Source organism: Mustela nigripes, chromosome 15 (assembly GCF_022355385.1).
Source record: "Mustela nigripes isolate SB6536 chromosome 15, MUSNIG.SB6536, whole genome shotgun sequence".
In the NCBI taxonomy this organism is placed as follows: Eukaryota; Metazoa; Chordata; class Mammalia; order Carnivora; family Mustelidae; genus Mustela; species Mustela nigripes.
Window position 1 is genome coordinate 8,997,299 of NC_081571.1, and position 72,089 is coordinate 9,069,387.

Here is a 72,089-nt window from a genome sequence, read left to right on the forward strand (position 1 = left end):
ATGAAACTCTTCTATATCCTGATTTTTGTCATGGCTACACAAATGTATGTGTCAAAATGCACAGGACTGTTCAGGCACATTTTAGTAGTTTTAAACTCCACTATTGTGAAAAGCAAACAGAAAGGGGATGAAAGGACCAGCAGTCCCTAGTGCTGGCAAGGACGGAACAACTGGAACTGTCATACGGTGTTGGTTGGAACAGACATAGAACAGGCACTTTGGAAAGCAATTTGACAGTTCCTTATAAAATTAAACATGCATTTCCCATGGGACCCTGTGACTGCTCTCTCGTGTATTTGCCCCAGAAAAATGAAAACATGTCCACACAATGTTCAAAGCACTTTTATTTATTATAGCACCAAAATGGATGTCTAGCAACAGACGAATAGGTAAACACATTGAAGTACATCCGTACAGTGGGATAGCTCACCCAGCAGTAATAATAGATACTCAGTAGAATCTTAATTGTAGTGATGGTCACATGGGTATCTGTATACATTTTTTTCAGAACTCCTGGAACTGTACACTATAAATTGGCAATTTGTATGGCATGTAAATGATGCCTTAAAGTCAGTTTAAAATCCAATAATTCATCAAGCTTTTAGCACAAGCCTAGCATGGAGCCATTCGTTAAAGTTAATTGTTATTAGCGTTCTCTCCATATGGAGATTTGATTTTTCCAAAGACTTATAATATGACCTAGTTCTAGCAGGTGAGTTGAACTTTCTAGGTCCTTTCATGACCAGATGTTTCTAGCCTTTCATGAATCAGCTTAGAGCAATTATATGAGCACAAGTGGACAGCTAGACATAGTAATTCCAGGGCTAAACTCTTTAAAGGTACCTCTGACTTCAATAACCTTCATTAAGTTTTTTTTCTTTTTGAATTCTATGAAGCTTAGGGCTCCTGCTTTTCAAAGATGGCACTGAACAATTAATTGTCCTCACAATATTCACCTCACCTAGAGACAGCTATGGATTTTCCCATAGACTGAATGTGTTTTGAGGGAATGATAGAATTGAATTCACATCTGAACACGGGGTCTGTGTTAGATAGGCTGTGAGGGGGACACCTGGGTGGCTCAGTGGGTTCAGCTTCTGCCTTCAGCTCGGGTCATTATCTCAGGGTCCTGGGATCAAGGCCCGCATTGGGCTCTCTGCTTAGCAGGGAGCCTTCTTCCCTCTCTCTCTGCCTGCCTTTCTGCCTACTTGTGATCTGTATCTGTCAAATAAATAAATAAAATCTTTAAAAAAAAAAAAAAAAGATAGGCTGTGAGGGCTTGTGGCTAAACAGAACTGAACAGACCACAGTCCCTATCCTCAGATACTCATGGAACTTAATTTAGTTGAGGAGTCAGGATATACACACAGGAAATACAGCAATGGGAGCCATTATTGGATCAAGCACTAAACGGAAGGTTAAGAACCATAATTGTTTCTCTTGAAAAGAGAAAGAAATATGGTGCAAAACATTTCAGGGGCAAGGAGGGGAGGGTATTGGTACAAAGCATCATAAAGAACATGGGTTTAGGACCAAAAGACCTAGGGCTTGGTTCTGCCAGTTGCTTCATGTAAGGCCTTGGTCAAGTTGTTCTTTTCCAAGTTCCTGTAAACAGTAAGAATTATAGTCATAACTGTGATGCTTTCAGTGAGTCATAGAGATGCTAAAAGGCTCTGTGTGGGGCAAGCTCAATTACTATTCAAAGTTGCATAATTATAAGTGTATTGTCTCAGCTGGACCCTAGAGTAACACAGACTGCCTACCACGTGCCAGGCACTACGTGAAGCATTTTACACATAATATTCCTCACAAAAATTTGGGGAGGTAAGTATCATTTCCCCCATTTTACAAATGGAAAAAAAAAAAAAAAGGTGTGGCAAGATTATGCCCTGCCCTAACTCAATCAGTTATGTAGTAAAGTCAAGATTACCTCAGCTTCCAAGCCCCAGAGAAAGGGAGAAATCTAGGATTGTCATACGTGGTGAAGTAGTCATTCTGTTCAGAGTACAAAACGTGTCCTGGGCAGCAGTAGCCAGAGAAGAAATTGGTAAGCTTGTGGCCTGCCAGTGAGGGCTGCCTTCTTGACAAAGAAGATCCATTTCTTGGATGTGTTTTCTCATGAAAGTTATGAAATACAAAAATAATTTGTATCCTTGCAGTTAACTGATAATGTCTGTTGAAAGCATACTCAACAGTGCTAGCGGATGTGAAAAAGAGGCTGGCTTACTGGGCCCTAAAATCGGCTTGATTAATATGCAGTAATTGCTTTTCCAGTTGAGTTTCTTCATCGGTGGAAAATATGCTCCAAATAGGCCAAAATAGACAACCCACAATTTCCTCTGATTTAATCAAAGGCTCCTCTTGTGTACTTGCAAAATCCTCTTGGTCCCCTTCTTCCTGCAGTATGACCCCATTTCACTGTGAGCTTGTAGTGTAGACTGAAATCAGAAGGGATGGTGCCATTTTTGTCGTTCTTTCTCAGGGCTGCCTTGCTCTTTGGGGTCTTTTGTGGTTCCATACACATTTCAGGATTATCTTCTCTTTCTGTGAGAAATGTCACTGGAATTTTGATAGAAATTACATTAAATCTGTAGATTGCTGGGGTAGTGTGGACATTTTAACAATATCAATTCTTCCATGTAACTGACATGGGTTATCTTTCCGTTTATTTGCATCATCCTCAATTTCTTTCATCAGTCTTGTAGTTTTCAGTGTATAGGTCTTTTACTTCCTGGGTCAAATTTATTCCTGGGTATTTTATTCCCTTTGATGCAATTGTAAATGAGATTGCTTTTTAAATTTCTTAACCCGGTAATTTCTTTTTTTTATTGGATGCTGGATACTGAATTTTGCTTTGTTGGTTTGCTAGATCTTGTTAGATTTGTTTAACGTTGAATTGTGCTTTGGCATACAGTTAAATTAATTGGAACCTTTTGATGTTTGCTTTTAGGTTTTATATGTCAGGTCCAGAACTGGCTAGGGCTAAGTAAGTAGTGATAACTAAAGAAATGTCCTTCTGAGAATTCTGCCAAGTGCCCTAGCTACCACTCTGATTGGTAGGAACATAGACTATCCTCAGCCCCATGTGAGCTCCAGGAAGTGGTTTTCTGTGACCTCAGGTAATGTCCTCCCATGCATGCACATATCAGTACTCAGCAAAAGATTTGAAGGGACTCCTCTACAGATGTCCCAAGCAACCTCTCTCTCTGCAGTCCCGCATTTCAAAGCATTAGCTTCAAAGCCTTAACTTCTAGCCTCCTTAGCTTTTATATAGTACAGCTTCTATCTGCTCAACACACCAAGACCAATGGACTTCATTTGGATTCCCTTGTACTGGAACCCGTGTTCAGGCAATAAGTTCATGCAAGAGGAAAATTTACTTTGTTTCTCAGGGATCATAGTACATACTGTGCTGCCTATTATCTGATGCATGAAAATCAGTTTGTAAATATATTAGTCCTGGGGGCGCCTGGGTGGCTCAGTGGGTTAAGCTTCTGCCTTGGGCTCAGGTCGCTCAGGTCATGATCTCAGGGTCCTGTGATCCAGTCATGCATCGGGCTCTCTGCTCAGCAGGGAGCCTGCTTCCCCCTCTCCCTCTGCCTGCCTCTCTGCCTACTTGTGATCTCTGTCTGTCAAATAAATAAATAAAATCTTTTTAAAAATAAATAAAATATTAGTCCAATTTTCAAATTGTTTAAGGAGGAAGAGTAAATCTGGTCTTATTTTTCCTCATGGCTGAAAGCAGAAGTCACAGCTAGAGACTTTGTTAGGTGGGTAAAACATAAAGCAGATTCGTAAGATTTATTAGCATTGTGATATAAGTGAGTTTGATACAGTCAATACATGTTCCTAAAACTTGTGTACCTGCCCAAACATCTGGTTTGGCAATCTGGTATATAATGTGACCCTCTGGTTTCCCAATGAGAAGATTGAAAAAAGAAGTTTAGTGGCACCGAGGTGACTTGGTCCGCTCAGGTCATGGTCTCAGGATCATCAGCTCTGTACTGGGCATGGAGTCTGCTTAAGATTCTCCCTCTTGGGGCGCCTGGGTGACTCAGTGGGTTAAAACCTCTGCCTTCGGCTCAGGTCATGGTCCCAGGGTCCTGGGATCGAGCCCCACATCAGGCTCTCTGTTCAGCAGGAAGCCTGCTTCCTCCTCTCTCTCTCTCTGCCTGCCTCTCTGCCTACTTGTGATCTCTGTCTGTCAAATGAATAAATAAAATCTTTAAAAAAAAAAAAAAAGGATTCTCCCTTTCCCTTTGCCCCCACACTCCCTGCTCATGAGCTCTCTCTCTCTAAATAAAATAAAATAAAGTTTTATTATAATTCAGTTTAGTTACAAATACATAAAATTACACATTAGATAAACTGATACATTATTTTAGAATATTGTCTTCCCTCACTTGTATGAATTTTATTCATTCTGTTACATGCATCTTTGGCTTTACTAACCTTATCATTGCCATAATCTCTTTTTAAGATTAAAATATCATTTTCACGACATTGAAATTGTATGAGATACAGCATTTTTTTCCTTTTAATGTATAATGCTCTCACTGAAAATTTTACCTAGGCCACAAGTATTCATTCACATTACAGGAAATAGCTTGTCTTGTGCTTGTTTTTGTTTATTTGTTGGTTTGTTTTTATTTAGCAATCACCACATGCAAAACACTTACCTGTGGCTTTTTGTAAGTGACTTTTGTAAGGCTTCTTGACCATATAACCAGCAATTATAATTGGGTGTATCATACCACCAAAGATAATCACGAAATGTTAAACCTGGTCAATTTCTTTGTCTTTGTTTTTAAAAATCCATTTTATCACACGACCTCTGTAATCATCCAAAATTTTAAGATCATTTTAAGATCATTTTAGACTTGAGTTGCAAGATAAAATACAGGGTGTCCACTTAAATTTGAATTTCAGATAAACAGTAGATAAATTGTAGTATAAAATGCCACAAATATTGTATGGAACATACTTATATTACAAAAAAAAAAGGTTTTTATCTGAAATTCAGATTTAACTGGGCATACAGGATGCCCCCCTAAAATAAAACTACAGGCTTTTATTTGCTAAATCTGGCAATTCTATTTTATTTCTTTTTTTAAATTGAAGTATAGTTTGTTTTTTTCTAGAAAGTTTTTTTTTAAGATTTTATTTATTCATTTGAGAGATGGGGAGAGAGAGAGAGAGAGCACAAACAGAAGAGGCAAAGGGAGAGGGAGAATCAGACTCCCCACTGGGCTGGGAGCCCAGCATGAGGCTTGATCCCAGGACCCTGGATTCACGACCTGAGCCAAAGGCAGACGCTTAACCATCTGAGCCACCTAGGTGCCCCTAAAATTGAAGTATTGTTAACACACAATGTTGCATTGGTTTCAGTTATAGGAGAGTAGTGATCTGACAACAGTGTACGTTATGCCATACTCACAAGTGTAGCTACCATGCGTCACATACAACATTATTACAATACCATAGACTCTACTCCCGGTGCTGTGCACTCATCCCGGTGACTCACTCACTCCATAACTAGAAGCCTGTACCTCCCGCTCCCCTTCACCCATTTACCCATTCCCTCCACCCCCGGCAACCACCAATTTGTTCTCTGTATTTATGGGTCTCTTTCTGTATTTTGTTTGTTCATTTGTTTTGCTTTTGTTTTTTGCGGATTCCACATTTGAGTGAAACCCTGTGGTATTTGTCTTTCTCTGTCTGACTTATTTCACTTTGCATATTATCCTTTAGCTCCGTCCGTGTTGTTGCAGATGGTAAGACCTCATTCTTATTATGGCTTAGGAATATTCCATTGTATATATATACCATGGCGGCTTTATCCATTCATCTATTGATGATACAACCCTATTTTAGATCTGTGTCTTCCTCAGATAATCTTCAGAAGATGTTGCTTATCAGATTCCTTCTCTTTTGAGTGATAATATTGAAAGACAGTCTCCTTTATATTTGGGCATGAACAGTAATCTTCATCATTTTCCTCCTTAATAGTAATACCATAAGCACACTTGGCTATACTTACAAGTATCTTCCCTTGGTGATGGGTAAAAATTAATTCAGAGAACCAAATATTGGAAGACTGTATTCATCAATTTTCTGAAAATGCTACCAGAACCCACATTCCTAATTAAAGTATTATGCTATTCATTAACACAGGTTTGGGCTAGATGAGTGTTTTCATTTTTCTCTTCATATTCTCAGGCTTATTTTCTCGGAGTCTCTGGGCATCCCAGCCTATTTCAGAGGTAAATTTATCTTTACTGCCACCATCCTGACACCCCAGCTTGTAGGTAACCCCTAACCCACACATGCTTGTGAGGCAATTTAAATGCCAAACGGGAGTATCTATGAAGTAATCCAGGATTAAAGAATCTCTTTGATCAAATTGACTGTTTAAAAAATAAATAGAAGTCTCGAGGAGTGAATTTCTTCATAAAACTTAATATTTGTTCTTAGCATCAGGACAATAACGCCTTCATTTTCCCCTGCTGTATTATTTAGAAAGAGTAATTCGGTTTACCTCAGTACTGTGGAATCCTGGTGGGGTGTCAGATCTTTAATGACTTAACTTGTTCTGTCACTTTATTAAATTAGGGGGGAAAATAACATTTGCCACTTTGGATCCCGTTTTAGAATCTATGAAAAAGTGTTAAGTTCCTTCGTGGCTCCTGAATATCCTCAGTTAATATCAAATTGTACCCCGCTTAAAGCATTTCCTATGATTCAGAAAAGCATTTTTGTTCATCCCCAAGGATGCAAATTGGAAATAAAGTGATAAAAACTTGGAAGTAACACAATAAAACATCCCTAGGAGGCACGAGAATCCTGCATTAAGCCAGCAGTAAGTTTAGAATCCTACCCAGATGTGCTGCAAATATCCCTTCCGCACAGTGAAAATATTCACTGCCCTCTTTAAGGCAGCGATTTTTCCCTTTCTTGCTTTCTTCTTTCTTTCTGACACAGAAAAGCAGCTGCTGCTCTTGTTGGCAGATGAATCCTCTGTTGCAAGGGAAATTAGAGCGCTCCCTGCCTTGGAGGCTGATGCAGCGGGGAGGTCAGGAGTGCTTGCTCCAGCAACTTCTTTATACCCTGGCTTAAAAGGAATTTCTCCCAGCACATTCCTATCCCGAAAGAACACCCTTGCTTCTCTTTCCAGAACAATGCTTTCTCTACCAGCCAGACCACTGATGGGAACCAGAGCTTGACCAGCCCCATAACCCAGTTCCTTACCCATATTACTTTATCATTTTTACACCAAAGATTTCATGTGTGCCAGGCCCAGCATCCTGAAAGAGGGGTATTTTTTTCTGTGACATTAATCTAACCAATGGCATTTCTTTCAGGCTTTTCTTCTCCCATTAAGGGCGAGCGCGCTTGGAGCCGAGGTGTTCCTGGCACCCTCCCTCATCCAGGAACTACCAAGCCAACTTGAAAAGATGCCCAACCGTCTTTCCTTTACAACCTGATCTCTTTCACTAAACTTTATACTGAATGATGATGTGGGCTTTAGTCAGACTAAAAATGGGCCATGAGCTGCTTGCCTGAGGAAACGGTGTGTTTTGGAGAAGCGTGGCACTGAATTCTGACCTAAGCTGAAGCTGGGCTCTTGGGGCAGCGTTGGGAAAACTCAGTCTGGTTCTTCATTGCTCTGGGAGAACGGGAGGAACAGAGCCAAACAGGCAAACTTGGGGCTGCTGGGTGAACGCCAGTCTGAGGCTGGCCTCTTTCCAGAGTTCCAGCACCCATCCACTCGGGTGCTGTGAGTCTCCCAGTGGGACTGGGACGGGGCTCACATGAGCTCACGACACCCCTGTTCCAATGACATTACCCAGTCACACTCTGCGAGCCTCATAGGAGCAGGAGCCGGCCATCTCTACTTCCTCGGTGGAACCACGGCTGGTGGGGAGGTCACTTGGTGTTTAAATGTCGGTTAAACTAATTCATCTTGGAAGATCATGTCTAAGGCTACAGTTTCTGGTTGACTTTTCTTCAACCCCCACCTGTGAGCAGAACAGAACAGGGAATGGCAGGCAGTGGGCAGAAAGTTCTAGTAGCATGCTACTAAAAATTCAGAGGGGTCAAAGGTCTTAAGTTTAATGGTTGTTTTAAATAGGTCTGAACTGCTTTTTCTTTTCCTGGGGGAAGTTGCTTAGCCATTTCAATTTTTGATATCTACTAAAAGCATTGAACATTTCTAAGCACAGTTAAGTACTTTCCCTAACATCGTCCAGGAAGAAATAACTGGGAACGTACTGTTCCCCGACTCCTGCCCCCCTCAGAGCTCTGCACCTCACAGGTGCTCTGGGCTGAAGATCCCTTTGATCTCCTGACCCGAGAGCATGTTGAGTTTCTCATGTTACCAAAAAATGTATCCTGCTCCCTTTGAGTGAACAACCTTTTTCCTCTCTTCCTTCCTTCTTTCCTTCCTTCCTTCCTTTCAGTTCCATGATATTAGAGTATTTAGTCTCAAGGGAAAATAGACATGAAACCAAATCTGTACTTTACGTAAAGGAGACTAAAGCCCTTAAAGTGACACACAAGACCAGTGTCCCCGTCCTCCCCACTTTTCCCGCTTATGTCTCTGTCAGTTACCAGATACCAGTCTACCATCGCCCTAGTCTTGCTCCTATCAGAGGGGTAAGGAGATCGAGCGGAGGGAACCTACTCCTCCATCCTAACCACCAACTTAAACTTGTCTCTGTTCTAACTCCTGCCTCTCCGAGTGAGCCTAACCCTTTGTAAACATTTAATAAATTCCCTAAAGACAAGGGGTGAGTTCTGTTGTTGTTGTTTTAAGATCGTATTTATATATTTGAGAGAGAGAGCAAGCAAGAGAGAGAGAGCGAGCATAAATGGCAGAGAGGAGCAGAGGGAGAAGGAGAACCAGACTTCCTGCTGAGCGGGGAGCCCGATGCGGGACTGGATCCTAGGACTCTGGGATCATGACCTGAGCCGAAGGCAGACGCGTAACTGACTGAGCCACCCAGGCACCCTAAGAGGTGAGTTCTAAAATTTACTAAGCACTGAATCACTAAATGTACACATCAGCCACCATCTCACCTTGTGGCTTAATCCTCACAATGATCTTAGGGCACAGACATTATTTTTCCTATTTTCCAGATAGGGAGGCTAAGTACTTAATTGGTTCACTTCTTGCCCAAGACACACAGCTCTCAGGCAGTGCCAGGATTCTAGTTAGGCCTGTGTGCCTCTACAGCTTTCATCTGTACCTGCACAGTGAATTCGAGAACTCAGGCTGCTCCATTAAGTCAACGGAGGTGACTTAAGTTAAGTTAAGGTAAGTTAAGTTAAGGGAAGGTGAGCAGCAAGTGGGGGGATGAAGCTGATGCAGAGGCAGGCAGAACAGAGACCAGCAGAAGTCACGGCTGGATGTCGACCTACCAGCCTCGCAGCCCGACCCTTTCTGGACTTTCAGGGTACATAAATAATAAATATCCTTGCTCTCTAAGTCATTATGAGTTTTTTGTTTGTTTGTTTTTTGTTTTGGGTTTTTTTTTTTTTTTCCTATTTGCAATGGTCAGTACTCATTAATACCCTGCGCAAGCTAGGTCTGGGATTCTTCACCCACTGCTACCTTTTCTGCTTACTAATTATTTACATATATCTTTTCTGTAGGAACGTATTCTTTAATGAAGTTTTAATTGATATTTATCATGTACCAGTTGGCTCAAACTACATCAATATATTGGCTTTGTGATTATTGAAAATGTGTTCGCATACCTCTGTCTCTATCAGTTTTCTTTTTTCAGCATTTAACTTCCGTGTTTATTTCATGCCCCTAAGACTTTATGCGTCTGGCTCTTCAATGAGAAAGAGCTAACATTTCTTCTTCGGTGGTGCGTTACAAGCCTGCTCTCTGATCGCAAAGCCCTTTATCACCCCCTGCCAAGCTAATTGATTTCTTTGAAAGCTGCACAATCCCAGCCTTGTGGGAAGAGAGTCGCCCACATTCGGAGAGCAATGGCTGGTTTAGAAATGCTCTCTGTCTTTGTCCAAGACCAAGTCTCTTCCGCATCCTTGATTATGTCTAAATGATGCTCTTATCCTTAAACAGAGCCCACTTTCTCAGACTACCCGGAAGCACCGATTTGTTTACCAGCCCCAGGGATGGGAGGAAGTGGGGGTTGAAGGGGCAATCGCGCAGTCAGGTGAGCCGCCTCTGAATGATGGCTGGGGAGAAAGTGGTTTGAAAGGCTGGGAGAGTTTGGTGTCGTGCCAACCTATATAGACTGAGGAGTCTACACAGGCTGCCTGGGAAATCGGATGGGCAGGCAAGCAGGGATTCAGAATGCTTCCAAATGGGGACACTTGAGGTAGCTGTAATTGTCCCAGCCGGGTGGAGCACAAGTGTGAGGGGACAGTGCCCGTGGTGTGTGTGACCTGGGTGCACATGGGCCTTCACAGCAACCGCAGCACTCAGGAGTGGATGGCACAGGGCTCCCATGCCACAGAGGATGACTTCCCTCATGCTGTGGCTTAGACGACACACCGAAGGGACAAGTACCACCACTGAACAAGATGACAGGACCAGGTGTGTCAGGGAGGACCGAGCCTAACCGAGTCTTGACTGAGAGAGCTGACCCAGCCCATTGAGTCTGGATAGGCCTGTATTGCTTGTTGGGCTTAGGAAAGCACTGTCCCCTGAGGGTATGCTGGGGTTCCCATGGGGCTGTTGTAGGCACAGCTGTGATATTAGAGTTATTAGAGTTTAGTAGGACTTCTCGTAAAACTTTGTTGGCTCGGGGCACCTGGGTGGCTCAGTGGGTTAAGCCTCTGCCTTTGGCTCAGGTCGTGATCTCAAGCTCTTGGGATCGAGCCCCACATTGGGCTCTCTGCTCAGCGTGGAGTCTGGTTCCCCCTCTCTCTGCCTGCCTCTCTGCCTACTTGTGATCTCTCTCTGTGTGTCAAATAAATAGATAAAATCGTAAAAAAACAAAAAACAAACAAACTTCATTGACTCATTCACAGAGGCCTACTATGTGCCAGCCAGACCCTGTGCTGGGTTCCAAGGATTAATGAGAGTAACTGTGGATTTTTTAGGTGGATGGGTGGGGAAAGGTGGTCTGGGTTGCAAGTCTAATAATATTATAACTAGCTTCTTATTCAAAGAAATGCTTTTATAATTCCTTTCCTGAAATGATAAAAACTGTGTAGTTCAAAGTCACCCCATTTGTAAACACTGGGGGTTAAAAACCACCCGAGAGGCCGGGAAGCCTTCAAGGACCTAGACTCAACTTCTGAGATTTCTTACACGGAGTCCTACGAGGTAGGACCAGATCCCACTCGGCCCCTGGAGAGGGACAGGATGGCACCGTTAGCTTCCCACATTCCTGAGTCCCCTTCCTGGCCTGTTCTGCATGAAATTTCCCACCCACGGTGACGCAGCCTGCCATGTCCAGTTAAGGTGACACAGTGGGCCCACCCCTCTGGGGATGAAAGAGAGTAAGAATTTCCTGGAGGAATTAGACATCCCTTGGTAGAGTCATCTGGAAAGAGGCAGCCCCCAACCCAGGACAAGGCCAGCAGGCTCTGCCCGAAAGGCCAGGTCTCTAGGTCTCCAGGTCTCAGAGCCTCACTCACTCGGGTCATGCACTGGAACCTGCGGGATCGCTGGACTACCTTGTGCTCAAGGAGCCCCATTTCAGACACTTGAGCATCAGCTGTCACATACTCAGTCCCAGAGAAACTGACAAGAGTTGTATGACAATCCCACAACCTGAGAACTAGGTCCCACTCCCAGCCCGCACCCGTGGTGCTCCAGGAATGAATTCACTTTGGGACCAGCACAATCGTATTGCTTTGTACTGGGGCAGGCATGATGAATTCATTCATCTCCTTAAACTGTGAACATTTAAAATATGTCAATATTTTTGTAACAGCTTTGGCATCTCTTTTCTTAATATATCGAGTGATCCTAAAAAATAAAAAGGAATTGGCTCTGGACATGTTCAGTCTCAAAGAGGTTTTGCGTGGCCTAGACATCAAGGTTTGGCAGGTGGAAGGGTGGCCTTGCCTCTCCAAGTGTGGTCTCGGGGCCAACACATCTGCATTATCTGGAATGTGTTCAAAACACAGAATCTGCCTTTTGGCAAGGTCACCAGGTGATTTCTAAGCACACTGAAAGTTCGAGAAGCACAGATGTTGGGAAGACAAGGAGAAGATGAATCAGCAACCATAGGCTCTGGCCTGATTTTGGGACTCTGTCCTCTGTCTGTGTGTCCTGTGTTGGGGACAGTCTTCAGCTCGGCTCAGTGTGAGGATTCTGTCAGTCTGGCTGTGTTTGGGATTAAGGAGTGAGCATCATCTGACGCAGCACACTGAGCTCCTCCAGAGAAAGAGGAAGGCACCAGATCCAGCCACTCAGCATCCAGTTTCCAGAAAAAAAAACTGTACTCAATGATCATTATCATACTTTAAATTTCATCAATAAACATTTTATGGACATTAGTTTTCTTTGCCGTTTTATGTCAGATTTATAGAGGCAGAAAGTAGAAGGGTGGTTGCTAGAGGTGGGGTGGGGGAGTTGGTGTTTAATGCGCACAGCGTTTCAGTTTGGGAAGATTACAAGGAGTTGTGGAGAAGGATGGTGGTGATGGTTGGACAACAAGGCAAATGTCCTTAATGCCACTGGACTGTACATTTAAAAAGGTTGATGATCATTCTTGTCAACGAGGTGTGACGATGAATATAGAAAACCTAATTCCAGATGGAGTTGGGAAGCAAGGAAGAAAGGTTCTCACTCACTACTGCGTGTGGTAGCTTACTTTACACGCCCGGGCAGGAAGGAGGATTTTCTTCTTGCCTGGCAACAACTTAGCCAATGAGAAGCCGCCACAACTCGAACTCTAGTTTTCATCCAATGAATTTTTTTTCCTGAACAATCAATCCCAATGTGTACCTTTCCATCAGTAAAAGGACACTCTTGTCCTCTGTTCTCCTGGCTTGCTTATGGTTTTCATGCCCTGAACTGTATGTAATTCCTCTCCTATTCCTGCATAAACTCAATGTTTGCTAGTTAAATCCCTGGCAATTTTACTTTTACGGTTGACAGTGGGAAGGCAGGTCCAGGACTGGTTGGTGACAATCAGGCTGAAGGAGACCTTGGAAGTGGGCTCCTGGGGTCCTGAATCAGGGCTATTGTTAGGAGCTCACAAAGTCCGAGGCCAGGCCCCAGATCCCCCGTCTCATCTCCTTCTTTGTGTCAGTGTCTCTCATTCCACAGCCTCCTCCAAAGCTGTCCTTGAACCTCAGACAGGAAAGGGGAGGCCTGCGGTGGGTGTGATTGCTGAGTCCCTGAGAGGCAGGGGCGGGGATTCTCTGCCCTGTTCCTTACACAGTTACTGAACCGTGGCTTCCAGAACAGTGAGACAAATACCACCTATGGGTTTCTGACGGGACTGAACAAAGGACTGTGTGGCCGAGACTCCCGAGATGATGCTGTGCTGTCTGAATGCGAGGTGAATGAGGAGGCAGATGAGAATTGGGTCAAGCACTCGGGGATGTTCCCAGCTGCTCAGGCATCTAGAGGGTTTCCGCTGGAGGCGAATTGGGTCACGGAGAGAACCCTTTTGTGTAACCCTCAGGGTCACGGGGCAAGATCCAGTGCCTCAAATCAAAGACTGAAGGGCTCAGAGTCCCCATCCTGTCCCAGGCTCTCTCACTCCTCACATCTCTCGGGTCCTCTGCCTTCTCCCACCCACTGTTCCCCGGGTGCTCGTGGGCTCTCATTAAACCATTTATTCGCTTGGTTTTCCAAAGAAATAAAAGATCACAGCATTCTTAAATGTAATACACTTTTTGCCAGCTCCGGTTGGTGGAGCCCAACAGGACAAAGGTACTGCTTCCAGGCCAGGTGGGACCAAACCAGTGACCACAGCGTCCCCGAACGTGCTGGACTCACTGGTGAATCTGCCCTTTCACACACACAGTCCATTTGCCCAGTGTGCTCACCCCTCAACCCTTCCTCTTTGCCTCAAAGACTCTTGGTCAAGCGTTCAAAAGCTTCCAGTGACTTCTATTTGCTGACACCAGCAATCCTACCCGACCCCTGCCTTCCAGCAGCGTGTTGGCCACAATACCACATGCTGGACTGTAATTGTCCATACACCTGTGTGTGTGCGGGACTGTGAGCAATTTGTGGGGAGTTAAACCTGCTTCTCAGCTGAGGGTGGCTGTGGGGGTGTGTCAGGCCTGGGATGGAAACAGTGTCTTTCTTTGCTTCCCCGGCATGCAAACCTGAGGCTCTTAGCCAGGCATGTTCAAGGGCAGGCACCAAGGACATTGTGAGGGCCACTGAAGGTCGGGGCTGGCCTTTCTGCCCACGTGAGGCTCCCAGCTCAGTTCAGTAGGCCAGGGAGGCCTGGAGCACTCAGGGCAGCTCCGGGAGGAGCGTAGCAGCCAGCCCAGCATAGGGGAGGAACTGGAGTCCACGAAAGAGGACAGGAATGAATGTTTCCCTTAAAAGCTGACACTTCCTAGAGAGGGAGCCGTCTTTGGGAACCGCTCTGCTGAGGCTCTTGAGTGGAAGATGAGGCAGAGTCTCAAGCAGGGGACTTGTGTGGAGAGGGGGGAAGAAAAGGTGAGGAGGGGCAGGAGGGAAGGACAGCTAATGGGGCGACTGCGGGAAGCAGGGGGACTGTAATCAGCTCCTGGTGGGGGGCAGGGAAAAGACCATTTAAAAACAAAGATGCTTAAGTTTATAATTGCACTGCTGGAATGTAAACCTCTTCTCTGGTTTCCCACCACCCCATCGTTGTGTGGGAATGCGCCTGTGACGGGGAGCCCAAGGCATGGGTGCATTTGAAAATGCTCCCCCGGTTCCTCAAATGTGCACAAGGGTTGAGGACCACTGCCCTGAGGGGGTGACTCAAGAAGGAAGGGAGGGAGTTTCAGGAGACCCCTAATGCAGAGTGGAAAGCAGGGAAGGGGGTCAGGGAGGCAGAGAGCAGTCAGCCAGGACACCCCTGCAGGGAGAGAGCTTCTGGGGACCTGCAGAGCCCAGGAGATGGGGCACTTGCAAATACTATTCCTGATCGACCTCGTGTCTCCCGCATAAGGCCTGTGTCCGCAAGCCGCTCACGGAGCTTCCCAGGAGGTGACTCATTGGAGCTGTGCAGCATTCTGTAAAGTGGCAAGAACCCGCCCCTCTGCAGGTAAGGACAGAGGAACTCTGAGAGCTGCCACCCCAGTGGTAGCCCCATGGGGATTCGAACCTGGGTCTCAGGTGTACGCATTGGGGTGGTGGTAAGGGAATGGGAATGGTGCCTCCCTGCCCTCAGTCCCAGCCTGCCCTGTAGAGCAGACCCATGGGAGCTGGGGCAGGTCCTGCTTTGCTGCTGTTGCGCAAAGCTCTGGTCTTGAGATTAGGTTTTCTGTGGCCTTAAAATTGCTATGTTCAGTCTGTATGTTAGTTCATGGAAATGAGAAAAAATCTTGGTGGCATAGGGCTATAAATCTCGTGTTGCTCACTCCTAATTGTGCAGGGAGGCATCGACTTTCCAATAAGAATAATTCACAGATAGTCACCAAACCTAGGAATTTCCAAGGACTCTAGGGTCAGACCTCTCCAGACCTTGGAGTTCACAAACACTAAGTAAAACAGGCCACAGGGGAGCAAGGGAGAAGAAGTGAATGGTTTGAATCCAATTCTAGTCCCCAACTCCAAGATTTGGATTCCAGGCTGCATTCAGAAATCTAGGTTTTAAACTCCCTGGTTGTAATTCTGATGGCTCCAAGACCTGGGAACCGTTGGCAGGAATGGGCCATGAACTGGTGAATTGGGCCCTGCCTCCCAGTTAGCTCTACTTCCTCATAAAAAAAGTGAGCCTCTGTCCCAGGCCACACAGAGAAGTGGAAAAAGCCGTCTCTGGGAGCCAAAGCTCTGAATTCCAGTTTTGACTTTGTGTGGACTTGGTGGACAGGCTGACAGTCGTCAACATCTAGACACTTTGGTTTTCTTTTCTTTTCTTTTTTAAGATTTTATTTATTTATTTCACAGAGATCACAAGTAGGCAGAAAGGCAGGCAGAGAGAGGGAGAAGCAGGCTCCCCACTGAACAGAGAGCGTGATGTGGGGCTCGATTCCAGGACCCTGAGATCATGACCTGAACCAAAGGCGGAGGCTTAACCCTCTGAGCCACCCAGGCAACCCCACTTTGGTTTTCTTACCGTGAAACACAAAAATTAGACAAAATAATCCCCAACACTTTCCTGTGATGAATTTATCTGAATCTCTGAGAGTCTAATTTCTTATTCAGTAAGGATAAGGATATTTTTAAGAGAATAGGGATCAATTCCCCAAAGGAGAGTTGCCATAATTTTAGTAACTCTTCTTTTTTTTTTTTTTTTTAAGATTTATTTATTTATTTGACACAGAGAGACATAGCAAGAGAGGGAAATAAGCAGGAGGAGGGGGAGAGGGCAAAGCAGGCTTCCCAGAGCCCAAGGCAGGGCTGGATCCCAGGACCCTGGGATCATGACCTGAGCCAAAGGCAGACATTTAATGACTAAGCCACCCAAGGACCCCTTTAGTATCTCTTCTTAAATCTGCTAAGGCATTTGGCAAGACCTTCTCACCAGCTCTCCCATCTTCCTTCCTGCCCACGACAGGAACCCTTTATGCCAATGACCACTGGGCCTTCACTTCTTGCCTGACTCTCAGAAATCTCCCCTCTGACTTTTGTTCTTCCTTTTCTGGAAACCTCAGAGAGGTAGTTTTCAATCCTGGCTGTACACTAGGATCACCTGGGAAGCTTTTATGAATTATTGGTACTCAGGCCTTATCCCCAGACAACTGAATCAAAATTTGGCGGGGGGGGGTGTCATTTGTAAAGCTCCCCAGATGATTGCGATACATGAGAAGGTTGGAGCTAGCTCCCCAGAGCTGGTGTGAAAGCAGGGGTGTTGGGTCTCAAGGCATTTCTTACTGGAGAAAGGAAGCGAAAGTGTAGGGTTGAATTTGCAGTATGGGCAAGTCTTCTCTGCCTAGACCTACATGCCAGCATTTTAAATATACCACATGGATCTCTACAGGAGCAAGTATCAAATACACTGTAGAAAGGAAATGAGAACATCAGGCCAGCTGACACTCCGTACACCTGCCAGTGGACCTGAGTCAAGTCTCCTGAGATTCAGTCTTTCATTTGCAAAGTGAGATCGGCATTGCCCTCTGACTTACAGTGTTGTTAGTTGAGTCAGAGGAGGTAAAGCATGTGAATTGGTTTTGTAAACTAGAAAGCATTATCCAAATTGAATGGGTTTCAGCACCTTGCATGTAGGAGAAGTTCATATATTCAACAAAAATAAGTCAGCTCTTTCTCCATTAATGTATGGATTCCATGCATTATTAATACCAATCAAAATGCCAGCAAGCCTTTTTACAAAAATGAACAAGCCGATTCTAAAATTTGCATGGAAAGGCAAAGGGCCTTGAATAGTCAAAACAGTACTGAAAAAAAGTACAGACTTGGAGGACTCACACTGTCTGGTTACAAAGCAACAGAAATCAAGATAGTGTATCCGTGTAAAGATAGGCAAGTAATTCATTGAAATAGAGGCTTGAATCCCAAAATAGATCCCCACATATATGGCAATGTGATTTTTTAAAAAATTGACATGGCAGCTTAACAGAGAAAAGATAATCTTTCAACAAATGATGCTAGACCATTGAGATGACTATACTTGAGATATATGTAAGTATCTCTATCTCCTATGAATGTGTAAATAAGTTATGAAATTATGGTATCTCCAAACAATGGAATACTACTCAGAAAGAAAAAAGCATGAATTAGAGACCTGGCATTGGCATGGATGTGTCACTAAAATATTATACTAAATGAAAGAAGCCAGACACCAAGGTTATTTAGTATTTGATTTCATTTATGTGAAATTCTACAAAAGGCAAAACTATACTGATAGCAAGCAGATCAGCGGTTGCCAAGAGTCAGGGTTTGGGAAGTGGGGATTGAATACAGAGGCCTGAGGGAACTTTTGGAGAGATGGAGATATTCGATATCGCAATTGCAATAATGGTACACAACTGTACATATTGGTCAAACCCACTGAACTGCTTAGTTAAAAACCATAAGCTTCATTGTATATAAATTATATTTCAAGCAAGCTGACAAAAAATTATTGGAGCCTTTGGCCTGCCGGGCGCTACATTGGGAACTTTGTGATGAACCAGACATGGCATCTACCTACAAGTACTTGCAATTAAAAAAATAAGTGTGACATATCATTGAAAGTGCTGTGACAGAAACTCTACACAGAATAGACAGAGGTCAATTCTCACCAGAGGAGGGAGAGCAGGCTAGGGGGTATTGACCCAAGTCTGGAAAGATAGGTAGATATTTGCAAAGTGATAAAGGGGAAGAAAGCAGTTCTAAGCAGTAAGAGCCCAAGAACAAAACCTCACAAGCTGGAAATAGCTAGACACATTCCAGGAAATGCAAGCAGTTGGTCGAAACATAAGGTTCCAGGAAGAGCATGTCCGGAGATGAACATGTTGAAGGGTCTCATAACACATACTTGGACACTCAAGTTTCGTCCCATAAACAAAGAGAAACTACTGAATAGTTTGGAGCTGTAATAAACAGGTTCAGTTTGGTGTTTTATAAATATTGCTCTGGAGGACAGATCAGAGGGTGGTGACAGCTAGATTGAAGGCTAAGAAGCCAACTAAAAGACTGTAGCCATCACTCAGATGTGATAAACCATGAGTTTTGTTCTGTGGAGTGACGTTGAGGCGAGACCCATGAGGGGTATTAAGAGAGCATAGTTGGAAGTGTTGGAGGGTGCTGCATGAGAGAAGGATGAAGAGTCAAGCAGGACTCCTTGGATCCTGGCTGGGGTGATGGGGTGGCTGGTGGTGATATTTTTCAAGATGGCAGATACAAGGAAGAGCAAGCGTGGGAGAGGAAAGATCTTAGCCATGAAGGAGACAAGAAGGACTGAAATAGGAAGAGAACACCCTTTACTCTGGGAATTCAGGAAGGACATAGAGGGCAAGTCCAAATAAAGATAATCTGGAAGGAAGTTGAGGGAGTTTGTAGCTGAAGATTCATTTCTCAATGGCTTTGAGGAAAGAAGTGAGACTTGGAATGCCATTGCAAGGTATCAGAAAGGGAGTGAATCCGTGAGCTAACAAGGGTACTGGAAGTTGCACCCTATGTCCACAGTGTCATCTGTCTATAATGGTTCTGCTTTTTCTGCATCAGCACTGAACTGTGTATGAGTGGCAATCAGGAAAACAGATTGTTGAACTGACCCAAGATATGGATGTGACAGGTAGAAAGGCAAGGTGGTGAGGACACTTAAGAGTCTTAACAAAATGGAGAAAGAGATGACCTTCAGGAATGAGGCTGGAAGGAGCAAAAGCGGAGGCGTGGGGATTAAAATTAATAGAAGAAAATCAGAGAAGTCAGAGGAAGAGAGGGAAGATCACTGGTGCCCAGTCCACGATGCCATGTGAGTCTTGCCATGAGGGTTAAAGTCCCCAGGATGATGTGGGTAGAAAGGACTGAGGCATCAATGTCCACAGTGAATGGTGAGTATGAGGACAGAAGCTCTCAACCGTAGGTATGGTGAACGTGGCCTGGACTTCAAGGTGTATACATGAGAGTAACAGAGTGATGGTTTAAAAGAAGCAGGAGAGACCAAGGGTGCTGCTGCAGCTGAGGGCTCTAAGATGTTTGAGGTACAAAGGAAAACGGGGTCTCCACTTCAGAGAGTGGTGGGGGCTATTCTTGGGGTTCGGCCATGTTTCCTGTAAGGCTGGGGGGTGGAAGAGTTGGAAATGACGATCCAGCTAATCTGGATGACAGCAGGACACCGGTTAGGAGGAAGTGAGTAGCCCCTGGAAGTGAGGGAAAAGGAAAACGAGAGGAAAGTCTGGACCAAAGAGGACACTTGGAGGCCCACTAGGCTGGTGACAGGATGGCAGGGATGAGAGGCAGGGGGCTGGGCTTGTTGGCCTCAAAGTTCCAGGCAACTAAATGCGGAGACCTTCAGGGGTCTTACATCCAGGCAGAATAGTGAAAACTAGCAGTGGGGAAGTTCACTAAAATGGAGATGGGAGTCTTCCCCGCAAGGGTACCCCTTACCCCTATCACTTGTAGTCAATTGTAGACCCGACAGGAGGAGCTGGACTTGACCCTACACAGACTTGAGCTTGCATGTGGATACCACTGTCCTACTCCAGCAGAAGGAAGAAAAGCTTTCCTCCTCTCCAGGCAACAGCTCAGCCAATGAAAAGCCACCACACTTGGAGCTCCCAGTTTACTCCAGTGGACGTTTAATCTGCAACAGCCTTTTTCAATTACCCCCTTTCTCCCTAAAAACAGGTGGCTCTCCTTTGGTTTCCAGAACTTGCCTACAGTTTTGCTACAGTTTGTCTGTCCCAGATTGCAACTCTCGTTCATCCCTAGATGAACCCGTCTTTTACCGGCAAAATAACAGGCAGTTTCTATTTTTAGGGTCCACAAAGGCAATGGGGAGTTTTGCTGATGTCCTGGAGGAGGAGGAACAGGAGACTCTCCAGGGATCCTGCCGGGAAAAGATTCCTGCCGAGAAAAGATTCCTGCCGAGGAGGAACGCAGAGCTTCTCCGAGGTTTACTACTTGCTGGAAATAGTTACTTGTGGTTTAATTAAAGGACAGGGATTTTACCTGGAGACTCAGTAAAGGTGAAGGTTATGCCTTGTAGGTCCCTCAACAGATTTTGTTAAACTGAATTGAAATAAAAGTCCAGCTCACATGTTACTTGTGGAGTAATAGGGCCTTGGAGCTGGAGAGACATACATTGTTTATGCATCTTGTATATGACAGTCCCCACCATGGTATGCATTTTACCGACCTTCACACCTGCCTCATCCCCCGCCATGTTTGTCCCCCTCCACTGCCCCAGGGTTGTCTTTCAGCCATCTCAGACTGTTGCCTTTCAGCCGTCCCTCAGACTTGTCTAGCTCTTTCTGTCTCCCTGCGTATGCTCTTGTCTTTTCTTGGAAGGAAACTTCCCCATTTCTGTCTGGCTACTCCGACTCATTTTTTCAAGCCCTTTTGGCTCTCCCAGGCATACTTCGGGAGCTCCTTCTGCTAGTTCCAGCTACAGTCTCTCACACTTCCATCAAAGCAATAACCATGTCCTAACACGATTGCTTGCTGCAATATTGTGATTTATAGCAAATATACATTTGGTCATTCAGACGACCAAAATATAGTTCTTGTATATATTTGGCCTTTGTCCAGAGTTCCTGGCTCACAGCCGCAACACCCTCGGTCTCTTTCTATTCTGTGTCTTTACGCCCAACTCTTTGGAGCCTCAGGGTCTCAGGAAATGATTAAACACATGGATTTTGAAGCCAGATAAAGCCTGGCCTCAAATTCCAGGTATGCCGTGTATCAGCCACTAACTGCTGTCCTTGGGGGGTTACTTAAACCTTTGAAGCCTCGGTGTCATTACTTATGACGTGGGGGTGGGGACGGCAGTGGCGGTGATGGAGAGGTAAGCGACAATGTCTGACATCAAATGAGAGCATGTATCCAAAGCTCTTTGCACAGTTCCTGGCACACAGTGAAGTCTCTGTATATCAACCAACAGTTTAATTGCTGGTTTTTAAAAAATATTTTCAGAAATTCTCTTACAACTTAGATCTCTTCAAATCCTGGTGAAAAGATTCACACCACTTTAGAAACCAAGACCCTGATTTATTAGTTCACAATAAGAATGCCAAGCAGATCAGACACCACGTTACCCTCCTGACCTCCTCCTTGGGGACAGTGCCAGGGACATACTGGGAAATTGTCATTACCCACCTCACAATTTTTAGATTCTGAAAGGCCTATTATTCCTGTCTTCCCCATGTCATTTTAGCTTCTTTCCACAGCATGTCACATTTCCATGCTAATTCACACTGAGCTATGATAGTGAAAGTCTCCTGGATTTAAACCCTCCATCAGAGAGGGTGACCCTTCCCTGAACTTTTGAGTCCAAGATTTTGGACTCTGTCTTACTCTGAGAATGGACCCCCTCCCCCGACCCCCACCCTTTCACCCCCCACTCCAGTCCATTGATGACACCGTTTATTCTCAAAGGAAAGAAAAGCAGGTTTTTATTTATGGGCCTGATGAAGTATCACATAGAGTTGCAAAGAATTCCCCACTGGAAGTTTCTCGGCAGCCAAGGGCCAAGTGCGTTCGTCAAAGACACTACTAATACAAGGGAACAGCACCAAGTGTCCTCAGCTGCCCTGAAAAAGTCTTTCCCGAGTATTTGTCTGGAAGTAGGTCTGACATTTCTGACATGTGCAAGGGAGCCTGGGGGACTGGTGTCTGAAGCAAGGAAGCAGCTGGTAGCTCTCTCCCACAATCAGCCCTGAAATGTTGTGAAATTCCGTTGTTTTGGACAGCCAGCGCCAGGGGCCTGAGAGATGTGACAGCGGGTCATTTACAGATGCTTAAATCACACCTGGTCCTGGGCCCCGGAGAGCTGGCCAAGCTTTTCTGTCCTTCCCTCTGTCTGTCTCTGTCTCTGTCTCTCTCCTGCCCCTCCTTGTACTTTCTTTTCTTGTGCGTGTATACCTACACAGAACTTTAATAAAACCTCTAATGAAGGTTAAATATGTTTAGGATAAAAAGTACTTTTGTTATAACTCCTTTTAAATTAAAGTTCTGAAAAGTCAGGACTGTCTCACTGGAGTATCAGAAAGAGTAAATCTCAAACATCTTACTTGAGAAAAGAAACTTCAGATCTGGTTTTGGGGGGTACCGTCCCCACAGAGCTGAGTTTCACATTTCAGCCTCAAATTCCGGTGATGGTGGCTACGTTTATCTGGATTGTTCATTTTCTCCTAAGTTAGAAAACACAGAGTGTGTTATATGGCGGGGGGTCATGTTTACTCAAATTCATAAGTTCTTGCCCAGTTCTTGTTCTGAATGACTGAACTACTCTGTGGGTAACGGGACTGAGCGATCCTATAAAACTCGGAGATCGCCCCCACAAGGCTCCACATTGGCAAGGATGCAATTTCTAAGGCATCAAGCTCAATGACCCAAAGAAGTATCACCATGACAAAGGCGTGGCTTTCCAACTTCAGCTAAAATGACTTTTTCCTGAAGGATGCGTTTTGGGTCTTTATGCTGTCATGGTTCAACTAATTTCCTCCAGTTGATGAGACATGGAGGCAATGCTCATCAGCTCAGTCAAGGCAGGTAGGTCAGGAGTCTCTTAACTCTTTCCTCCGAGTCCGTACAGTGATGCTGCCAACATCTTGTCCTCACAAACCCACCTCCCTCCCTGTCCCTGCCTGGCATGGAGACAGCTGGGTGTCCCCAGACCCTGGATCTGCTCCCTTTCCCTTCTCCCCACCTCCTACCCTTTCCCTGAACCCACTTTTCCATCTCCCAGCCTAGAACCCTGCTTGCTATCTCCATCTAAACAGAGGAGAAGCGTTTTACCCCTGTCTAGGGGTGAGGGCAGGGGGCAGATGGGTAGTATTTGCCAAGGTCTGTGGTGTCAACACATTCATTGTGGGTGTATTTCAAGTCAGTTTAACAAGAAGCCCACCTAATTCATGAAAAATTCAATAACCAACTCTCCCAAGGTGGGAGGCTTCTGGGGGCATCTCTGCCACCTTCTCCTGGCTCTGAACTGAAGTTGGGTTGTGGAACTTCTCAAGGAGCAATCCACCACCCCTGCTTTTATTTCCTAATGCTGAAGTCTCTCACAGCAAGCTTTACAATCTGGCTTATACCTCTTCGAGATCATTAGCAAAATCTGTTGTTGTTGTTCCTACAAAAGCGATTCCTGTGAAATCCGAAAGCAAAGAACAAAAAGAATCCATCAACAAAAATGAGTCGGAGTATGAAAGAGGCCCCATCAGGGAGCTTTGAACTGCAAACCCACACTCTTATTCCTGGTCTTCCTTAGCCTCTGCCCTCCTGGTCACCAGTGGCCTCCCCCTCCACCAGGAACTCTTCTCTCTTCTTTCCTTGCCATTCTTTAAATCGAAGTATGGTTGACACACAGTGTTACATTCATTTCAGGTGCACAATAGAGTGATTGGACAACTCTGTGTGATGCCAGACTCCTCGTGAGCAGAGCTCCCCTCTGTCACCACACAGCACCATCATAGCACCACTGACTCTATTCCCTGTGCAGTGCCTTTCATCCCCGTGACTTACTCATTCCGCAACCGGAAGCCAGGGTCTCCTGCTCTCCTGCCCCTGTTTTGCCCATCCCCCACTTCCTCTTCTTGCAGCCATCGGTGTGTTCTCTGTCTTCACAAGTGTGTTTCTGCTTTTCATTTTTCATTTGTTTCATTGTTCATTTGTTTGTTCTGGTATTTCTCTTTCTCTGACTTAATTTCACTTAGCATAATACACGCTAGGTCCACCCATGTTGTCACAAATGTCAAGAGCTCATCCTTTTCATGGCTGAGTAATATTCCGCTATATATATCGCATATTCCTCATATACTCATCTATTGATGGACACTTGGGCTGTTCCATATCTTGGCTACTGTAAATAAAGCTGCAGTCAGCACGGGGGTACATATATCTTATTTAACTAAGAGGTCTCCTTTCTTTGGCTGTACCTTCCTGTCTTCTATCTCTCCAGTATGCCTTCTTCCTCTCCCACCTCTCCCTCCTCTGCCCACACAATGTCCAGGTCCCCAGAGCTCTCTTCTCTTCCCTTCATCCTCTCTATCAACCTTGATGTTGGTGACTCACAGGCAGATCTATCTGGGACCTCTCTTCTGTGCTCCAGTTCAGTGTCCCATTTGCCTATAGTTCCTTTCCTCCCAGAAATGTAAATAGTCCGGAACAACCCCCATCAGCTTGACACCCGCACCTTCCCTGCTGTCTGCGTTGAGTCCTGGAGAAACTGTAGCAGATACCATGGAGTTTGTTTCTTGGCACTCCTCACACATACATCCTGCTTCTCGAATCTTCCAGCTACCTCCTACTCCATTTCATCTCCACAGTTGGGACCATCGTTACGTTTTGTCATACCGTCTGGCCTCTGGAACTGAGGAGTTCCTCTTCAATTGAAAAGAAATGCAGCTGTAAGGTTTTTATTTATAAAACATAGCTCCAACCAATCTCTCCTTCCAGCTCAAATACCTTTGATTCTATGAGGCTTCACCTTAGCTTGGCATCAAGGTCCTTAAAGACCATGACCGGCCCCTGATGATCTCCCAACATTATCGACCACTTCAGCATTCACCTGCCCCTGGACTTGTCCATGTTGTTTCCTCTGTCTGCAGTTCCTTACCCCCTGTTTCTACCTATCTAAATCCACCCATCTTCAAATCCAGGTTCAAATGCTACCCCTCCCCTGAACTTTCTTCTGAGCTCCCCAGCTATAGATAATTGCACTTCCATTCTCTGAACTCAGAACAATTTTCTTGTGTCACCTCACTTTCTGCCTCATCATAGAGTAATTTGTGAACGAAAGGAGGAAAACTAACACCAGATCAGTCATGGCATTAGGACTTTTGATTAGCACCTTCAATGTTTACACAACCCAGGGAGGTGGGTACAATTACCTCCTTTACAGAAAAGGAAACAGTGGTTCAGAGTGGCACCCTGAAATTGAATTCAAATGACAGCCTGGCTGACTCTACATCTGTGCTAATAGATGGTAATAGACTAATAGTGTTAATAGACCACTCCATCACATCTGTCTTAACTCTCCTCTCATGGTAACTTCCTTGAATCTACAGATCATATTTTTTTTCATCTTTACACACCTCAAGACTCCCAGTGCAGGGCTTGGCACTCCGCGGGCACTCTGAATGCTGAGGGACTGAATGAAGGTTGGGCTGACTGATTGGTTTGCCCACTGCTCATTTCTCAGCTGTGCTGAGGACTACAGCTGTGCATTCCAGAGTTATACACACTATAAATATCTCACCACCCATTCACGTTTAGATGTCTCTTCCTGCTCTCTGTGTCCTACTTCTGTGTCTTTCTTTGATTGGCAAGGTTTGAAGGAGGCAGAGATTGAATCTGTGGTTCTTTTTTGGCCAGATTCTGTGCCTAACAATCAACAAATGATATCTGGTAATGGAAAAAAAGTTGTTTTTCAATGATTTTGTGCTGCTTTTTAGATCAATTCCACTTGCATTTCCTCCACCTCGTTGTAACAGAAATTGCAGGCAGAGCGTGACAACACCTCTGTTATGACCATTATTTATCCTCAAGACCCCCAGCCTATGGTGACTTTGTCTCCTCCTCCCACTCCGCCCCTTCCCCGCCCCGTGCTGGCTGCTCAAAGCCCTCATTCTTTATAGGAGTCTACACACGTGCAGGGGCGGAGCTTCCCACAAACCACACCCATGGGCGTGGCTCCCCTCCAAATCTTGCCTGTTCTTGGTTTCTTCTAGATTCCTTAACTAATCTTACAAATCAACTGAGACTAGACAAACATTCACGGAACTACTGCATTATTCCTTACTCCTTCCATTAAACAGTACCCTCAGGGAGTACTTTAATTGAGAAAGTAACTGAAGTTGGGAACTCGGGTCTCTGGTCTCCTGTTGAAAAAGATATTTTAGGGCAAGGGCGCTCTCTGAGGAACATCCCACTGCACCTGCTACCTATATGGATGGCCCCATCCACACACCACCTCCCAGAGCCTGCCTCCAACTCTCCATGTCTGCAGCCAGAAAGTAATGAAGACCCCAGCTCTCATTGTCCATCCAATATGCAGGATGACTCACAGAACAGGCTGGTAAAACTGGGGACAAACGTAGATGTGATTCTCCCAAGAGCAAGACTGATCTATGGCCCCTGTGGGAATGGGTACTCCCCAGCCTAAGGAAGTGGTTGTCAAAGCTGGCCAAGGGGCCTCAAAGACCAGCAGGGACAGTGCTTCTGCTCTTCTGACCCCTCCTCTATCAGAGATATCTCTGACGGAATGTGATACCGACCTGTCCTGTGTGCCATACATTCCAGTGCTTTCTGACCAAGGGGCCCTGGAGGGATGGCCAAGCTCCTTGGCAGGGTCAGAGCGAGAGGGACACCACACTCACCCTATCGTGCAGATGGTAGGATGAACAGGACCCTGCACACGCTTTTACTTATTCAAGAACACCATGGAACTTCTGACTCCCTTGGTATGTCCTTTTGATATCAGAAAATCCTTTTTTTTTTACCTCCAAACTGATGCATAAATCCCACCGAGGCCTCAGATTTGTAGTGGGTGGATTTCATGGGCATCCGCGCACTGAGCAGCTGTTGTGGGATTTCTGACTTTTGAATGCACATTCATTCCCATGAAGAGCTCCAGGGACATCTAAGCCCTTGGATGCTCCCTCCTCTACTTGTCCTCTCTCTGTCCTCAACACAGAGGTTACTGTAGCTATTACTGCAACTGTTTGGGGCTTGTTCAGTAAAAAGTCCCTTTTAATCCAGTGTTACTAAAATGTGTCCTAGTTTGTTCGTATATACTTATTTGAATCTCAGTGTATGTTGGGATGAAATGTAACACTAAGAAGTAAAATGGTTCTACAGTAACTATGAATAATATTATTAGCCTCTTTTTGGATACTGGAAAGATTTTATTTGTAGCAAGGTGATATACTGAAAAAGAGAGAGTGTATGTCCCTAATATAAGAGTTAGGAATTGGCCAGATAAATGTCAGGTTTTATAGGCAGACAGATAGGTAGGTAGGTAGATTATAAATATATTATATATATACATATTTATATTTTTATATTCATATATGTGATACATATGTATTTCAAAGTATAGAGAGATGCTAATTTCAAGTACTGAATGATGGAAGTTCAAAAGTCCTTTTTCTTTAGGGAGAAGGAAAACGGAGGTCAGGCTGTGAGACGGGGGAGGATGGGTTGATTTCCCAATGGAGATGGGATCTGATCTCCTGCACAATTAGCCAGAACAGCCATTTGTCATGTGCTGGCTCCTGGCCCCGACATTGTCAATTCACCTATGGGGCTCACGAGTTCAAGAGGGAAGCAGATGTTCAGGGCTGTTCCCAGCATTGGCAGAGGCAGGCCATGGTCAAGGCTTTGCTCCCAAGGCAAGGCCATGACAGTGCCCTAGGGAATTCTTCCTGAAACACTCTGGGAACGCAGCCTTTGGAAAGGTCTGGCACTTACACACTTGACCTTTTAGCTGCGCACAAGAAAGGAAGAATCCTGAGTAACGACAGCATCCTCGAATATGCCCACCAATCCCGAATTTGCTGGCAGCGTTCAGGAATGAGGAACGCTGACTTAACCTTTTAAACTCTTTATAATTTTGCACAGTTTCTTGATCTCTTAGAATTATCATTGTCAAAAAGCACAAATGCTATCTTTGCTTTAGAAAACAATAACCTAATCCAGATGCCAGTCTCAGGCCCAGCTCCTTCAGATTGGCCTGGTAAACTTGCTAAAAATACAAACCCCTTCCTCACACTCTGAGCTCTAACCTCGTAGGCTTGGAGTGGGCCAGGGAATCTGCACTTAAACCGGCTGGTGTGTGGCCAGATCTGGGGACACTGGCCTGGTTTAACTCCCCATAAGCTTAGAAATCCCTTCCACAATAGCCCCAAGCCAAACAGTCTTAACAGTGTTGTTTCTCTTACTGAGCTGGAATCGGCCACAGAGGAGTATTTCCCCATCTGCCCTGATTTATCCCTTGGCACAATAAATCAAAGCCTTCTGAAGTCGGGGGTTAGGGGCACAGCCCGGGGCAAGGGAATGGGTGGACCGTGGACAGGAGTGTATTTGTGTGTGCACATGTGCAGACATGTGTGTGTGTAAACAAGAAGGCACGCTTGCATGCATTCGGGGTACTGGCTGGAGCAGACAAGAGACATAAGTGAAACTAACGTTTACAGATCAACTGGGCAGTTGGCACATCCCAGTCCAACAGCCGGCAATTTCCAAGAAGCAGAGATTGGGGCAGGATGGGAAAGAGAGGCATGCAGAAGCAAAATGGACATAAGACTATCTTATTCAAGTGCCTCCAACCGTAGTGTCACTGGCCTGATCTTTAAACCTGAAGGACTGGAAGTGGGGGACAGGAAGCCAGCATCAGGGCTCAGATGAAGTTAAAGAAGATAATATGGTGAAACCCCGTAAGACCCAAGCGACTAGAGCAAAAGGAAATCAGCCATTCCTCCTTGGAGGGGGAAAAAGACCTGCTGCTGGCTTATGACATCAGAGTGGGGTGATTTCCCCTTCATTCAGAACTAAAGCTATTTCTAGGTCCCAGTAATGCAAGGGCTGTCATGTGCCTGGGCTCCTTCATTCTGAGGAGGGGCAGGGACTGTGCAGAAGGATTCATCTGAAGTTTCAATTGTGGTGTCAGGATGGGGCAGGCCCCAGATACTTGGGTCTCCTGATACCTCTCAGTTTTCATGGATTCTTGGTCACCCTGATTGAGTGCCTTTGATTAATCAAGTACCGTAACCCAGAAGTGGTCTAATCAGCATGAAATAAAGTGGAATGAATATCTTCTTTGTTCTGGACCTCAAACTGCTGTTGTAGCTACCACATTCTTTATTCAGCTTTTAGTAAGACTGGTTTCCATTGATCTTGAAGACACCCAAATCCTCTAGAACCCTTTCAGCTCTGAATATAAGTCGAGAATTTACATTTTTTAAAAACATGTATTTATTTATTTGAGAAAGAGAGAGAGCATACAAGGCTGAGGGGCAGGGGGAGATAAGGAGAGAGAATCTCAAGCAGACTCCCTGATGAGCATGGGGCCCAAACAGGGCTCCATCTCACATCCACACGATCATAGCTGAAATCATGACTCAGAAGCTTAACTGACGGAGCCACCCAGGAGTCCCAAGATTTTCACATTTTTTCTTTTTCAATTTCATCTTTTAGTCTTGACATACCTTTTCTATATTTTGAAGGATTTTCTGAAGCCTGCTCAATGGCCAATGTACTAGCTAGCCCCCACGAGCTGCTGTCATTGACAAGTTTGATCAACATGACTTTGATGTCTTCCTATAAGCTTTTAAAAAAGAGCATAGATAACACAGAATTGATATACATCTTTGTGGCACAGAAGAGACCTCCCTCTACCTTGATGTTGAATAATTAATGTTCTTCAACCAACTACAAGGTCACCTGCTTGTCCCATCACACACAGCACTTTGCAAATGACTGAATTACAGCATTTATCAAAGTGTATCATAATTACTTCTTCACATAGATGTCTCGCTCACCATGCTGAGTTTCTCCAAGGCAAGGACCATGTTTTATTCATCTTTGTGATTTCAATGCAGAGCACAGTAAGTGTACAATGTACATGATAGGGATGACTTGTCTGGCCAACAGTTCCCCGTGTCCACAGAGAGGAGTATCAAGAAGAGTCCCAAATCATCTTGCCAAAATGAAGGTACTCTTTTATCCTGCAATTCAATCTATCAAGACATTTAGTGAGGTATGAGGTTAACTGGACACAACTTAACACCCCAGAATCATTCATTCTTCTCCTTAATGTGCATGAAATAACAACTGAATGACGTGCTGTCAGTTTGTTAATCTAACCTAGACATTTGTTAGTACTCAAGGCCACATTCATTGGGTCTTTGTTTCTGGTATCCACCTTGTTTGGTATCCCCCACTCCCACTTTGAATGTCCACATTCCTTTTGCCTCTTACCAATTTTCCATAATTGCTCCAAGATTTCTAATCATCTCTACCTCCAAGGAGCCTCATGCTGGCTTCCTGAGAAGCCTTGGACTTGCCTATCTGAATTCATGGAAAGGCTTCAATGCCAGCTGCCAATTTCTTCCTCTTTCTTGAACCACACACTTCCTTGTTAACTGGGACTCGACATGGGTCTCTGTGGCCAGGTCTGGAAGGAAGAGTGAGAGTGTTATTTGGGGGGGCTCATACCCACTCACGCATGGCCTGGGTCAGAACAAGGAGCCGCTGCAAAGGGCATGAGGTCACTTTAAGCAACCCCCACCAAGGACCTCTTGAATAACTTTATGGGGAAAAGTCCTCCCCAAAACCATGGCAATTGGATTTCCCGCCAGCCCTGGAAGGAGGGATTGGAAAAGGCTTGATGGGATTGAGAAACATTGAAGAAAGTGGTTTGTCTTCCCTCAGGAATATCTCAGAGCTAACTGATGTCATGACATCATAAGTCTTTCTTCCCTCCCGGTGTTTAGATCATTTTCACTGATGGAGAAGGCAGAGGAGAAAACTAGGATGTATTTCTGTCATTACTAAGCTCTCTTTTACCATCTGTCCACCAGCCAAGAAGAGCTTCAAAGCTTCTGGGCTTCATGCTTCCCAAGTCTAGTCTCAAAATTTGCACGACTGTATCCTGTGTGTCCATTCTCAGCAGTGTGTTTCTCTCTTATACATTCATTCAACAAGGGGTTATCCAGCTATTGCCAGGCACTGGACTAACTGGGGACACAGCGCTGAACAAAGCCATCAGCCCTGCCCCCCTGCAGCTGGCCATATACCAGCAGACAAACCATAAACAAGAGAAATAAGCCAAATAATTATGTTGGACGGTAGTAACTGCTGTGGAGAAGAACAGAGTGTTGGGCGTGAGGGATGGGAAGGTCTGGGAGTCACCTCCAAGATGGAGTGCGGGCAGCCATGCTGGTGTCTGGTGTGGGTCCTGGGGCCACCATCTACTTGCCTGTTCTTGGAGGCCACAGTGACTGGAGCAGAGAATTGGAACATGTCCTATTACAATTAGAGTTCCAGAGAACCTGCTAGTTTCTCCCTCTGTGTGTCAGAATAGAGTATTCTGGACTCCTGCAGAAATGCTTTAGAAGCCATGGAAGTAAGTAGCCAGGATCCTTGTCCCATATAAGGCGGCCTCAGATGGCTGTGCTTTCTGAGTTCTGGATATCAGGCCATGCACTGCCATTTTGTTAATTTATTACATAACTATTGAGTGCTCATTGAACAGCTATGAATAAAACATTTCCATCCCTGACATCATGTGCTTGAGAATACTAAGAATACAAGCAATTGTCCCAGTAGAGGACATAAGAGGGAAGGGGGCACACTGGGAGACACAGGTGGCTTCTGGTGGGAAAGGATGTCCAAATCCCATCTTGAGGAATGCTCGGGAAGGAGTGAGCCAGGAAAAGAGGTGAGGCAGAGCTTTCCAGGCATAGCATGCCCAAGGTACCAGAGATCCCTGCACATGTTTCAGACACTCTCAGAATGGTTCCAGCTGTCTGGAGGGAGATGAGGTGGTGGGGTTGTTGGGGGTTTGCAGATGCAAGGATGCCAGAGGCATGTGAGTGGCCGGGTCAGCACAGGCCTGGTTAGGTCAGTTCTTGTCGAGGAGAACTACATTCTAAATGGACTGGAAGTCATTGTGCAGTTTGACTAGGGAAGTCACATGGTCCGATATGCTTCCTGATGACATGAGGAGAGAAGAGTGGAGAAGAAGAAGCAGGAGCAGCAAGACCTCGCGGAGGCGATGGTGGCCTGAACTCGGGTGGTATCACAGAGCACGGAGACGAATGGACAGACCCAAGAGGAGGCGCCCAATCTGCAGGTTGCGATTTTGGTTTGTTGTCTGGCGTGAGGGAGGAGTTAAAGATGACACCCAAGTGTCTGACTTGATAAAGGTGGGGAGTGGGGGGGGGGTGGACCATGTCTGCTAATAGGACATCAACATCTCTCAGTTCTAGCTCAGGTCTCCTGAGAGCACAGACTGAGACAAGGATTCTGATGCCCAAGGCAGTCAACCCTGTGTACCCCCATGTGAGGCAGTTGTTGGCAGTGGACGAGCCTGGGCATGGGGCAGGGGGTGCTTCTAACCTCTTCAGTGAGTTGGAGCTTGTTCTGCTGAAGACAGTTCTCCCAAGAAGGGGACACCTGTGTGTCCATAACAGTCAATATCCCCAGGTGCTAGGGACAGGAGGACAATAAAAGGGGCCCACTCTGCTCCCAGGCTCTTCTCCTCTCAGTGTGATGAATTTAGGAGAAGGGACCTTTGGGAAGTGATTATTAGGTTATGTGAGTAGAAAGGTCATGAATGGATTAGTGATCTCATAAAAGGGAGGTCAAAGAGCTCTCCCATCCCTCCAGCAGCACGATTAGGATAAGCACGATAAGGTTACAAGAAAGTGATCTGCAATCCAGAAGAAGGTCCATCCTCACCAACACCTGACCTGGCTGGCACCCGGACCTCAGACTTCCAGCCTTCAGAACCATAGGAAAGAAATTTCTGGTGTTTATAAGCCCCCCAGGCTTTGATGCTTTTTAATAGCAAGCAGTTCATGCACCAGAGAAGACAGGTTGCTCCGACTGAGGGCCTGATTTCACTTGCTAGTGAGTGATTTTAAAACCCTGCCTTTAGAAATCTGCATTTCCACTTGAGATTTTTCTGTTTCCCATCCATGACTTGGTTGTGTTTGGTAAGTTGAATTTCCTGGAAAAGCGTGCCCTAAATAAAGGAGCTGTTGTTTGGGTCCCCAACAGATTGTCCTAGTTTTCGCTTACCATGAGTGGGTCACGGGGAATCCGTGCAGCTGTGGCTCAAGCCTTCCGAAGGCGACATCCATGTTTTAGTCTACGCGAACAGCGCCCCCAGGAGCTCCGGGGGTGGTATAACCGGCGCTGTGTTTCACAAGGGGGAGGGGCCGTGGGGGTTGGGCAGGGATGCTCTGAACTTGCCACTAAAGAAACGCACAGCAACGTTGCCCTGGCTTCGCTCCCGGCCGGTGCATTGTTTCTGGCTGGAGTGGAGCCGGCAGAGTTGATGGGGAGGGGCTCTGGGCACGGGGTCCGGCCAGGCTTGCTGCTCTGTGAAAACGCAGCCACGCCAAACACGGATCACAAAAGTCCCAAGTGCCCTACGGGAAGACTTTGCCGGGCTTCCCTCCCACGGCATTCAGAGCGTGACCATGACCTTGCCCTCCAGCTGGACTGTGGCTCTCTCACAGCATTGCTGGGACGCGTCCAGGTTGCCCGTGGGAACATGCGGGGGTGCTCCCGGTCAAAACCCAGACCCCTCAGAGCTGCTGCAAGATAAACCACAGCGGCAGGGCCAAGTGGCCAGCAGCACTGTCTGGGCGGCCCGCAGGCTAACTGGGAAAGGAGTCTGGAAGGGACCTGGCTCCTGGGGAAAAGTGCCCCTTCGTCCCTGGAGGATTCAAATCCAGTTCCAGCACCCACTAACCACCCCACTGTCAAATGGGCACCATCATCACCCCCCATGGTTATCGTTGGGGTTAGATGAGAGGACATGGTCAAGTTCGGAGCCTGGCGCATGCCCAGTACCCCCTGGTGAGCAGGTAAACCACTTTTCTACGGATAGCCTGGTGCCATTTGCAGATTCCCAGTGTCTCTGCTGGCATTAGGTGACCTGTAGCTTGGTAAACACCGGGGATTCTGCTTCTTCCAAAGGGATCTCTGCTTCCCGGAATGGCTCGTCCCTTGACATTCAGTCTAATTACTCCCTTTTTAGTTTGCCGGCGATGATCCTACAGTACACAAGAGCTCAGCCTGGTAAACACTTTTAATCTTGACAACTAGGCTTTCTTATGTGTACTCCTTTTCCTGCACCAAAATGGAAGCTTAAAAAACGGAAACAAAAACAAAAACAAAAAACTTTCTAATAATACTTAATCGTTGTAGGAAAAATTAGATAATACAATATAGATAAACAACCAGAAACACAATTACAACACTCCAAATCTTTCCACCCAGAGATAATCACTGTAACCTTGATTCTAGACTTTTCCCATGTAAATATATATGACCTTTTAAAACAAATTTGACTCACATTACACAAATGAATCTACACTGTTTTCCAACACATATATGCTGAACACCCTTCCAAATACGTAAAAATTTAAGTATATTCCTCAGCGTCACTTTAAATGGTTGTAATCTTTTACTTGATTACAATTATTTACATGTGATATAATTATGCTATTATAATAATTATATATGTGATTATAATGTATTTTACCAATTATTTAAGAGTTTCGGATTATTTCTGTTGCTCTGAATACCGCAGTGAGTAATTTTGTGCATGTATGTTCGTCCTCTCAAACACCTGTTTTGTAGGAACAAATTCCTGGAGGTGGAATGGTAAAGAGTATGTATTTTATGAAGGCTTCTTATGTTTCTTAGAAATGCCTTTTATAGTCCTCCAATCTGAGGACCACGGGTTGTTTTCCTCAAACCTACACCAGCACTGGCTAGACTTTAATATTTTTTTTCCAACCCATTAGATGAAAAATGCATTCTCGTAATGTTTTCTTCCTTTTTGTTTGATTAATGAGAATGATCATTTTGACCCTTACTGGCCCTATATCTATGCTGCTTATTTATTAAATGCCTCTTGAATACTACTCTCAGCCATTTTCCCTCACTTCTTTGTTCCGTATGAGCTTTCTGTAATAAGCTCCTCTACAAACCTCTGCCCAGGAAATACCCCCTCAGCGAGGGTGAGACATTACTGTGAGTTTGTTGTTGAAATCAGCACGCATCAAGAGGACTGAGCCTGGCTGGCAGCAGACACGTGTGGCCTTCACGGGAAGGCCACATATTATTTCACGTAGCCTCGTGACATTAAGGGTCATCTGTCCTGCAGCTCGTGTCAGAACGTCCTTCCTTTTTGAGACTGAATACTATCCTGTTGTATGGATGGATCACATTTTGTCTTTCCATCATCTGTTCCCGTAACTGACTGCATTTTGAAGAGCAGTACACCCAGGACTCGCTGGAGATGGGGCTAGACAAATTGTAATCGGTATTTCTGGGATGGGGCTTGAGATCGCAGCAAGCTTCCGGACCACCTGCCCGCCCAAGCCAGTCCAGTTCTTCAGGCACCGTGTCCTATCCCACTTGTGAAAATAAGCGGTAGCACCAAGGAATGAAAGAACTCACAGACAGCTTTTTAAAAAATATAGATTATCTATTCTCTCCTTTCTAGCCAGTTCCAACCGCCCCCCCCACCCGTCCCTCACTCCCAGCTGCCCCCCACCATTGCCGTCTGACAGATCTGAGCAGCCCAGCCTGGGTCTGAGTGCCTCTCGGCCACGGCCAGACCCCCTCAGCGGGCGTAGCTCCCGACTCCCTGCAGGCATTTCCTTACTCCAACCCCCAGCCTTGTATTTATCTGTTATATGTACTTGACTTCTTTCATTTGGAATGAAGATCCTGAGGCTAAAATCCTGTACCCTGTGTTCATTCGTTCTACAAATATTTATTATGACTTTGTGCAAAACGCTGTTCTTTCTAGATACAGAGGCACAGCAGAGAGCACAAGAGACCCAAATCCCTGCCTTTTACTAGCTCTCAGGCTGATGAGGACATAGATAATAAACAAGAGAAACAAGGAAATTTGAGCTAGTGATGCATACTAAGTATGAAAAATAAAGCAAGGAAGAGAGAAAGGAACTGGAGGGTAATGTGGATATTTTAGGGAAGGAGGCTTCACTTGGAGATGAAGTCGGGTACAGACGGGGGTCATTGAGGGAGCAGCCATGAGGGGATCTAAGGGCTCGTTCCAGGGAGAGAGAACAGCAAATGTGGACGTGTCGGGGCAGGAGCATTCAAGGAGCCTCGGGAGGCCAGTGTGACGGGGCAGAGCGGTGACGCGGAGGAGGGAAGATGAAGCCAGAAAGCCGGTAGGGTGGGGACAGGTAGGGCCCTGCGGACCAGGCTGCCCCATAGAGACAGGAGAGCAACACGTGCATTTTAAAATTTTGTCGAGGTCGTACTAAAAAAGTAAAAACAAACAGGTGAAGTTAATTTGAATATATTCTACTGAAGCCAATGTATCTGAAATATTCTTATTTCAACACGTGGTCGATAGAAAATTATTGATGAAGTACTTAATTAAATTAATTAATTTATTTATTAATTATTATTATTTTGGTATTGTCTTTGAAATCCGGTGCACCGTTTACACTTACATCATGATACTGACTAGCCTCATTTCAAGGGCTCAATAGTCACATGTAGCTAATGGCTAGAATAGAGGGCAGCCGAGTCTAGACCCTGTGAAGACCTTAACTTTTCCTCTGAGAGTGTTTTAAAATGTAGGACTTATTATTATTCAGGTATGGCAGAGGCCATGGATCCGGAGACAAAAGGTCATTGAAAAATGTGTTAATTACACCTACAGTTCCCAAGAGAAGGGGCGTGTCACTCCACAGGGGCCACACCAGGAGAACCTGGGGCCTTTGGGAGGCAGAGGGATAGGGGAAAGCAAAAGCTACGTGGACTTTTTGTGGTTTCAATGGGAAGGAAACAGGAGAGGTTTAGGATTGGTAGTTTGAATAATTGCAGTGGGCTCCAGGGCACAGGGCTGCCCCCAGTTGTCAGTAGCTGGCCCTGGGGTGATTAGGACAGGGGTTTGGTGGCCCCGGAGGGTAAGAGTTCCCTGGAGAAGGTGGTGGGGGTGTGGGTTCTGGACTGGCTGGTTTGCATATGAAAGTCCCCTCCTAGGTGGACAGGGGTTTGCTCTCTCTGCCAATAGGCCAATGGTGGGTGGGGGGAGAGAGGGGCAGTCTCTCCAGGGTCTGCAAGTCCCCAGGTTGTCAAAGCCTTGGCAATAGGAGGTTAATTCAAAGAGAAACAGGAGCATTGCAGGGTCGGAGCCAAGCAGGGGTGTGATCAGGCTGCTGCGTATTCAGAACTGGCTTCTGGTGCGGGAGCCACCAAAAGGGGACAGGGTGGACACGGGACAGTTAGGTGCTGGTCACAACATTCCAGGGTAGTGGAGGTGAGGGCTTGGGTAAGGATGGAGGCTCTGCGGCGGCGGGTGGAACAGACAAGACAGACAGATCACTAAAGTGATTCCTCACATAAGCAGCAAAATGAAAATAGGCCCTCTCCAGCATACTTTTAAGGATAGGATCACACGTTTGTGGAAATGCTTAATTTCAATAAAATTCCAGGAGAGTTTAGACAGTGAAGTAAGAGCAAAACAGACCCAGAGTTATGCTCAGTCGGCTCCTCACTGCCTCGGGGCAGTCCCTCTGCCAGGCCTGGTTGGTTGTCACATTTCCCAAGTCGGAGCTGGGGGGTTGGAAGCGGGGCTGTTCCCAGACTGGTCCGTAACCAGAGAGGGCGCACCATCACCAGAGCGGAACCCCATTTACTCCCACCGGAAGCCCCAGGACTTTGCTACAGGAAAGACTTGTTGGAAGAGCCATTTACCATTCTGTAGTCCTGACTCTATCCAGAAAGCAGTTGCTGCTGACCCAGGGTCTGAGGCTCAGGAGTCCGTGGGGTTCAGTCCCCTCAACAGTCCCTCCACCCCACCGTGGCTCATCCCAGTATCCAGGCAGGAGACGCCAGAATGACTTATTCAAATTTTCTTCATAAGCTAAACAAAAAGTGCTTTTGATTCCTGGGGTCTCGCATCCTTCATGCGTGGCCGTTAACTCCAGCCCAGCTGTGGGAAGCACAGTCCATGGGGATATTTCCCCTTCATGTTAAAACCCAGAGGTGGGGTAAGCCAGACCTAGAGCTCTCTTACTCATAAAGACATAAGCCTAAAAAGCGCCTCTTTCCTGCAGGCGGGCAACACGGGATGGGTGCTCTGTCTTTGCCAGGTGTGCTTATAAAGCAAGGTGGTTGATGTTGGTACGTATGTCAGCAATCCCTGACATCAGGGAAGTGTGTGCAAAGTTGCTCCCTGAGGAGCTGTATCTCGTTCCGAAGTTTTTCCCGCATCCAGGACATAGCTGGGTCTCGCTTCTCCCTGGCAGTGGCCTTCAGAGTCCCATTAAGTCCCACTGAAAGCCCCATCTCATTTTTTAGAACAAAAATAATGGTATTATTTTGATCTCACATACCATCTATCAGACTTTACTCTGAATTGTGGGGTTTTTTTTTTTTTTTTTTTTAGGATTTTAATTTATTTGACAGAGAGGGAGAGAATGAACGGGTTGGGGAAGGAGCACTGGGAGAGGGAGAAGCAGACTCCCCGCCGAGCAGGGAGCCGAACCTGGGGCTCCATCCCAGGACCCCGGGATCATGACCTGAGCCGAAGGCAGGTACTTAACTGACTGAGCCACCCAGGCACTCTGAATTTTGTTGTTGTTGTTAATTTCTGAACTCATTAAAAAAAAAAAAGTCCCATATTCTGAAAGCAATTATACTCAAAGTCTACCAAAAAATTCATTGTTTCATCATTGAACTTCCCAGCTTATATTGTTCGTTTCATACACACATAATCTTACTGAAAAATTACTTATTGAATGATTACTCCAAATTTCATATAGAAAAGTTTATAAATCATATGTATACATGATGATGAATTTGTGCAACTGAACATCCCATGGCTACCAGCACTCAAACTGACACACAGAACATTAACAGTAGCCTGGAGGGGTCCCTTGTGCTCCTTCTGGGGTAAGGGTCATCCACACCAAGGCCAGGGTCAGGTGAGGCAAGCGAGGCCCCTCGGAGGCACTCACCCTCAGGATTAGCAGGAAAACTCCTTACATCTTGCTCTAGTCCGCCTTGATCCTGACTTCAAATAGCCCTGATCAGTTCTGCCTGTTTTTGAGCTTTGAAGAAATGGCATGATCCAAAAATGCTCTTTTGAGTCTGACATCTTTTGCTCAGCATTAAGTTTGTGAGATTCACCCATATTTTTGCTGGGAGCTGTAGTTGGATCACTCTTGTTGCCATCAAACAGTGATTCTTGAACTTGGGCAGACACTGTCGTCACCTAGGGGCTTCCTAAAACACAGATTGCTGAGCCCTGTCCCAGAGTTTTGGGTTCCATAGGTCTGGGTCAGGACCTCAGAGATTGCTCTAATGAGTTGCCCATGATACCGATTCTGTTCTTCAGGAGACCATACTTAGGGACCTATCACTGGATCGTGTTCCATGGTGGAACATCTCACCATTCATTTGTCCATTCTAATGCTGATGGGCAGGTGGATTTCCAGTTTTTGGACTATTAAAAACAGGGGCTCTCCAGACAGTTTTGTCCATGCCTTTTGGTGAACTGTCTATGCACTTCTGTTGGCTGTGTCCCCAGTAGTGGAATCATTAAGTCCTAGGGGACATGTAGGATCAGTTTTAGAGAAATACGGTTTTCCCAAGTGGTTGTACCAGTTGACATTCCCACCAGCAAATAATGAGGATTCCTGCTCCATACCCTTGTCAACACTCGATATAATCCGCCATTTTTCTTTTAGACATTCTGGTGAGTGTGCCCCAGAATGTCACTGTGGCTTCAATTTGCTTTTCCATGGTAATGAATAGGAGAAATCATTTCATATGGTTATTGGCCATTTGGCTAGTTTTCCTTAGGAATGTCTAGTCGAGTCTTTAATCCATATCTCTAGTGATTGTTTGCCTTATTCTTATTGATTAGCGGGAGTTCACAATGAGTCTTTTGTCAGATGCGTGTACAAATACCTTCTCCCATATGCTGCCTTCACTCTTCTCAGTATCTTTTAATGAACAGAAGTTCTTAGATCTAGGTAGTCCAATGCACTAACTTTTTTCTTTAGGGTTAGCATGTCTGTGTCCTGATTAAGAAATCTTTGCCAATTCCAAAATTCCAGATAAATATTTATCCAGTGTAAGCTTGAGTGTTATCATGCAAAAACTCTGGACCCAGAGCTGTCAACCATGGTATGTATACTTTCAGCAACCATGGCATATGTCACACGTTGTCCCCAAGTCTTCCCACTTATACTCCATACGCATCTTCTCTGCTCCGATTCCTGCTCTTCTTCCTCTCACCCTCTCGTCCCTGGTTATTCCCTGTGGCCTTGCAAAGTTCCTACAAAGAACAAGTCCTCTCTGTCCTCCCTCCTGTCGGGTCTTCTGAGCCCATGATGGATCTGGGCTGTGACCCTGTGACCTGCTCAACAGAGCCCACTGGACCATAGCACCATCCCAAGAAGACTGACTGGGCTGTGTTCTTGAGTTAGATGTGGTCGCAGGGTCTCCTTCTTAGACAAGAGTCCTTCCTTTCAGGGAAGCATCTCTGTGTCTGCTTCTGGGTAGTGCTCATTCCTTACTTTTTCCTTCTGGATGTCTGAGATCTCAAATGCCATGGCTGGACTTCTAGAACGGATGTCAATCTCTTAAAGTTGGTTTAGGGTCGAATTCATTCTGCAGATTGCATTTATGCCTTCACAGTCCACCAGGCCAAGGAAACATGGATCCTGGGCAGAGCCCAACCCCAGGGGTGAGCAGGACACACACAGGAAGGTGGGTTCAGCATGTTTGTGTTTGGAGGGAACTGATGGTGGCCAACAGGAGTTCACAGAAAGATGCAGAAGCTGGTAAATGAACACTGACTAGCACCACCAGGAAAACTACTTGAAATGAACAATTCAAGAACCAGCACTCGTAGCTTGAATAAGCTTTGTGTACCTACCACACCTTTTACTCTCATGATATGGTCTTTACCCACAGGAGTCTTGGGCCATTTCTGAACAAAAAGCATCACTCTCCTAATGGTTAATAGAGCTCATTAAAACACCCATCTCCATTTCTCGACAAAGGGCTATATGAGAAAGTAGCTTAAATGGGGCTCCCTGAAGAGATGTCCATTCTACATAATTTCAGATTTTTATTAATGGGCCACCAGAGGTATACAAAAAAATATTAGAACTTATCTAAGTTTTACTTTGGAGAGCATTAGATAAATTTTGTTCCCTCAGCATATCTGTGTCTATTTTCCAAGTCAAGTGTTACCCCCCCTTTTTTTTTGTATTTTCTGAGCACACATCAATAGAGGGGATGCTGTTGGCAACAGTGGGGAGACCCGTTAGATGTTTTCGGTACAGCACCTGGTGTACAATAGACACGCCAACTAGTCTTGGAGGGAGTAGAAACGGTGTGCTTACCAGTCATATCAGATCTTCAAACTGTGCCTTCTCTCTCCTCTTCTGTTCAAGGATCACCTTCTTCACTCCTTAACTCTCTTTACTTATCTTTTTGTCTCCTTAGTTGTTTTCTGGTGGTTTCCTTTTCAGCTGCCCTAAGGAAAGGCAAAATTCTTTCCTCCCTTCTTTGTCCTCACTCTTCTCCCCTGGTTAATCTCCCATCCGCCGTCTGTGAAATTATCATCCTCACAATCCGGTCTTAAAGGTGAGCACTTCAAGACCTAATTTTGTTCCTTCAACCTGTCTGGTTTTGCCATTTATTGCTTGGGAGTATATGGAGATTTTTTTTTTTCCCCAGTCACCGGTAGTTACACTTAAAAATCAAAATCTAGCATTCCAAGAAAACGATCATAGATATATGAGAAATGACATGGTGGTTCATCCCAACACTGACTAGCAGAGCAAAGAAAATGAGAAGGAAGCAAATATCTGTCTACGGAGACTGGATTAAATTAAGATGTGTTCTTACAACAGAGTAGTAAAAGCTGTCCAAATGATGCCCTAGAATAATATTTGAGGATGCGGCAAGTTGTTTATGATCTACTACTGGTGAAAAAAAAGGTAAAAATTGATATGTAAAGCATGATCCCTTCTTTGCAAATGAGCCAGCTCTACACATCTGTAGTCATAAGAAAAAAAGAAAGGAATCCTAACATGAGTAAGAAATAAATGTTAGTGGGACCAGTTCTGAGTACAGGAGAATCATTGCTGGGTTTTATTTCCCTGTTTTTGCTCATCTGAATTTTCTATGAAATCCACATGTAAGAAACAAATGATGGTTTTAAATTTTTTAATGTAAAATTTCAGCGAATAAAGAGACATAGACACAGGGGCTCCTAAGGAAGCAGACAAGGAAGCAAATGCTTGTTTGGGATGAGAGTGCATCCTGCTAGCCATGTGAGCTCCATAGGAAAACCCAACCTCGTCGCGGGTGACCTAGCTGGACTTGGACCTGAAGTAGACTGCAGTCAACCCCCAAGAGGCCTCTTGGTAGGTAACACACACATTTAAAGAGGCTCAGGGTACCTGGGTGGCTCAGTCAAGCATCTGCCTTCAGCTCAGGTCATGATCCCAGGTTCCTGGGATCAAGTCCTGCTCAGCAGGGAGTCTGCTTCTCCCTCCCACCTCTGCACCCCGCTTGTGCTCTGTCTCTCTGTCTCTCTCTAATAAATAAAATCTAAAAAAATAAATCAAGAATAGATGCTCAGTGATACACCACCTGTTGAATTTCCTCATCAACAGGGAAGCTTGTTCCTGGATGGTGGCTGCATTAGTCTGAGAAAGTCGGTGCAGCAAATACCATAGACTGGGAGTGGGGCGGGGAGAGGTGCTTAAGAAGCAGAAATGTATTGCTCGCAGTTCTGGAGGCTGGAATTCCAGATCAGAGGGTCGGCAGGTTTGCTTTCCTCTGAGGCCTCTCTCCTTGGTTTGCAGATGGCTACCTTCTTGCTGTGTCCTCACGCGTCCTTTCTTCCATGCATCATATCTTGGGGTCTCCCGGGTCAAATTTCCCTTTTGTTGTAAGAACACCAGTCAGGTGGAATCAGCGCCTGCCCTCATTTTAACAGTGTCCCTCTTTAAACGCCCCATCTCCAAATACAGTCACATTCCGAGGTTCTGGGGGTAGGACTTTAACATCCGAATCTGAGAGGGACACAGTTCAGCTCAAAGCAGCAGCTGTCCTGTTTCAGGTGAACTCAGAGATAAAGTGCCGCTGGTCCTAAGTAAGGCGTCATCTTTTTCTTTATCCTGTCCTTCCTGCCTTCCTTCTTTAAGATTATTTATTTATTTGAGACAGAGTGAGTGAGAACACAAGCCCAGGGGAAAGGCAGGGGGAGAGGCAGGTTCTCTGCTGAGCAAGGAGCCTGATGTGAGATTCGACCCCCGGGACCTTGGGGTCATGACCTGAGCGAAGGCAGCCACAACCATCCAAGGCACCCTCGTGCCCCAGGCATCATGTTTTTAACATCATATGCATTTTTACCTCTGTCCACCAGAGGGCAAACTTTCAAAGTGCCTATTTAAAAATGCAAGCCTTGTTTAACTCTTCATAAGCCTAAATAGTTTCTTTTTTAAAATAAAAGGAGCAGACAACCTTGTGCTGCTTATTAACATGAGTGATTATCGGTTTGAATCTCCCTTTCTTTGAAACTTTGGGATCACATACTAAGATAATTTTCCATTAGTGGGTGTGAACGTCTTGAAATTTCAAAACCGGTTGTTCCAAAAAGCAATTCTTTGCGCATATTACATTTTATTATAACCCCTATCTTTTCAGTTTCATTATCTCAATTCCTCAGCACCTTCTGAGATAATTAGAGAGTTATCATGCAAGAATGGAAAAAAAAATGAATTTTGAAGTCAAGGTGCTTCATTTATCTGGTTATTCAATTATTCACTCAGTTAACAGAAATCTGTTATTGTATGCAAGGCAGTGGGATTCAAGTCCTAATTCTGCCACTTGGTGGCTATCAGGACCGTGGGCAAGTCAATCTCCCTGTATTTCCGTTTCCTCCTTCCTGAAAAGGACGATACTGGCCTTTAAAGACTGTTCTAGGACTCAGTGCAGTCAGGTAGGGGGGAGAAGTTTGGAAAGCCTCTGTCAGTTGTTACATACTTGTCAAGTCCCATGTCCACTTTGTAGAGCAGTTTCCTGGGGTCCCAGGGTCAGGGAGCACCTGTTTCTGAATCTCTAAGGTGTGTCCATTGTGGGGGAGAGGTCTTACCCCAAACTTCCTGATTGAGAATGTCGGGGTCGGGGGGTAGTACCCAGGAAAAGCTGCCTGTTACTGAGTTCACCAGCTGACCGGGTGGAGAGCCCCAGCGCTAGCCAGGCAGGGTCTCTCAGTGTGAGCGCTAGTGCCACATGGGGCTGGATCTTCTCAGTTATGGGGTCATCCTGTGCCCAGCGGGATATTGAGCACTATCCCTGGTCTCTACCTCGCATGCCAGCTCTTCCTCTCCTGGTGTGACGGATGTCTCCAACCATCACCAAGTGGCTCCTGCACAAGGTTCAAATACCCCTCCACCCCCACCGATGGAGGACCACTGAGCCAGACAAACGGGAATGGTCACAATGCCATCAAGCAGAGACACAATCCCAGCCCATCACCTCTCTGGGCGCAGCTCCAAGGGTCCGGCCCCTGCCACACTGCCTACACCACCGTTTCTGACCTCCTCGGGACCTGAGCCACTCTCGTTGAATGACGACCGTGTGGCCGGGATGCTTTATAGAAATGAACTCAGGGAACACACGCCTTGCAGGTGGACGTGATTGGGAGTTCTGGCTTAGAAGTGAGGAGCAGAGGTTCAGAAATCTGTGCCCAAGTCCATCCAGATGTGCCTCTGAACTCACTGCTTTCCGTCTCGCTACATCCATTGGCCAATTCATTCTGCCCCGGCCTGTCCCTCTCCTTATGTCACTTGCCTAGTCCCATGGCAGGCTGTGTAAGGACAGATCCATGTCCCAAGGAGGCTGTGGAGCACAGCTATATGGTGGCTTTCTTGTCGTTTAGTGGGCAGAATGGAGGTAGCATTGCAAATCTTACGCCAGTGGTGACCTCTTTTTATATCTGGGATACAGCAAGCCCGTGTAACATGCACATATCAAGAGTGAAGCTGAACGCCAGTTGGAACTGACTATAGGAATCAGCAGCCCAAAAAGAGAATAAACATGGCTTCAATGGGGAGGAAAGAAGAGCAGAGAATCACTGGGAACCCCTGAAGGTAGTCCAACAGAGGCTATCGAGGGCTGGGACACGGCCGCAGGCTTCGGTGGTTCCCATCTGGGCAATGGACACACCACCATTCGCCATGTGGCAGATCCGCTGGGAGACATCTCTAAGAGAAGTGGGTTTGTGAATCCACAGCATAGTTCTTGTCACACAATAATGTAGCCATGTGATTTCTCCTCCCCTCTTCTGTCTTCTCACCCTTGTTCTTTCCCTCGGCCTGGAAGGGCTTTCTACCTTATGCGTGCCTGGGCAGGAGAAGTGTGTGGACATCCACCTGACACCATGTTTCACACTGCAAAGGTGGGAGGGACCAAGGGCGTCATGGGGACAGGCTCTCACCGCCAGTGTGGCTCTGGCCGCTCTCTGCAATCTTGCCTTATCTCCTTCTCTGGCAGGAGGTCCGGCAAGGCTGGCCTGGCCAGTGCCACCTGGTGAAGACGGAGTGGCAGGTAGGCGTCCGCCCCTCCGTGAGCAGCCTTTGCATCCAGTTCTGAAGGCCAACTGAGCTCCAGGGGGGTGACAGGGCTGGGATGGGCTTGCTGGAGAGGTCCTATGAGGAGGTAAGAGGGAAAAGGGTGCCAGCAGCTCCCGGTGATGGCACGGGCAGACCTAACGCTTTTTGGGTCTCAGGAATCATGAACCTGCCTGGGGGCGAAGCTCTTCCTGAGCCTGGGATGAGGGACTCTGGCAGGACTTGAGCAGGAAACCTGGTTCTGAGTCTTCAGAGAAGACCCGTGGAAGAAGGGCATAGGGAACGTGCAGAGGTAGGACTGGAACCTTCTCTACGGCGGCCAGCTGGAGCTGCGGCTCTGCCTCCTCCTTCCCTTGCAGGACCATTCGATGGGCCCTTCCTGCTCCTTCCCTTTACAACAAGAAGCAAGTTGGGGTTGAGACTACAACAGCAGGGCTCTCCTCTCGCGTCACCATTCACGGAGGCAAAGACCTGAGCCCCTGTCGGCCTCTCTCAGGAGCTCAGGGAGCTTGGGAGCTCGGGGAGCTCCGGAGCTCGAGAGCAGGAATTCCTGCAACATCTTCCCACACTCTTCCCCTCCTCCGAAAGAGCATCACACGTGCCACACGGCTTCGTCACCGCCTATTTGCGGCTGAACCCTGCCGTAGGTACACAGCGCAAGCGAATTCAACAGCAGGTGCCCAAAGAAAACGTTACATAAAAAATAGAAAGACTGAGATTTCTGCCAGCCATACCCCCATGATCCTCCTCTGCCCTAGAGCGTGAATCTGCGAGCCTTTGCATCCAGTTCTGAACCTCTCTTGCCGGGAGCATCTCACACGCCAGTGTTTGAAGCTACGATGCATATTTTTCATACAACATGACCTCGACACACGAGCCAAGCCAAGAGCTTCCTCGCGTGCTCAGCCGCGGAAACAGCCATCTGTTCGAGGGCTGCGGGGAAGCCGGCTGTGTTGTAGTTTATTGGGAGGCTGCATTTCAGATGCCAACATGCCACCTCCCCGAGGGATTTTTTTTTTTCTTCCCCAAGAGTAATTTTGATTATATTTGATTTTCCTTGTGATGCTGATATGAGAATCTACCTGGCTGCTCCCAGAGAGGCAGCTGCATCCTGGCTTTCTTCCTTGCTCAGCCGGGAGCTCCTTGAAGGGTGGACCATATCTAATTCATGTTTCTTCCTCCCGGTGCGTGCCTGGCACACAGCAGGCATGCAACCGTGCATGAACAAACCAGCTCGAGGGCAGCCGAGGACGGGTTCCTGGACAGCTGGCTCCTTTCCCTGGGGGTGGGCAGACTGAGGTTGTAAATGATGATTCAGTCATACTCGAGATATGGGGGAAGGGGATGGATGCTAGCCCAAGCCATCCTCACCCACTATACCTTCCAGTATTTCTTTGCAGGCTCTAGCTTGTGTCAGTAAAACCCAAACAGCTGACACACGTGAACTCTCGCCTCTCGTAAGGGACTGCAGCTTGGTCTCAGTTTCCTTTGCGGGATCCTCTTTCTTTTCCTAACTTCAAAAACTTTGGGAGTCCTAGTTTCAGTCTAGGGCTTTTTCTCCACTTGCACGCTCCTTTTCTCCACCTGCACGCTCATTTTACGTGGTCCTGCCCAACCCCACAGACCTCAGCATCGCTGTGACCTGTGCTGCCCAGTACATGGCCACTGGCCATGTGTGGCTCCGGACCATGTGAAATGTGACAGGCCCAAACTGAGACACACCATCAGTGTATGTACACACTGGATCTTGAAGACTTAGTGCAGAATTCCTTCTTCCTCGAAGATCCTCAGTCTTTTCTCTTAAGGTCTTCAACTGATTAGAGGAAGCCAACCTGTGCACAACATGGAGAATAATCTGCTTTCCTCAAAGTCTGCCAATTTAAATGTTAATCTCATCTAAAAAAAAAAAAAAAAGAAAGAAAAGAAAGAAAGAAAGAAACCTCCACAGCAACATCCAGAATGGTATCTAACGAAATATCAGCACCATGCCTGGCCAGGTTGACAGATAAAATTAGCCATGACAAGTGGGTTGGCCAACTTGGGGTTTCCACATGGTTGTCTCGTGGCCATTGTAGACTTTATGTGCCCAGAGCAGACCTCTCTGCTCCTCCCCACTCCAATGGATAGGGTTCCCATTCACCCAGTTGCTCAGCCCAAGCCCTAGGAGTCCCCCATGGCACTTTTCTTCCCTCCCTTCTCCTCTCCTGTCCATCACCCAGTCCTGCCAGCTCTGCTATTAGATCAGATCCTGACTCTGACATGGCCACACTGGTCCAAGCCACCGTCATGTCTCACCTGCACACAACAGTTCTCCAAACCACCTCCCACTTCCCCTGCCACCAACCTACACAGAAGTCCCACAGCAAATATGCTCTCCTGTTTAAGACACCAACTGACCAAGAAACCCCTGGTCTCAAAATTCCGATGTCTATCACATTCAGAATAAAATAGGAAATCTTTATGGAAGCCCACAGGATGCAAAGACCAGCCCTTGCCAGTTTCTCTGAGCAATCTCTGAACAACAGCTCATCCCTGGCCAAACAGGCCCTCTTTTGGCTTCTCGGACACATTAAGGGCACTCTTGTCCCAGGATTTCTGTATGCGTGGCTCTTCCCCCTGGTCTTGCGCTTTGTCTGTCCTTCCGTGCAGAGGAAACCGGCCAGGCCCGCCCACTGCTAAGAACCGCCACCTTTGGGCTGACACGGGGCCTGTTACACCTCTTCAGATGCTGATGTGTCTGTGCGAACCTTTCTGACCTTACTTGCCACGTGTCCCTGGAGCTTCTGGGCTTCCATGCCAGGCCACGCTAACCTCTGCTATCCTCAGTCTCTCATTGGGAATGACCGTAACAGGGACTTCCATTTCACAGGTTTGTTTTGGGGGATTAAAGTGACAGTCTTCATAAAGTGCTGGCCCATGGCAAATATGCAACAAACGCCAGCTAAAACATTGCTGATTTTAGTAGTGAAACTGACAGGCCACAGAACTGAGAGCCATGCAACAGGACAGGAGCAGCCTATAATCCAGGTTTCTGACTGTTTATGTCACCCCACCCCTGACTAAGAACCTAAGGGGCAGGATTATTTGGAAGGTGGGTGTGGGGTACATAATGCAGTTTTTATTTTATTTTTTAAAAGATTTTATTTATTTGATAGAGAGAGAGACTGGGGGGGAGGGGCACAAGCAGGGAGAGCTGCCGGCAGAGGGAGAGGGAGAAACAGGTTTCCCTCTGAGCAGGGAGCCCAATGTGAGGCTTGATCCTAGGACCCGAGGACCATGACCTGAGCCAAAGGCAGACACTTACCCGACTGAGCCATCCAGAAGTCCCCATAATTCAGTTTTTAAAAGAGAATTAAATTTCACATTAAATACAGAGAGAGGGTTCAATATTTTCCCTTTTACTCTGTGTTTTCTTTATTGGGTTTGAATCATCACAGCCTTTCAGTCTTCCTTTCTTCCAACTCAGCACATTTGGTCTTATGGTCCCAGCAAGGGACATACTGATTTTAAGGTGAAATCTGTTGTCCTGGCAAGTTAAGAGTATACTGAGAGAACAGGCTTCCCATTGAAGCTGGTACATAAAATGGGAAGTACAGCCCCAAATCAATGAAAAAAGAGAAGGAAGCAACATGCTGCTTTGCAAACTGCTAATGGGATTTGCACATGTCATTTCAGAATCTTTGAGAAACGCAACACAGGAGAAGCACCAAGGGACCGGAGACAGATAATGCGGCCGGAATTGTCGAAATGTGGAAACAATAAGAATACATGGAACACCAGACAGGACATAACCCAATTTTGCTTCGACGATCTGGAGGGCGATTGAGAATCATGCCTTGCTTCAGGGCCATTACCCTAGACAAGTTCATTGTGTACTGTAGATGGACAGATGTTCCCATTAACACACTAACTGCTAACAGTTAGCAGTTTCCTGGGCAACAGGGGTTGATCTGTTAATAATCGCTTCCATTTACTGGCCCCCTCTGTGCCATGAGCCATGTTCAGTGCTTTCTTTACATTTTCTTATTCACCCTTCCTGCCGCCCTCTGAGCTCTGCATTGGGAGGTTGTTGACGTGGAGTGAGATAGCGTATGCGCAGCCATCCGGGGAAAACCATAGGACCTGAGACCCCGGCGCAGACATGTTTGTGTTGGAGTTTCTCTTCGCCACTACTCTGCGTTGCCTAGAAAAACCCAGATGGGTCTCTATGAGCAAGAGGCCAAAGAGAAGTCAGCAAAGGCGATGGAGATAGGCAGTGGTGAGAACAGGCAGGCGAGGCTCCTGTGAAATGCCTCACTCACTTCACAGCGAGGGCGAACTTTCCATGTTGAAAATCACAGTGTCCATGTGGGATGAACGCCATTCTGCATGAAAATACCAGGAGCTGCTTTCAACCAAGGGTTCAAAGTCATGTCACATGACGGGAACTTGATTGGAGACTGAGGAATCCAGAAACTCACCCTGTTTAGGTTGTAGGTTTCCCATCTGTATGACCAATATCCATGCTCTGAAACCAACGTGCTGCTTATATGCTGTTGAGGAAAATGATTCTCCCCTTTTCCCATGTGCTACTTTAAATCACTTGATACTTCAGGAATCACAGACCCTGACCAGAAGCAAGTGGGACCCTCAAACTACATAATTAATGAGAGTTTCATGAAGGGGATATTCACAAAGATTTGGACAGGGTTGAAGGAGACCAGTAGGTTATGGAGAAGGTCTCAAGACTCCTGAGCTCACCTGCCAAAGAAGGCCAAGAGGAGGGAGCAGATTCCAGAGTCTGGAGAGGGTCACTATAGGCAAGTCTGCCTGACCTGAGCCTGCTCCTGTATAAGGATCCGCAGAGGTGGGGTTGAAGGAGATCTAGGGGAGCTATGTTTTCTCACCTCACTTTCTTCCCAACCCTCAAACCCTGCCGGTGCGGACCTAATGGAAGCCTCTGATCAGGAGACACTGTTCGTGTTCCCAGCATACAGATCAAGGTGCAGAAAGATGGAGAATGGATTGGGCTGGGGTTAATGGAAGATGCTTACTACAATCCCCTACTTCCAAAACAGAGCATCTGAATCAAAAATAGTTAAAACAAGAGCAAAAAGAAAAAAGCCAAGTGACCAAATGAAGTGATGAATTTTTTTTTAAATCAAAATAAACAACACCCATTGAGAGGTCACAAACAGAAGTAGCCCCAAGACTATCTGATTTGGCCTGGCACATGCCTTACACACGTTTGCATTTATTGCCAATAGTTAAATATTGGGAGATTTTTACACAGACATCTGGATTTCCTGTTTTTCTTCCTAAAAAAAAAAAAAAAAAAAAAGGGACGCCTGGGTGGCTCAGTTGGTTAAGCAGCTGCCTTCGGCTCAGGTCATGATCCCAGCGTCCTGGGATCGAGTCCCACATCGGGCTCCTTGCTTGGCAGGGAGCCTGCTTCTCCCTCTGCCTCTGTCTGCCATTCTGCCTGCCTGTGCTCACTCTCTTTCCCTCTCTCTGACAAATAAATAAAATCTTTAAAAAAAAAAAAAAGGAAGAATAGCTGGCACACGATATTGTATTTTTTGAAGGTGTACAACACAGTCATTCAGTGTTTGTGTGTATCACAAAATGGTCCCCACAGTAAGTCTAGGTTCCATCTGTCACCATATGAAGTTGTTACAATACTACTGACTACTTTCCCTACACTCTACATTACATCTCTGGAAGTTGTACCTTTTAGTCATCGTCACCTGTTTTCTCCATCCCTCACTCAAACCCCTCCCCTCTGGCAAATACTAGTTTCTTCTCTGTATCTACGAGTCTTGTTTTGTTTATTCACTTGTCTTGGCTTTTATTTTTATTTTTAAAAGATTTATTTGTTTATTTGAGAGAGAGAGAGCACGTGAGCAGGGAGGGAGGCAGGGGGAACCAGACTCCCCACTGAGCAGGATTACCAACTCTTAAGATCATGACCTAAGCCAAAACCAAGAGTCGGATGCTTAACCGACTCATTTGTCTTGTTTTTTAGATTCCACATGTAAGTGAAATCCTAAGGTATTTGTCTTTCTCTGTCTGACTTACTTCACTTAGCATAATACCCTCTAGTTTCATCCACATGGTTGCAAATGGCAAGATTTCATTCTTTTTTACCGCCTAGTAATAGCCCATTGTGTATGTGTATGCATACACACACACACACACACACACACACACACACACCCCTACCACATCTTTATCCATTCATCTACCAATGGAAATTCTGTTACTTTCATATCTTGTCTATGCTGCCATGGGCATGGGGGGGGCACATATCAAAATCAGTTTCTTCAGGTACGTAGCTAGAAGTGGAGCAACTGAATTGTATGGTAGCTCCATTTTTAATTTTTTGAGGAATCCCCATACTGTTTTCCACAGCGGCTACACCAATTTCCATTCCTACCAATAGTACATGAGGGCTCCCCCTTTTCTCCACATTCTCACCAACACTTATTTCTTGTCTTTCTGAGACCAGACATCCTGGCAGGTGTGAGGTGAGATCTCGTTGTAGTTGTGATGGCGTTGCCCTGATGCTCAGTGGAAAGTGTCTCTTCAGGTCTTCTGCCTATTTTTAAATCAGGTGGGTTGTATTTCAGTATTGAGTTTATTTGGATATTAACCCCTTAAGAGATTATTCATCTGTGAATTTTCTCTCTTATGCAGTAGGCTGCCTTTTCATTTTGTTGATGACTTCCTTTGCTGTGCGATATCTCTTTAGCTTGCTGTAGTACTATTTGTTTATTTTTGCACTTGTTGTCCTTGCCTGACGAGACAGACTCCCCCCACCACCCCGCCCGGCCCCGCCAAAATACCGCAAAGACCAATATCAAAGAGCTTATCACCTATGTTTTCCTCTAGGAATTTTATGGTTTCAGGTTTCACATGTGAGTCTTTAATCCCTTTTGAGTTTATTTTTGTATATAGTCTAGGAAAGTGGTTCAGTTTCATTCTTCTGCTTGTGGCTGTCCAGTTTTCCCAGCACCATTTATTGAAAAGACTAGACTATCTTTCCCCCATTGCATATTCTTGCCTCTTTCGTCATAGATTAATTGACCTTATAATCATGGGTTTATTTCTGGGCTCTCTCTTCTGTTCGTTGATCAAAACCATCCCGTTTTTTTTTTTTTTTTTTAAGATTTTATTTATTTTACTTGAGAGAGAGACAGTGAGAGAGAGCATGAACGAGGAGAAGGTTAGAGGGAGAAGCAGACTCCCCATGGAGCTGGGAGCCCGATGCGGGACTCGATCCCGGGACTCCAGGATCATGACCTGAGCCGAAGGCAGTCGTCCAACCAAATGAGCCACCCAGGCGTCCCAAAACCATCCCGTTTTGATGATTACAGCTGTAGTATATCGTTCCTTTTGCCTTGAGCACTGACATATCTGCCTTCATCTGTGTCCCTCTGGTATTACCTTAGCTATCGCGTCACTTCCTTCAGGCGAGCATTGTCTCCAGAAGCTCCTACAGCATCCCCAGGCTAGTGAGGATTGCGCTGTGTTCTCACCTCTGGAGTTAATCTACAAGGGCAGGGACTGAGCCTGTCTTTCCTCTTGTATCCACAGGACCTCTGCATGACAGCCACTCAATACTGCTGGACAAAGACACGGCCACACCCCAATCTCTGACAGTTTTAAAGAAACCAAAGTCAAGTCCTCTCTAGTTTGGTGTCCAAGATAACCAGTATGAAACAAGCAGCCCCAGGAAGAAAGTGAATGTGTTTGAAGAGTCATGAGCTCACTTCCCAGCAAGACCCGGTTCTGGCAAGTTCTTACCATTCTACCACTCATGAGAAAACATTTGGTTTATAGGATGCTTCTGACCTGGCTTTGAAGAACCAAGAACACATTCAATTTAATTACCATTCAGCATTAGTCGGCTTGGATTCACAGAAGTCCTCACTCTACATATTTATTAAGAAATCCATCGACCCTCATTTTTCTAGACAGGGCAATTTCAGACACTTCCTGTCTCCAAGAAGTCATTGCTAATATTGAATTCCAATAGTATGTGAAACTGTGGCTGGCAGCCAATAAAAGATGCTTTAAACCCCAGCCCTCCCTTGATAGCCCAGCAATTTGTGAGCAACCGAACAGGCAGTGGAATTCATAGAATTCTGAAACCCAAGCCTTTCTTTTTCAGAGGCAAGAGACGAGAAAGGATTGATGGCCCCATGGGGGCCGGTTTTGGAATCAGAGTTACATGTGTTCATCCATCCTGTGTTCCCAAGGAAGTATTATTTTTCCAGAAAACTGGAAAACATACCCCGATGGGACAAGGGAAAATGCTAGAATGTATTTACTTTCTCCAACCGGAAGGCAGATACCATTCCCAGACCTGACTCAGGCAAGGCAGGTGGGGGCCGGTGCCAGCCAGCGTGGACCCCTGCCTGGTGCTGGACCTCGGGTCCTCGGGAGACGAGAGAGCCCATCTGCTTGCCTGGCATGACGTCGCTGTAATGTGTACAACGGGTCCCTTGTATTTCCTCTCTGTGGGGATTTAATGTAATGTCTGTTGAGTGCAACCAGGATCTCAAAAGCATGGAGCCTTAGGGAGAGAAAGGGCCTCAAGCTGTAAATAGCAGCAGAATGAAACACCATGCTTTTTTGTTGACAGGTGCTCCCTGGGGGATGCTCCCTCCTCCCCAGGAGGAGTTCCATCACCGGAGGCTTTCAGCACCCCTGACAGAACGACATGACAGTCCACAAAGAGGTGTAGAAATGACTGTTCTGTTAGTACAACAAGATTAAATGGGACTCCTTGTCAGGGACAGGAACGAGCCGCGGTGATATACTTCTTCCTTTCTGCAGAAAATGGTCCGAGCTGCTGGGTGGTACATCCTTTCTGGAATTAAGTCCGTCGTGCAATTAACAACTGGTTTCACAGAATCACAGGCTGTCACAGCTCCTGTGGGACGTTGATGCCACACATCCAAGGTTCCACGAAAGGCATTTCACAGAGGAGGCACCCCAAACACAGAAGTGATTTATTTCCCCAGGGTTGTGCGGGGGTTTAGAAGCAGAGAGGGAAGCCAATTTCCCAATGCAAGCTGTTCTCTTTCTTAGGGTGCTACTTCCCCGAGAACTCCAAGCCCTTCATCCTTGGGGTTTAGACAATCAGCCATAGGCTTGTTTGGGCTTCTATATCCAAACTACAATAGGCCAGGTGGTTTAAACAGCAAACACTTGTTTCTCACAGTCTGGAGACTGCAAAGTCCAAGATCAGGACTCCAGCAGGTTCCGTGTGCAGTGAGAGCCTGCCTCCCAGTTCATAGCTGGCCACCTTCTCAGTGTCCTCCCAGGGAGCAAGGAGCAAGTCTCTCTTTCCCAGGGCACTGATCCCATTCGTGAGAGCTCTGTTCTCACACCCTAATCACATCCTGAAAGCCCTACCTCCTAATACTTTACCCTGGAGGTTCCTATTCAGCGTCAGAATTCTGTGTGGATGCAACAAAGGCTCTATGAAGGTACCGGAAGTACCTAGGCCAGGCAGATGCTCAGTGGGAGGCAAGGAAGCATCTTGCTGCCCCGGCCCTGCCTCTTCCCAGCTCCCAGCCCAGCTTTCTTTTCTCCCAAGACAGAGACAGAGAAGCCCAGAGCAGGAAGGTTTCCAAGACAGCAGACCACACTGTTGCAGGTCTGTAAGTCACTGGGCGGAGGGAAGTTCTTGTAAGTCACCGGCCAGAGGGAAGTTCTCTCCCATTTCCTCTTTTCAAAGTAAATACTTGTGAAAGGGACAGTGTCAAGCAGCCCAAGAGGGTTTTTTTTGGGGGGGTGGACAGGTGGAGAAGTGTGTCAGATACCCCAAGATGAAAAGCTGGACTGAGCAAGAAGAATGGAACCAGTGGGGTTTTATTCTTAGGGGGTCAAAGTGCATGACAGCTTGTCCCCAGGCTCCAGCTCCGGATTTATTTCCAAGACCAGTTCTCGAAGGAACTCCCAAGTGCCTACAGACCGTCCCTGATGATCAGGGTGACGGGCTTTTCTTGCAGCCCGGATTTTCTACCGAATGCTTCAGGGCGCCAATGAGCTGCCAGCTTCTGGGCCTCATGGCAGATCTGGGAGGAAAGTGCCCGGTGTGGAAAAGACTGTTTGACCCCCAGGACTTCCTGTGTCTGGAGGCAAAACTTCAGTGTCCTTGGCAATCCTGTCCTTCAGCGATTAGGCTGACAGCCCTTAAAATAGGCTTTTGCAAATAAGGTGGGGGAGGGCTAAGCAGGGAGATGGACCCAGTGGCTCAATCAGTACTTCTTCCTCTACAACTGGACATGGACTATAGATGATGGATCGCAGAGTATTGAGAGGGAAAAAAGGCACTTCTGTTCTCTCATTCCATTTGCTTACCAGGTAGGAGTGGGGCCAGCAACCCGTTCCAGAAGGCTTGGTTCTCAAGTGTGTTGAGTTCTGCCTCATCATTAGCTTCCCTAAGAATGTTTGCTTCTTTAAAAAATAAAAATAAAAACATATTTAAATAGTAGCAATTGCTGTAGAGTCTACTTAAAAAGGAATAATTTGATTTTCTCGCAAAACGGCTAAGACGGCTGGTCCCTGGTAAAAAGTCAATCTCTTCCTTTTTCCAGTGTGTCAGCCAGTCTGCTGCTGGGAATTTGCCAAAACAAATAATCCTAAATTCTGAAAAATCTACATTCAAGACTATGTTTAGTATGGCACTACTTATTAGCATCTAGAAACAGTAAACACTTTAAATATTTAATGATAGGGTGGTAATAGTTAAGTTATTCCCAGGAAGGAATATTATTCAGTCATTACAAGTGATGAGAAAAATGCTAAGTCCACTGGAAAAAAAAAATGAGGATGTAAAATTAAATCATATCTGTGTACTTCTCTAGAGACATGGGAAAACCCTGCCATAAAATTTCCTAAAGCATTAACAGTGATTGCAGAAGGGTAGCAGGATCATGGATGATTTTTTTCCTAAATTTTCAGATACATAATTGTATATTTGTAATAGAAAAATATGAATGTAACTTTAAAAAAAAAAATGATTGCACAGACCCCCCTGAGACATCTCATTCTTCTGGACCTAAAAGTCAGGTGTATGACTTGAGAGAAGTCCCCGTGTAGAGGACTGCCTGTTTCATGACTCAACATGAGTCACCAGTGAGTCAGCCTCGTGTGGACCATGCAGGTAGTTGCTAGGACGGCTACTGCTGGTTAGGTGGTATTCATTAAAGTGTGGTTTCTAGAACTCCTGCTGTTCTCTGCACTGGCCACCTGAACGTGGACTTTGCTGTCCAGAGCTGCATGTTACGGCAGCCAGGAAGTGGGGGTGACCGGAGGTGAGAGGTCAGGGTGACGAGGGACCTGAGGATCCCGGATGGGAGCGGCTCTAGTCCCCAGATGGGCGTGTCATGCTGGGGAAAAAGGTGTAGCAACAGCCCATTGGTCATCCTCAAATATCTGAGAAACTGGAAGCTTGTCTTGTTCTTAACATCTGCTCCCTCTTCCCTAGGAAGTTGGTATCATTATCCGAGAGCCACCCAGGAAAAGGTCACTCTTCATTTGTCGCCCTGGATCTGAGTGTCTGGGTCCCATGCCCTCGACGTCAAGTCCAGTGACCATCCTGCATGGTCCTTGTCTCCGGGACGTCAGGGCCGATTGGCCAGACACTGAATTCTTCCCTCGTAAGTGCTTCGACTCGACATGAACTGAACGTCCCTTGTCATTATTTCTATAGATAGAGTTGCTGCTCTTCCTCCTTTGCTTCTCTCCAAATCCATTCATGCCACAAACATTTTCGTGAGCCCTCATCACATGTCAGCCCTGCGCTAGGCACGGGGGTGCTAAATTACCCCAAAGAGACTACAGCTTTGCCCCCAGTAAACCTACGTTCTAGTGAGGTAGGAAGAGCAGTTGGTAGGCACTTGTGTGTATTAACTGAATACTCATCCCAGCCCTGCCGGTTGAGCACTATGATTATCTGCATCTTAGAGATGAAGACCTGGAGGAGCAAACGTCCGGGGCAACATCCAAAGAGACAGAGCTGGGGTGCCTGGGAGGCTCCACGGGGTAAGCATCCAACCCTCGGTTTTGACTCAGGTCATGGTCTCAGGGTCATGGTCTCAGGATCAGGGTCTCAGGGTCATGAGAACGAGCCTGGAGCAGGCTCCGCACTAGCGGGGACTCTGCTTGCCATGCTCTCCCTCTCCCTCCGCCCCTCCTGCTCGCCCACACAGGCACTCTCAATCATCTCCCTATAAATCGACAAAATCTTAAAAACAAAAGAACCCAAAGACAGAGCTGACGGTCCTCCCTCCGTCTTCCGTCCGGGCTGGATTTGCCTCTGTGCCTACTTGTCCCTACTTGTCTGAGTCGGCTGTCAGGAAATCCTCCCTATGCTGCAGTGAGGTGGGAGGCGCCCCGAAGACGGAGAGTGAACAGGACACGGAAGCTGAGGGCTACCTGATATCCTGATGACCTCCAACTGCCTTTGTGAGTGGCTCTGTCACACAGACTCAGTGCACCAGCCTCAGGCTTCCTCCGGCCAGTTCATGAGAATATCAGTTGTATTTTCTTAGAGCACATGAAAGTGAAAGATTTCTTTTCAAGCAAAATATTTTCTTGGCGGTAGCTCACTCTGGGAGCTCGAGTCCTAACCAGCTGGGATAATTGCTAAGTACAAGCTAAGGACCAGCCCTGTGATGCAAGTTCCTCCCGCTAAGCACCAGAACATGGAACCGTCCACCAAGGAGACCGGGGATTCGAACCCACGAACCCACAAGGCTGAATTTGTATTGACAGTGGGATTTTCCTGATGACCATGACAGTTATAAGTTCAATTACCAGTTTTATAAGGGCATGAATCGAATAGGAAATGCTAGATGACCTGTTCGTATCATGTTGCCTGTAAGCATTTTTCTGTTTTTTGTTTTGTTTTGCTTTGTTTTGTTTTTTACTGCTACACAGTTGAAGATGTTGAAAAGATCCTGAATGAGGAAGACACATTTTCCCTAGACCCTGGTGCCAAATTAAGAGACAAAGTATCCTATATAGGGTTCTCCTGTAGAGCCATTTTTCTCTTCAGGATTACATCCATTCTTTTGTTTTAAAAATTAATTTTACTTATTATTGCTTTAACCTAATATTTTTTGAGTGCCCACCACATGTCTGGCATCTTTCTGGGCATTGAGCAGAGATAAATAAGGCACACAAAACCTCTCAAGGAGTTCATATTTTGGGGGGGGGAAGATAGCTAATAAAGAAAATACAAATAAGCATCCTCGTACACACTCTGCTGCATGCACTATATGCATACACTGCGATGTCACTTGGTCATTAACCACTATGGGAGAGAAAAGACGGGGTAAGAGGAGAGAATGTGAAAGCAAAAGGTGGCTTTAGTTGGGTCTCTGAGGAAGTGACACAGGCTGTGTGTCTTCAGTGTCTTCAGTGACAACAGCGTAAGGTTCAGACCTGGCTGGGCACAAAGCCCATCTCCTTACAGCTGTAAGCCAGAGAGAGAGAGAGGGAGAGAGAGCAGGAGCATGGGGAGGGATGGGGGAGAGGGAGAAGCAGGCTCCCCACTGAGCAGGGAGCCCGAAACAGGGCTCCATCCCAGGAGACGCTTAATCGACTGAGCACCCAGGCACCCATGGCTTTTCTTTTTAAAAGGAAGATGGTTGCTGTAAGCATAAGAAAAGTGTTACATAGGTTAAGTTCAAAACCTGTGTGTGAGGTTCAATGCAGACAGACTCAGGACTGTCTGGAGATTTCAGTTCTGGGGGTGCTTCTAGGAAAGTCCACGCTCAGGGTGGTTACAACTTCCAGTGGAACCAGGTGAGGCAGCAATGTCGTGCTCGCCATCTACTTTCTCACTAAAAGTCCTGTTATGGATCAGATCGTGTCCACCTAAAAGAGATATGCTGAAGCCCTAACCCCCCAGTACCTCAGAAGGTGACCTTTTTTGGAATCAGGCCTTTATGGATGCAATCCAGTCAAAAAGAGGCTGAGGGGTGGACTCTGATCTGATATGACCCGATCCTCACGCAGAGGAGAAATGTGGACACAGGCACACAGAGAGGGAAGATAACGTGAAGACTTACAGAAGACGACCTTCTACAAGCCAAGAACTGTCTGAGGCCACCAGAGGCTGGGAGGGAGGCCTGGAACCTTCCCTGCAGGTTTCAGAGCAACCAAGGTCCTGCTTACACATTGGTTTTAGACGTCTAGCCTCCAGCACTATGACACGGTGAATTTCTGTTGTTGCAAGCCTCCTAGCTTGTGGAACGTTGTTACGGCCGCCCTAGGGCTTCTAGCTGGAGTTGGAATTCCACTTGGAGAATTTTCTAGAAAGAGATTAGTTGGTTCCTGTTTTGAAGACCAGATTGGATTAAAAAGAGTTTTGTTTTGCTTTGTTTGAATAACATTGTCTTTTTAAATATAAACATTGACCTGGACACCCTCCACCTCCACCCACACCCCAATCTGGGGAATTCCTTATCATTTTGGCTAAAGCAGGGTTTTATTCCTACTTTGGAAAAAGGAAAAAAAAAATTGACAGGTAGTTAAATTTCAAGGCCTGTCTCCTCCAGGGCTTTGAAGATGAAGAAAAGCAGCTTAATTGGCTCTGGACTATCTTGGGGGTGATTTGATATTCTTTTTAAAAATAGATAGCAAGGAAAATTGTCTCATATTGAAATGCAACTCCCTCAGAATCAGTTTTAAAGGCTCTCTTGCAGGCACCCCTCCCAGCTTCCTGAGAGCCCTGCTGTCTCTCTCATCTGCTCCCCAGGGCCAGCTGGAGAGAACTCTTCCTGATCTCCCCTCTACTCTCCCCTCTGCTAGCGCCTCCTCCATTTCCTCATCATTTTTAGGATTTCCCCCTTTCATGATATATCTAAATCCTGAGGAAGTTTTGGAAGAGGAAAATGCACTGCTGCTTCTTAGCTACGCTGTTGCTCACCTGCTGAGTGGGGAAGAGAGGGCTCTGGCTCTAGGTTGGCTCAGAGGGAGTCTGTTCTCTCTTTCCCAACCTTGGCAGCGGGGCAAATCCCTGTCTCTGCGGCTCCATTCAGCGCTGACACGGAAGAGGCCACAGCCCTCACCGTAGTCCAGTGCTGCTGAAGTGTGTTACACACCATTAGCTTCCAATTGCCTTGGCTTCTCAATTCATGTCATTTATTCCAAGTCATCTCTGGTGGATTTAGTGGAGCATAACCCTGGAATTTGAGGAGGACGAGAACATTTTGAAACCTCGTTAACTGTTAGCATCTTTTCTATTAAAATTCGAGGCTATAAAATTGCTTCATTTGGGTTTTTTTTTCAATGCCAAATTCTTCTGTGCTCTGATGAATTTCAGGCCACCACACTTGTACACGTGCAGGTCAATTGCATGCTAACAAAATCTAGGAACAATTATATGCCCAGATTTATTGATGACAAAAGAGCACCAGAAATGCCTCCTTTCCACCTTGCTTAGTTTAAGACTGTCCCTGAAGCTTCTGTTGGTGTCTGCTGTGGTCCAAGCGCTTGGCCAAAATCTGGAGACTGGGGCCTGGGGGCAAATTTTATTTTATTTTATCTTTTGTATAATTTAATCCAATTTATTTTTTTCAAAATATTTCATTATATGCATATTAACAAAGTGCATCCATTAAATAGTAACACACAGTCCTCTTATAATATCGGCAATTTTTATGTCTGAGGGCAAATTTTAAATTCCTCTTCAGGTCTTTCACTGAGGTGTTAATAGTTCAAAATGTGGAATCCTTCATGAATGTTTGTGTTAGAGGGAAAGAGATATATAAGGAAAGAATCAGAGTAACAGTACCGTTATCACAAATTACAGACCTTTCTGGAATTGTGTTTGATGTGAAATTATAGTCTGTCTCCAACTTCCTTTTTGCAGCTGTGAGTTGTTTACTATTTAACCGTGCAACCTTAAATTATAGAAGAGATGGGAAAAGAATCCCTGCTTGGGGCATAGTCTATGCTCATCTTTGCAGATATCTTGGAGCGAACATAGAAACTATTCCTATTAGTTGTCATACGGGTTAATTTTAGCACCCACCTCCTGGATGCTCGTGTAGTTTTCAAAGCAGTACATTCATAAATAAGGAAAAATCTGGAAAATATGGAAAAATTTCAAAGCTGAACTGGAATACAGTGATCTGGTTTTAACCTTTAAAAAAATCAGCTTCATCATTAATTTCCCTTCAGACACCTCCTGGGATCTAGCAAAGGCAAATTGCAGAAAGGTCAGCCGGATTGCAATTGGGCGGAGAATCTTATTTAGATCATATTATCAACCAGCAGTATTTGGAAATCAGATATCAATAATGCCAGGGAATGAGGGTGGTAGGAAGGGCTCGTAGCCCTCACAGTGCCTGCCCAGACCCTGAGTACCATGGGTGCCCAGTGAGCATCTGCTCTGCGTGGGGACAGAAGCGGCATGGGGGTCCGGGGGGCACATCCACCACACAAAGGCTGGGAAAGCATCTAAATGTAAAGCCTTTAGTTCCCTCATCTGTAAAAAGAGGGAATTAAAAGAGATGACCTCTAAGATTCCTTCCGGTTCAAAAAAAGTTCTGATTGTAGGCCATTTTTGATTGGCTGACACTGCGTGCTTGTAGGAAGTCTTCAAGGAAGAAATGAAATCTGAACAGTGCCATGAAAATTTGGTTCAAGTGTTCCAAGGGTATTCTAGGCTAGAAAGTGGTGTAACTGATGCTTTATGGGTAAGTGAGAACAGAACACATGTAGATGGATGGATTGATATTCCATTGAATCAGAAAGGGTGTGTTGTGGGGGGCGTCTCTGTGATTCAGTTGGTTAAGTGTCCAACTCTTGATTTTGGCTCAGGTCATGGTCTCATGGGTTGTGAGATCAAGCCCCATGTCAGGCTCCACACTGGGCATGGAGACTGCTTAAGATTCTCTCTCTCCCTCTTCCTCTGCCCCTCCTCTCTCTGCTCTCTTGCTCTCACTCCCTCTCTCTCTTAAAAGAGAAAAGAAAAGAAAGAAAGGGTGTGTGTACAGAGGAAGAATATGTGAGAGGGAGCACTGTTAGAAAAGTCTGAAGCCTTGAGTCACAGACTATAAATTCCTATGAGCTCATGGCAATTGTGACCATCTACTGATCTACAAAGAGAATCTAGAAGCCAATGCGTGAAAAGTGGAATTAGGTGGACAGAAGTAGGACAGACCACCAAACTGGGAGGTATCTGGTATGCTGTGGTTTATCCTAAGAAGAGGTGACACAGAGAATTAATTCTAGAAATTCCCGAGGTCAATAGTAATGAAAGTCATGCGAACAACCGTACGAGGAAACCATACGAGGACCAATGCAGATCAGAAAAGTCCTGGGACTGGAAGCTTGGAAGCCAGCCCTGATCAAAGTGAAAGGACTGGGTATTGAGAGGAGAAAACGTAAGACAGAGGGTTTCCAACATGCCAGGACGGCTCCTGCTCGTATGGGACACAATACCCATGTGTTCCATGATAGGTTAAATGGATGCATGGACGGTGTTCTTGAAGCTACAAATAGAGAAACAGCAAAGCACTGATGAGTGTTGCAAAAGGCAGAGACTATGGGAAATCTCCATCATTTCCTTCGGCCCTGGTTGTGTTTTTGGATCCTCACTTCCTCACCTTCCTCAGGTGTCCCTGAACCTGGTGAAAGCCCACCAAGTCCTTGACTACGGCTTTGCAGGAATCTTGAATGCAGGGTAATCATAGTCACTGTGCCTTTTGCCATCTCCTTTTCTCTTGTTATCCTCTTTGCTATTTCTCGGGCAGGCTTTCATTCTCTGACTCCCAGCCCAACGGTCTCCTGGTGGGTCTGTTCATCCAGGTTCCCTCCAGCATAAGCCTTCAGATTATGTGGTGTCCCTGCTCAAAAATTACCCAAGGTTCTGCCTTGTGGATAAGTTAGAACCCCAGCCCCTTTGTCTGGCTCTTCCCAGCACACATGTTCAAGCTCCTACTCTCCTTCTGGAATGCTCCAGGCCATGAGAGCTCTGCTCTCAAACTCCGGGTCACCTTTGCCTGTATGCTTATGCATTTCTCTTGTCTGCGGAGTCCTGGGTCCACCCACCTTCCAGTCTTGAGGTGCTAATCTGTGTGTCCTGCCCATCCCTTCTCATACCTCTCCTTTTCTTCTGTGGCCTTCATTCATCCACTCTCTTTTCTTTTTCTTTGGTGACCATAATGCGAATTCCAACTAGATAATAAACAGCTTGAAGGTAAGGATTACATTTTGTATTCTCTCCCCATAGTATTAATCATAATATTAATATTAATCATAGTATTAATCATCTGATTAATAGAAAACTATATTGGCCTTCATGCGATTTCTAAAGCACTTGTGAATTTACAAAGCCATTTTGAGTAAGTTTTATTAGTTAAAGAGAAGGAAACCTACCTTTCCAAAGGCCATATAAAAATAGACTTTTAAAATTAGACTTCCCATCTGAGTAATAAATTGAATTAAAATTTTGGATTAAAAAGAAAAGATGGGATATTGGCTTTTCATTTCTTCTGCTAGTTGTTTCCAGGCAACTTTGAACTTGTCAAATAAAAAAGTATAAACAGAAGACTGAGATGTTCCACCTGACTTTGAGAATCTCACTCTTGGTAGGCTAAGCACACTATTCAGCATTACAACTAGACATTCCTTAAAGACCAACCCTCTTTTCTCATATTTGGTTCTCTTGGGGGATTTTAGGAAGAAAACTTGGTGTAGTGAAGAACATAGGATTTGGAGTTACATCCTCTGAATTATTTGAATCCTGACTTTATTGACATGAGATTGGGAAAAATCTTTTAAGCTCTCTGAGCTTTGATGTCTTTGTCTCTGAAATAGGCATAACCTCCCAACCAGTCTACTGCTTAATAACAACAAGCGTGCCATGTGACTGAACAGTTTGACAGAATCATAAAGGTGACTTTTGTCATCATCACCATCATCATAATCATCCATAGAAGCTCTAATAAAAGGGCAGGGAGGCGAGGTGGCCCTTCTGCCTAGCCAGGGTTCCAGGAGCATCCCTGGAGCTCCCCTCATCTGCTGTCCCCAGCACATATGTGGCTGCAGTCAGTTACTAGACAACTGCCACAGGGCTCCATATTCGCACAGCCAGAATTACAACCAGCTTGGCTATCCCTTCTTGACTTCCATGTCCTTAGTCCATAGCCAGCAATGACGGACTCCCAAATCAGCATTCACTTTGGCCCTTGGCCCCTGGCTTCCAGTCTTTTCCAGCCACTGAGACCAATTTGGGGTGATCCAGACATGGCAGTGGGAATCCAGCCTGATTTGGGGATAAATCCAAGGGAGGCCTTTACCACTTGTTCTGAACTTGGTTTGAGCCTTGATCACCCCCCAAGTTCTGCCTTTGGCAACTTTTCTTTCCTTGTTCACACAGGGAAGGAACAATACTATCCCTGTGAAAATGGCCAGGCCTCTGCTCCCCTTCTCTGTTCTCAGGCAGCACCAGACAGGGAGAGAGGCAACAAGAAATTCATGGGGAACCCCTGAGGCTGTTAACTTCTCCAAACCTCTTCAGTCTTCAGAGACTAATTCTGAGGATCTCCAGGAGAGAATTTCTAAATAAAAAGAGGGAATACTGAATTTATTTATTAAACAAACAAACAAACAAACAAACTACTTCCTCCTGGCAAGGTAGAAGGAGCCTCCTGTCTCACCACAAAATACGCCATTTCAGAAGAAAGCTTTTTTTTTTTTTTTCTATTATAACAAAATAAAATGTTCCTTGGTCAGGAATGAGTAAACCTCATAAGAGGTAGCCCTTCCCTCCCCAGACACAAAGACTGGCTGCAACACTTTCTATTTTAAGATCAATTCAAATCCCTCACACATGATTTGAGAGCAGTGGTGGAGAACAATTCTTTTGAGGAGAGATTTTTCAAATGGCATTTTATATCCTCAAGTCTCACACCCAAGGCTGGTTTGGGCCTCCCCTGTCCATGGTGGCTGTGGCCATCATTATTCTGCAATAACGTGCTCTTGGGAAACCTCATTATTCTTTATCCTGACCCCACGAAGCTAATGAGACAGGCCCAATTATTAAGCCATATGGCAAAGGGATATTTGGGTAAACAAATTTGTATTTCAATAAAATTTAACTGTCCCGTATGATATAATAATTAAAATGTAAATGGCAGTAGGGGCGCTTGCTTAAAGCTGACTCCATAGCTTACCAGATGGTACATTGCGGGTGATTTGTATTCCACGAGCAGAAGTTCTTTGGCAGGTAATCATTGCGGTATTCTCTCTGTCCATGTTTCTGTTAGTTAATACTTCTGGTTGGCTATGTGTCACCCCGAGATCAGCTCGTTTTTACAGAATTGCTTAGACCATGCACCTAGCAGTGCAATCTACTGAAGGGTTTCCTTGCTTTCTTTTTTGGTTGTACTTTTCTTGTTTACTTACATGAGTTCTCTCCTCTGGGATTGGAGGAAAGAAATAAAAAAGGGCAATCCCCCCCACCCCAAAATTCCCCTCTGTTTTCCGGTCTTTACTTCAAATGGCAAAGGCTAAAAGCAGCTTTTTCCCACACTTCCCCGGGTGGGTAGGGTTAAGCTGTTGTTGGGACTGAGGGTCGAGTGGGGTAGGAAGAGCTAAGAGCGTTTTCCTCTCTGCACTCATGCTCTCCCCATTGAGCTCTTTCCTGTTCATTTCTCTGCCCCTCCTTAGTCTACCCCTGGACCGGAGCTATAGGAGAGGGAGGGGGGCAGAGGGCAGGGCAAAAGTACCAGCTGATTCTCTCTCGCCTGGATTCCTTTTTGCAAGCAAAGGACCCCCTCACTCTCAGCCTCTATCGACCACGTGAACTCCTCTCCCTCTCCTTCTTCCGACACACTCAGTAGCCTGTAGACTCGCTTCGAGCAGTCTGTTTCTGAAAGTAGCACTAACCAGCAGGGAGATATTAGAAGATCTAGATTCTAATTAAGGTCGCCTCTGATTGCACTAGACAAGTCCCTGCTGCTTAAAACAGGCTGAAAAATCTCAGATTAAGAAGGTTGTGGAGGATGGCACAGATCAGGACCAGGGACTCACATCAGCCCTCTTCCTGTGGACACTATCTAAAATGGGAGCTTGTAGAGGTTGTACAGTAAAATTAAAATAGTCAACAATACCACCCTTTGCTAAACCATGAATTAAGACAGAGCACAGTGGGCACCTGGGTGGCTCAGTTGGTTAAGTGTCTGTCTTCAGCTCTGGTCATGATCTCTGGGTCCTGGGATCGAGTCCCATGTCCGGCTTCCGGCTCAGCAGGGAGTCTGCTTCTCTCTCTTTCTCTCCCTCTGCCCCTCCCCACTGCTCGCGCTCTCTCTCTCCCTATCCCTCAAATAAATAAAAATCTTAAAAAAAAAAAAAAAAAAAGATAGAGTACAGGGCAAATGGTGACACTCGACAGGGCATCCAGCTCTATCTGGTAAACCCTTGGTATAGAAAGATTCCAGGCCCTAAAGATGACGTTAGAGGGGTTAGAGGATGTGTAGGTTTTTCCCTTAAACCAGCAGTGTAAGAAGGTTCTACCACAGGAGTGCACAAAGTAAAATTGAGGCCAGTGCTCCTCTGCAAGAAGAGGAAGAGCTGCCTTTCTGTAGGTGGGAACAGGCAGAGTTCAGTGACGATGTGGGATACCCTACCCCTACCATCAGAATTTATTTTTCAGTAACTTTAAATCTGAAAATACGTAACTTCAAATATACAGAAATATTGCAAGGATAAGAGTAGTACACAGGGGGCACCTGGGTGGCTCAGTGGGTTAAAGCCTCTGCCTTCGGCTCAGGTCATGATCCCAGGGTTCTGGGATCGAGCCCTACATCAGGCTCTCTGCTCAGCGGGGAGCCTGTTTCCTCCTCTCTCTGCCTGCCTCTCTGCCTACTTGTGATCTCTGTCTGTCAAATAAATAAAATTTAAAAAAAAAACACTTTTAAAAAAAAGAGTAGTACACAGAACACCCATACCTCCCAGATTCACATACTGTTAATATTTCATTCCATTTGCTTTATTACCTGTGCACTGTAATTTTTATTTGTTACATTATATCATGTATTATATGAGCAAAAGACTATTTTTCTGAAGTTTCTGAGTCAGTTACACAGCGTTGACCTTTGAACAACATGACTTTGAAATGTGTGCGTCCATTTATTAAGATTTTTTCCAATAAACACAGTACAGTGTTGTAAATGTATTTTCTCTTCCTTATGATTTTCTCAACAATGTTTACTTTTCTCTAGCTTGCTTCATTGTAAGTGACAGTATATAATACCTATAATATACAAAGCATGTGTTTGTTTAATTGCTTAATTAAATGTACTGTAAATTTATTATAATATATTGTAATGTATCGTAAATGTAACGTAATGTAAATTGATTAATTGTTGGGTTATCAGTAAGGCTTTCAGTCAATAGTGGGCTATTTGTTAAGTTTGGGGGATCAAAGTTGTATGTGGATTTTTCAGCTGCATGGGTGGTTGGTGTCCCAACCCCCATGTTGTTCAAGGGCCAACTGTATATTTGGCCTCTTAATGTCTAAATACCTCAGTGTGCACTTCCTGTGAATGAGGCTAGGATTGATATCCTGATCAGCATCCTTCATGTAACCTCTTCTCCATGTGGCTAATTGGGCTTCCTCATAGCATGGCAGGCTCAGGGAAATTGAACCATTTTCATCACTTTTATGAGGAAGCATTCTAAGCAGCAAAGGCAGAAATTACAGATCTCTTGAGAGCCAGCTCAGAAGTCACATGGCTTCACTGTCATTCCTTTTATTGGTACAGACAAGCCACAGGGTCAGCTGGATTCAAGGGCAGGGGAATGCAACCTCTGGTGGGAAAGAATTGCTGGCCATCTAGAATCCATCTCAAATCCACCCATTTTCTATCTTGTGGTCTGGACATTAATGGATGATTCTCTGTCCCCTGCTGAAGTCTAATCAGCAAGTTCTTCGGAGATAGGGTTCCCGTCTGTCTCTTCTTAGCAACCTCCCCATGAAACTTAGCTCACTGCATTGCACATAGTAGGTGCTTGATATTTATGGAACAAAGATTGATTAGAAACAGCCTCCTAAATGGTCCAACCTGCTCGCCTTATTTCTGAGGACTCTGAAACCCCATGAAAGCTCTTTGGCAGTCTCAAGGTCACAGAGCACCATTGTGTGAATCCCAAGGACAGTCCTGTGAAACAGTGTTCCAGTAGAGAGGTGTGCCTGGGGCCTAAGGAGGCTGCTACAGATGGTAGGAATGTGGTACGGAAGGGACTGTTGGCTTTCTCACTTGGTGCCTGTGTTTTTGTATAAAAACCCTTGATTTGAATGGTTAATTGGCTTACCTGGGTCTGAATGTATCCATAAAACAAGGTGGAAATACCTTTTTTCTATATCTGCTGTGAGGATGTTAGATTTAAAATACCATGGGAAAGACATGGAGGGGAGACAGGTCTGTGGTTCTGGAAGTGGCAGTGGAGATGGTCAAAAGGTTGATCTGTCCACTTTGTCCCTCCCTGGTCCTTGTGACTGTGCTTAGGAATCCATACCATGAGTGTGGTCAATGTACAGGTCCACATTAGCCAGTACTCAGGGTCCCTAATGCAGCTGTACCCAGAGCTGAACAGGAGGCTTGAGCATTTTTCCTTCAGCCCAGCTGTGCTAGGTCAGAACGAATGCCCATGGCTTCTGCCTCATGGGCCAATTTGTTCAAATTCAATTTTGGTCCTCAAGATTTTTGTTTTGACATTTTAAAAAATTGCCTTGTCAGTATATGGGCCCTGATTTGGGGGATGGTTCTGAATGAATTCTAATGAATTAGTATATCTTTCTGGATCTTTATGGAGATCTAGGAAGATAAATTGCATCTGTCTTCCAGGAGAGTTACAAATTCAGCAGAATGTCAGGTACAGCAGCTCCAACCAGCAGCCAGCACAGGCTGGAAGACCGCAGGCTCTCAGACAAGGGAGACAGACACAGGGGAAAGGTATAAATGAACCACACATTCCAGACCCCTGGAAAACCATTTGTGCCTATTAGGGAGGACTGTCCACCATTTTGGCCAAAGACGCAATATCTCACCTACCTGGTTGTCATTTAGATGACCACCTCCAGTATCTCTGATGCTGTCAAAACCCGGGAGGATGTGCTAAAGTCCATGCATCTTGGAGGTGCTAAAAGAGATGTCTCAGAATCTGTGACAAAATCCATGAATTTTTAGACAAAATTGGTTATCTGGTATCCAATTCCCAGCCAGTAAGAAGCACCTTTGGAAGAAGGCAGGAGGCTTCTAGAGGCTGGAGCTGAAAGAGTGGAGGGAAATCACAACCTGATGGGGGAGGAGACCAAGACAAAACTGAAACAAGCCCTAAAAACGGGCCAAAGTCCTCACTAAGCACAGCATCCTGGGGGACCCCCTAGGAGGAGGTAGGTAACTCTGTAGGCTCAGGTACCTGAGGGCACCCTACTGCCTGATGTAAGAATGAAGACAGATTGGGTCTGCTGGTACCCATAAGGGGTTAGGATATGCCCATTATATTGTCATTTATAGAAACAGTTTAGAAATGCAGCTCTCCAAAATGATTAGACACATTTCTTAAACTTTTTACACCTAAAGGAATAGATTTTAGTTATCTGGGAAATGTGTGAACTAACTGCTACAGCTGCCATAAGCAAATACCTTAGGCAGGGGGCTCAGACAACAGAAATCTGTTTTCTCAGGGTCCAGGAGGCTGAGGGTCCAAGATCAAGAGGTCAGCAGTGTTGGTCTCTCCTGAGCTTGTAGTAGATCACATTCTCCCTGTGTCCTCACAAGGTCTTTTCTCTGTTCACCTGCATGTCTGGTGTCTCCTCCTCTTGTTGTAAGGACACTGGTCATATTGGACTAGGGTTACACACTTATGACCTCATTTAACCTTAATCACTTACTTCAGGACCTTATCCCCAAATAGAGTCACATTCTGAGGCACTGGGGGGTTAAGATTTCAGTGTATGAATTCAGGGGGACACAATTCAGTCTGCAAGACTAATAAAATTTTCCTTCTTTATTTGTGCTTTATTTTGCATCAACACAACTAATTCCACCTTGGGGGAAGAATGGGCAGAGCTGCCAGTAATCTTTTCTAGTTATTCTGGAGCAACAGAAAAGAGGATTGAGGAAAACCTGTTTTTATGTAGCTTTTTCAATACATTACCCTCTCTTTCTCTCTCTCTCTCTCAATCTCTCTCTCTCTCTCTCTTACACACACACACACACACACACACACACACACACACACACCCCTAGGAGATAAAGTCTTATTTATTTTTATTTCTGACACATCTTTGAAACTTCTCCTCTCTCCTGTCACTGCTTTCATTCAGACCCTCATCATTTTTTTTCCTGAATTACAACATCCTCATCAGTCCCCCTGAAGAGGAGGTGATTTCCCCAAAATGCAGGTCCCATAATGCCACTTTCTGCTTACATCCCTTCAGCACTTCCCCTGTTTGCTTTCAGGATTAAGTTCAAACTCTTCAGCAGGTATGAAAGGTGGCTGACCAGACCGATGTTATCAAGTGCTGGTGAAGGTGTGGAGCAACTGGAACTCTCTTACATAGCTGGTAGCAAAGCAAACCAATACAGCCACTTTGGGAAACAGTGTGGGAATTTTGTGTGAATTAACATACATTTACCATATGACCCAGAATCCTATCCCTACATGATTACCTTCAGAAAAATGATAATCTGCATTCACACAGAAGTCTGTATACAAATGTTTATCATTCATGATTGCCAGAACCTGAAACAAGCCAAAGTCCCTTCACTGGTGAATGGATTGCAAACTGTGGGACATCTGTAAAATGGAATACTCCTTAGCAATAAAAAGAAACACATTCTTGACAGAAGTAATAACATGTATGAATTTTATATGCACTGCTCTAAAAGTCAGGTTCAAAAAACTACCTACTTGGTGAATCCATTTATTCACACTTTTGCAAAGACAACAAGGGACAGAAAGATCACTGATTGCCAGGG

The 72,089-nt window shown here is 45.7% G+C and overlaps 1 long non-coding RNA gene across 1 annotated transcript; it reads left to right on the forward strand.

Annotated features, from left to right (window-relative positions):
• The first annotated feature begins 14,369 nt into the window (after positions 1-14,369).
• On the forward strand, positions 14,370-20,975 carry LOC132002757 (uncharacterized). Its single transcript, XR_009400003.1, has 3 exons — positions 14,370-14,617; positions 15,096-15,191; positions 20,513-20,975. It is a non-coding gene; the product is annotated as an uncharacterized LOC132002757 (long non-coding RNA).
• The last annotated feature ends 51,114 nt before the right edge of the window (positions 20,976-72,089 follow it).